Consider the following 69893-nt stretch of genomic DNA (forward strand, 5'->3'; position numbering starts at 1 on the left):
TCCTGGATTTTCTCGAGTTGCGGCAGGTGCTCTCGACTTATGACGGGGACCTCAGGGACCCGCTGTGGTGGCCTCAGGAAAGGCCAGTCCCCATGCGAGTTCCTCGGGGGCCTCTCAGGATTCCTCTCCCGTCGATGCCGGGGCCTAAGACCTTGTGTAGAATCGGGGCCGGAACCTGAGGATTCCTCTCCAGTGCTGACATGGATCTTGGGGTACTTCTGGAGTCTCCCCAGGGGAGTCAGTCCTCGTCTCGAATGCGGGCATGCACTTGCGCTTTTCTCCAGAGCGATAGCAGCAGTGTCACGCAGTCCGCCGCGTGAATCAAAGGATCTATGGTTTTCCCTCGAGTCTTTCCCACGAGTCTTTCCCACGAGGCTTCCCACAGGGCTGTCCCACGAGCACACGTGGTGGGAGTCGATCCGCGGCTTGAACGTCAAGGCAGTGCAGGGAAAACAGGTTCCTCTGGAATGGACTGACATATCTGGGGACTCTTGGAATGGTGGCACGACCCTGGAGTTCCTCTCGCCTTTCCTGTGGAGAGCGCCTCCTCTTGAGATGCGACGGGAACGCCGGGAATTCTTTCCCTACGAAACAGGGAAAGGATCCCTCATCTCGAGCTAGGAGGCGGAAACGGGGCTCCCCTGGATGTGTGCGGGACCCTCGTGCTTCCTCTCGAGTGGAGACGGGTAGGTCGGGGAACTTCTTGAGTTGCAGCAAGGGTGTGAAGGACCCTTTGGAAGTTCCAGTGTTTAGATGTGATTAGCCTCGAGAAGCCTCAGCGGAAATGGGCCTCATCTCAACTGGAGGGCAAAATCTCCTGGATTTTCTCGAGTTGCGGCAGGTGCTCTCGACGTACGACGGGGACCTCATTGACCCGCTCTGGTGGCCTCAGGAAAGGCCAGTCCCCATGCGAGTTACTCGGGGGCCTCTCAGGATTCCTCTCCCATCAATGCCGGGGCCTAAGACCTTGTGTGGAATCGGTGCCGGAACCTGAGGATTCCTCTCCAGTGCTGACACGGATCTTGGGGTACTTCTGGAGTCTCCCCAGGGGAGTCAGTCCTCGTCTCGAATGCGGGCATGCATTTGCGCTTTCCTCCAGAGTGGTCGCAGCAGTGTCACGCAGTCCACTTCGTGGATCTAAGGATCTATGGTTTTCCCTCGAGTCTTTCCCACGAGGCTTTCCCACGAGGCTTTCCCACGAGGCCTTCCCACAGGGCTGTCCCACGTGAACACGTGGTCGGAGTCGATTCTCGGCTTTAACGTCAAGGCAGTGCAGGGAAACAGGTTCCTCTGGAATGGACTGACAAATCCGGGGGACTCTTGGAATGGTGGCACGACCCTGGAGTTCCTCTCGCCTTTCCTGTGGAGAGCGCCTCCTCTTGAGATGCGACGGGAACGCCGGGAATTCTTTCCCTAAGAAACAGGGAAAGGATCCCTCATCTCGAGCTAGGTGGCGGAAACGGGGCTCCCCTGGATGTGTGCGGGACCCTCGTGCTTCCTCTCGAGTGGAGACGGGTATGTCGGGGAACTTCTTGAGTTGCAGCAAGGGTGTGAAGGACAATTTGGAAGTTCCAGTGGTTAGATGTGATTAGCCACGAGAAGCCTCAGCGGAAATGGGCCTCATCTCGCCTGGAGGGCAAAACCTCCTGGATTTTCTCGAGTTGCGGCAGGTGCTCTCGACTTACGACGGGGCCCACAGGGACCCGCTCTGGTGGCCTCAGGAAAGGCCAGTCCCCATGCGAGTTACTCGGGGGCCTCTCGGTCTTCCTCTGCCGTCGATGCCGGGGCCTAAGACCTTGTGTGGAGTCGGTGCCGGAACCTGAGGATTCCTCTCCAGTGCTGACATGGATCTTGGGGTACTTCTGGAGTCTCCCCAGGGGAGTCAGTCCTCGTCTCGAATGCGGGCATGCACTTGCGCTTTCCTCCAGAGCGGTAGCAGCAGTGTCACGCAGTCCGCCGCGTGGATCAAAGGATCTATGGTTTTCCCTCGAGTCTTTCCCACGAGGCTTTCCCACGAGGCTTTCCCACAGGGCTGTCCCACGTGCACACGTGGTGGGAGTCGATCCTCGGCTTGAACGTCAAGGCAGTGCAGGGAAAACAGGTTCCTCTGGAATGGACTGACACATCCGGGGGACTTTTGGAATGGTGGCACGACCCTGGAGTTCCTCTCGCCTTTCCTGTTGAGAGCGCCTCCTCTTGAGATGCGCCGATAACGACGGGAATTCTTTCCGTACGAAACAGGGAAAGGATCCCTCATCTCGAGCTAGGAGGCGGAAACGGAGCTCCCCTGGATGTGTGCGGGACCCTCGTGCTTCCTCTCGAGTGGAGACGCGTATGTCGGGGAACTTCTTGAGTTGCAGCAAGGGTGTGAAGGACCCTTTGGAAGTTCCAGTGTTTAGATGTGATTAGCCTCTAGAAGCCTCAGCGGAAATGGGCCTCATCTCGCCTGGAGGGCAAAACCTCCTGGATTTTCTCTAGTTGCGGCAGGTGCTCTCGACTTACGACGGGGACCACAGGGACCCGCTCTGGTGGCCTCAGGAAAGGCCAGTCCCCATGCGAGTTCCTCGGGGGCCTCTCGGGATTCCTCTCCCGTCGATGCCGGGGCCTAAGACCTTGTGTGGAGTCGGGGCCGGAACCTGAGGATTCCTCTCCAGTGCTGACATGGATCTTGGGGTACTTCTGGAGTCTCCCCAGGGGAGTCAGTCCTCGTCTCCAATGCGGGCATGCACTTGCGCTTTCCTCCAGAGCGGTAGCAGCAGTGTCACGCAGTCCGCCGCGTGGATCAAAGGATCTATGGTTTTCCCTCGAGTCTTTCCGACGAGGCTTTCCCACGAGGCTTTCCCACGAGGCTTTCCCACACGGCTGTCTCCCGTGCACACGTGGTGGGTGTCGATCCTCGGCTTGAACGTCAAGGCAGTGCAGGGAAAACAGGTTCCTCTGGAATGGACTGACACATCTTGGGGACTCTTGGAATGGTGACACGACCCTGGAGTTCCTCTCGACTTTCCTGTGGAGAGCGCCTCCTCTTGAGATGCGACGGGAACGCCGGGAATTCTTTCCGTACGAAACAGGGAAATGATCCCTCATCTTGAGCTAGGAGGCGGAAACGGGGCTCCCCTGGATGTGTGCGGGACCCTCGTGCTTCCTCTCGAGTGGAGACAGGTATGTCGGGGAACTTCTTGAGTTGCAGCAAGGGTGTGAAGGACCCTTTGGAAGTCCCAGTGGTTAGATGTGATTAGCCTCGAGAAGCCTCAGCGGAAATGGGCCTCATCTCGCCTGGAGGGCAAAACCTCCTGGATTTTCTCGAGTTGCGGCAGGTGCTCTCGACTTATGACGGGGACCTCAGGGACCCGCTGTGGTGGCCTCAGGAAAGGCCAGTCCCCATGCGAGTTCCTCGGGGGCCTCTCAGGATTCCTCTCCCGTCGATGCCGGGGCCTAAGACCTTGTGTAGAATCGGGGCCGGAACCTGAGGATTCCTCTCCAGTGCTGACATGGATCTTGGGGTACTTCTGGAGTCTCCCCAGGGGAGTCAGTCCTCGTCTCGAATGCGGGCATGCACTTGCGCTTTCCTCCAGAGCGATAGCAGCAGTGTCACGCAGTCCGCCGCGTGAATCAAAGGATCTATGGTTTTCCCTCGAGTCTTTCCCACGAGTCTTTCCCACGAGGCTTCCCACAGGGCTGTCCCACGTGCACACGTGGTGGGAGTCGATCCTCGGCTTGAACGTCAAGGCAGTGCAGGGAAAACAGGTTCCTCTGGAATGGACTGACATATCTGGGGGACTCTTGGAATGGTGGCACGACCCTGGAGTTCCTCTCGCCTTTCCTGTGGAGAGCGCCTCCTCTTGAGATGCGACGGGAACGCCGGGAATTCTTTCCCTACGAAACAGGGAAAGGATCCCTCATCTCGAGCTAGGAGGCGGAAACGGGGCTCCCCTGGATGTGTGCGGGACCCTCGTGCTTCCTCTCGAGTGGAGACGGGTAGGTCGGGGAACTTCTTGAGTTGCAGCAAGGGTGTGAAGGACCCTTTGGAAGTTCCAGTGTTTAGATGTGATTAGCCTCGAGAAGCCTCAGCGGAAATGGGCCTCATCTCAACTGGAGGGCAAAATCTCCTGGATTTTCTCGAGTTGCGGCAGGTGCTCTCGACGTACGACGGGGACCTCATTGACCCGCTCTGGTGGCCTCAGGAAAGGCCAGTCCCCATGCGAGTTAATCGGGGGCCTCTCAGGATTCCTCTCCCATCAATGCCGGGGCCTAAGACCTTGTGTGGAATCGGGGCCGGAACCTGAGGATTCCTCTCCAGTGCTGACATGGATCTTGGGGTACTTCTGGAGTCTCCCCAGGGGAGTCAGTCCTCGTCTCGAATGCGGGCATGCACTTGCGCTTTCCTCCAGAGCGGTAGCAGCAGTGTCACGCAGTCCGCCGCGTGGATCAAAGAATCTATGGTTTTCCCTCGAGTCTTTCCCACGAGGCTTTCCCACGAGGCTTTCCCACAGGGCTGTCCCACGTGCACACGTGGTGGGAGTCGATCCTCGGCTTGAACGTCAAGGCAGTGCAGCGAAAACAGGTTCCTCTGGAATGGACTGACACATCTGGGGGACTCTTGGAATGGTGGCACGACCCTGGAGTTCCTCTCGCCTTTCCTGTGGAGAGCGCCTCCTCTTGAGATGCGACGGGAACGCCGGGAATTCTTTCCCTACGAAACAGGGAAAGGATCCCTCATCTCGAGCTAGGAGGCCGAAACGGGGCTCCCCTGGATGTGTGCGGGACCCTCGTGCTTCCTCTCGAGTGGAGACGGGTATGTCGCGGAACTTCTTGAGTTGCAGCAAGGGTGTGAAGGACCCTTTGGAAGTTCCAGTGGTTAAATGTGATTAGCCTCGAGAAGCCTCATTGGAAATGGGCCTCATCTCGCCTGGAGGGCAAAACCTCCTGGATTTTCTCGGGTTGAGCAGGTGCTCTCGACTTACGACGGGGACCTCAGGGACCCGCTCTGGTGGCCTCAGGAAAGGCCAGTCCCCATGCGAGTTCCTCGGGGGCCTCTCAGGATTCCTCTCCCGTCTATTCCGGGGCCTAAGACCTTGTGTGGAATCGGGGCCGGAACCTGAGGATTCCTCTCCAGTGCTGACATGGATCTTGGGGTACTTCTCGAGTCGCCCCAGGGGAATCAGTCGTCGTCTCCAATGCGGGCATGCACTTGCGCTTTCCACCAGAGCGGTAGCAGCAGTGTCACGCAGTCCGCCGCGTGGATCAAAGAATCTATGTTTTTCCCTCGAGTCTTTCCCACAAGGCTTTCCCACGATGCTTTCCCACAGGGCTGTCCCACGTGCACACGTGGTTGGAGTCGATCCTCGGCTTGAACGTCAATGCAGTGCAGGGAAAACAGGTTCCTCTGGAATGGACTGACACATCTGGGGGACTCTTGGAATGGTGGCACGACCCTGGAGTTCCTCTCGCCTTTCCTGTGGAGAGCGCCTCCTCTTGAGATGCGACGGGAACGCCGGGAATTCTTTCCCTGCGAAACAGGGAAAGGATCCCTCATGTCGACCTAGGAGCCGGAAACGGGGCTCCCCTGGATGTGTGCGGGACCCTCGTGCTTCCTCTCGAGTGGAGACGGGTATGTCGGGGAACTTCTTGAGTTGCAGCAAGGGTGTGAAGGACCCTTGGGATGTTCCAGTGGTTAGATGTGATTAGCCTCGAGAAGCCTCATCGGAAATGGGCCTCATCTCGCCTGGAGGGCAAAACCTCCTGGATTTTCTCGAGTTGCAGCAGGTGCTCTCGACTTACGACGGGGACCTCAGGGACCCGCTCTGGTGGCCTCAGGAAAGGCCAGTCACCATGCGAGTTCCTCGGGGGCCTGTCGTGATTCCTCTCCCGTCGATGCCGGGGCCTAAGACCTTCTGTGAAATCGGGGCCGGAACCTGAGGATTCCTCTCCAGTGCTGACATGGATCTTGGGGTACTTCTGGAGTCTCCCCAGGGGAGTCAGTCCTCGTCTCGAATGCGGGCATGCACTTGCGCTTTCCTCCAGAGCGGTAGCAGCAGTGTCACGCAGTCCGCCGCGTTGATCAAAGGATCTATGGTTTTGCCTCGAGTCTTTCCCACGAGGCTTTCCCACGAGGCTTTCCCACAGGGCTGTCCCACGTGCACACGTGGTGGGAGTCGATCCTCGGCTTGAACGTCAAGGCAGTGCAGGGAAAACAGGTTCCTATGGAATGGACTGACACATCTGGGGGACTCTTGGAATGGTGGCACGACCCTGGAGTTCCTCTCGCCTTTCCTGTGGAGAGCGCCTCCTCTTGAGATGCGACGGGAACGCCGGGAATTCTTTCCATACGAAACAGGGAAAGGATCCCTCATCTCGAGATAGGAGGCAGAAACGGGGCTCCCCTGGATGTGTGTGGGACCCTCGTGCTTCCTCTCGAGTGGAGACGGGTATGTCGGGGAACTTCTTGAGTTGCAGCAAGGGTGTGAAGGACCCTTTGGAAGTTCCAGTGGTTAGATGTGATTAGCCTCGAGAAGCCTCAGCGGAAATTGGCCTCATCTCGCCTGGAGGGCAAAACCTCCTGGATTTTCTCGAGTGGCGGCAGGTGCTCTCGACGTACGACGGGGTCCTCAGGGACCCGCTCTGGTGGCCTCAGGAAAGGCCAGTTCCCATGCGAGTTACTCGGGGCCTGTCGGGATTTCTCTCCCGTCGATGCCAGGGCCTAAGACCTTGTGTGGAGTCGGGGCCGGAACCTTTGGATTCCTCTCCAGTGCTGACATGCATCTTGGGGTACTGCTGGAGTCTCCCCAGGGGAGTCAGTCCTCGTCTCGAATGCGGGCATGCACTTGCGCTTTCCTCCAGAGCGGTAGCAGCAGTGTCACGCATTCCGCCGCGTGGATCAAAGGATCTACGGTTTTCCCTCGAGTCTTTCCCACGAAGCTTTCCCACAGGGCTGTCCCACGTGCACACGTGGTTGGAGTCGATCCTCGGCTTGAACGTCAAGGCAGTGCAGGGAAAACAGGTTCCTCTGGAATGGACTGACACATCTGGGGGACTCTTGGAATGGTGGCACGACCCTGGACTTCCTCTCGCCTTTCCTGTGGAGAGCGCCTCCTCTTGAGATGCGACGGGAACGCCGGGAATTCTTTCCCTACGAAACAGGGAAAGGATCCCTCATCTCGAGCTAGGAGGCGGAAACGGGCCTCCCCTGGATGTGTGCGGGACCCTCGTGCTTCCTCTCGAGTGGAGACGGGTATGTCGGGGAACTTCTTGAGTTGCAGCAAGGGTGTGAAGGACCCTTTGGAAGTTCCAGTGGTTAGATGTGATTAGCCTCGAGAAGCCTCAGCGGAAATGGGCCTCATCTCGCCTGGAGGGCAAAACCGCCTGGGTTTTCTCGAGTGGCGGCAAGTGCTCTCGACGTACGACGGGGTCCTCAGGGACCCGCTCTGGTGGCCTCAGGAAAGGCCAGTCCCCATGCGAGTTACTCGGGGCCTGTCGGGATTCCTCTCCCGTCGATGCCAGGGCCTAAGACCTTGTGTGGAGTCGGGGCCGGAACCTGAGGATTCCTCTCCAGTGCTGACATGCATCTTGGGGTACTGCTGGAGTCTCCCCAGGGGAGTCAGTCCTCGTCTCGAATGCGGGCATGCACTTGCGCTTTCCTCCAGAGCGGTAGCAGCAGTGTCACGCAGTCCGCCGCGTGGATCAAAGGATCTATGGTTTTCCCTCGAGTCTTTCCCACGAGTCTTTCCCACGAGGCTTCCCACAGGGCTGTCCCACGTGCACACGTGGTGGGAGTCGATTCTCGGCTTGAACGTCAATGCAGTGCAGGGAAAACAGGTTCCTCTGGAATGGACTGACACATCTGGGGGACTCTTGGAATGGTGGCACGACCCTGGAGTTCCTCTCGCCTTTCCTGTGGAGAGCGCCTCTTCTTGAGATGCGACGGGAACGCCGGGAATTCTTTCCCTACGAAACAGGAAAAGTATCCCTCATCTCGAGCTAGGAGGCGGAAACGGGGCTCCCCTGGATGTGTGCGGGACCCTCGTGCTTCCTCTCGAGTGGAGACGGGTATGTTGGGGAACTTCTTGAGTTGCAGCAAGGGTGTGAAGGACCCTTTGGAAGTTCCAGTGGTTAGATGTGATTAGCCTCGAGAAGCCTCAACGGAAATGGGCCTCATCTCGCCTGGAGGGCAAAACCTCCTGGATTTTCTCGAGTTGAGCAGGTGCTCTCGACTTACGACGGGGACCTCAGGGACCCGCTCTGGTGGCCTCAGGAAAGGCCAGTCCCCATGCGAGTTCCTCGGGGGCCTCTCAGGATTCCTCTCCCGTCTATGCCGGGGCCTAAGACCTTGTGTGGAGTCGGGGCCGGAACCTGAGGATTCCTCTCCAGTGCTGACATGGAATTTGGGGTACTTCTGGAGTCTCCCCAGGGGAGTCAGTCCTCGTCTCGAATGCGGGCATGCACTTGCGCTTTCCTCCAGTGCCGTAGTAGCAGTGTCACGCATTCCGCCGCTTGGATCAAAGGATCTATGGTTTTCCCTCGAGTCTTTCCCACGAGGCTTTCCCACAGGGCTGTCCCACGTGCACACGTGGTGAGAGTCGATCCTCGGCTTGAACGTCAAGGCAGTGCAGGGAAATCAGGTTCCTCTGGAATGGACTGACACATCTGGGGGACTCTTGGAATGGTGGCACGACCCTGGAGTTCCTCTCGCCTTTCCTGTGGAGAGCGCCTCCTCTTGAGATGCGACGGGAACCCCGGGAATTCTTTCCCTACGAAACAGGGAAAGGATCCCTCATCTCGAGATAGGAGGCGGAAACGGGCCTCCCCTGGATGTGTGTAGGACCCTCGTGCTTCCCCTCGAGTGGATACGAGTATGTCGGGGAACTTCTTGAGTTGCAGCAAGGGTGTGAAGGACCCTTTGGAAGTTCCAGTGGTTAGATGTGTTTAGCCTCGAGAAGCCTCAGCGGAAATGGGCCTCATCTCGCCTGGAGGGCAAAACCTCCTGGATTTTCTCGAGTGGCGGCAGGTGCTCTCGACGAACGACGGGGACCTCAGGGACCCGCTCTGGTGGCCTCAGGAAAGGCCAGTCCCCATGCGAGTTACTCGGGGCCTGTCGGGATTCCTCTCCCGTCGATGCCGGGGCTAAGACCTTGTGTGGAGTCGGGGCCGGAACCTGAGGATTCCTCTCCAGTGCTGACATGCATCTTGGGGTACTGCTGGAGTCGCCCCAGGGGAGTCAGTCCTCGTCTCGAATGCGGACATGCACTTGCGCTTTCCTCCAGAGCGGTAGCAGCAGTGTTTCGCAGTCCGCCGCGTGGATCAAAGGATCTATGGTTTTCCTTCGAGACTTTCCCACGAGGCTTTCCCACGAGGCTTTCCCACAGGGCTGTCCCACGTGCACACGTGGTGGGAGTCGATCCTCGGCTTGAACGTCAAGGCAGTGCAGGGAAAACAGGTTCCTCTGGAGTGGACTGACACATTTGGGGGACTCTTGGAATGGTGGCACGACCCTGGAGTTCCTCTCGCCTTTACTGTGGAGAGCGACTCCTCTTGAGATGCGACGGAAACGCCGGGAATTCTTTCCCTACGAAACAGGGAAAGGATCCCTCATCTCGAGCTAGGAGGCGGAAACGGGGCTCCCCTGGATGTGTGTGGGACCCTCGTGCTTCCTCTCCAGTGGAGACGGGTATGTCGGGGAACTTCTTGAGTTGCAGCAAGGGTGTAAAGGACCCTTTGGAAGTTCCAGTGGTTAGATGTGATTAGCCTCGAGAAGCCTCAGGGGAAATGGGCCTCATCTCGCCTGGAGGGCAAAACCTCCTGGATTTTCTCGAGTTGCGGCAGGTGCTCTCGACTTACGACGGGTCCCTAGGGACCCGTTCTGGTGGCCTCAGGAAAGGCCAGTCCCCATGCGAGTTCCTCGGGGGCCTCTCGGGATTCCTCTCCCGTCGATGCCGGGGCCTAAGACCTTGTGTGGAGTCGGGGCCGGAACATGAGGATTCCTCTCCAGTGCTGACATGGATCTTGGGGTACTTCTGGAGTCTCACCAGGGGAGTCAGTCCTCGTCTCGAATGCGGGCATGCACTTGAGCTTTCCTCCAGAGCGGTAGCAGCAGTGTCACGCAGTCCACCGCGTGGATCAAAGAATCTATTGTTTTCCCTCGAGTCTTTCCCACGAGGCTTTCCCACGAGGCTTTCCCACAGGGCTGTCTCACTTGCACACGTGGCGGGAGTCGATCCTCGGCTTGAACGTCAAGGCAGTGCAGGGAAAACAGGTGCCTCTGGAAAGGAGTGACACATCTGGGGGCCTCTTGGAACGGTTGCACGACCCTGGAGTTCCTCTCGCCTTTCCTGTGGAGAGCGCCTCCTCTTGAGATGCGACGGGAACGCTGGGAATTCTTTCCCTACGAAACAGGGAAAGGATCCCTCATCTCGAGCTAGGAGGCGGAAACGGGGCTCCCCTGGATGTGTGCGAGACCCTCGTGCTTCCTCTCGAGTGGAGACGGGTATGTCGGGGAACTTCTTGAGTTGCAGCAAGGGTGTGAAGGACCCTTTGGAAGTTCCAGTGGTTAGATGTGATTAGCCTCGAGAATCCTCAGCGGAAATGGGCCTCATCTCGCCTGGAGGGCAAAACCTCCTGGATTTTCTCGAGTTGCGGCAGGTGCTCTCGACTTACGACGGGGCCCTCAGGGACCCGCTCTGGTGGCCTCAGGAAAGGCCAGTCCCAATGCGAGTTCCTCGGGGGCCTCTCGGGATTCCTCTGCCGTCGATGCTGGGGCCTAAGACCTTGTGTGGAGTCAGGGCCGGAACCTGAGGATTCCTCTCCAGTGCTGACATGGATCTTGGGGTACTTCTGGAGTCTCCCCAGGGGAGTCAGTCCTCGTCTCGAATGCGGGCATGCACTTGCGCTTTCCTCCAGAGCCGTAGCAGCAGTGTCACGCAGTCCGCCGCGTGGATCAAAGGATCTATGGTTTTCCCTCGAGTCTTTCCCACGAGACTTTCCCACGAGGCTTTCCCACGAGGCTTTCCCACAGGGCTCTACCACGTGAACACGTGGTCGGAGTCGATCCTCGGCTTGAACGTCAAGGCAGTGCAGGGAAAACAGGTTCCTCTGGAATGAACTGACACATCCGGGGGACTCTTGGAATGGTGGCATGACCCTGGAGTTCCTCTCGCCTTTCCTGTGGAGAGCGCCTCCTCTTGAGATGCGACGGGAACGCCGGGAATTCTTTCCCTACGAAACAGGGAAAGGATCCCTCATCTCGAGCTAGGAGGCGGAAACGGGGCTCCCCTGGATGTGTGCGGGACCCTCGTGCTTCCTCTCGAGTGGAGACGGGTAGGTCGGGGAACTTCTTGAGTTGCAGCAAGGGTGTGAAGGACCCTTTGGAAGTTCCAGTGTTTAGATGTGATTAGCCTCGAGAAGCCTCAGCGGAAATGGGCCTCATCTCAACTGGAGGGCAAAATCTCCTGGATTTTCTCGAGTTGCGGCAGGTGCTCTCGACGTACGACGGGGACCTCATTGACCCGCTCTGGTGGCCTCAGGAAAGGCCAGTCCCCATGCGAGTTGCTCGGGGCCTCTCCGGATTCCTCTCCCGTCGATGCCGGGGCCTAAGACCTTGTGTGGAGTCGGGGCCGGAACCTGAGGATTCCTCTCCAGTGCTGACATGGATCTTGGGGTACTTCTGGAGTCTCCCCAGGGGAGTCAGTCCTCGTCTCGAATGCGGGCATGCACTTGCCCTTTCCTCCAGAGCGGTAGCAGCAGTGTCACGCTGTCCGCGGCGTGGATCAAAGGATCTATGGTTTTCCCTCGAGTCTTTCCCAGGAGGCTTTCACACGAGGCTCCCCCACAGGGCTGTCCCAAGTGCACACGTGGTGGGAGTCGATCCTCGGCTTGAACGTCAAGGCAGTGCAGGGAAAACAGGTTCCTCTGGAATGGACTGACACATCTGGGGGACTCTTGGAATGGTGGCACGACCCTGGAGTTCCTCTCGCCTTTCCTGTGGAGAGCGCCTCCTCTTGAGATTCGACGGGAACGCCGGGAATTCTTTCCCTACGAAACAGGGAAAGGATCCCTCATCTCGAGCTAGGAGGCGGAAACGGGGCTCCCCTGGATGTGTGCGGGACCCTCGTGCTTCCTCTCGAGTGGAGACGGGTAGGTCGGGGAACTTCTTGAGTTGCAGCAAGGGTGTGAAGGACCCTTTGGAAGTTCCAGTGTTTAGATGTGATTAGCCTCGAGAAGCCTCAGCGGAAATGGGCCTCATCTCAACTGGAGGGCAAAATCTCCTGGATTTTCTCGAGTTGCGGCAGGTGCTCTCGACGTACGACGGGGACCTCATTGACCCGCTCTGGTGGCCTCAGGAAAGGCCAGTCCCCATGCGAGTTGCTCGGGGCCTCTCCGGATTCCTCTCCCGTCGATGCCGGGGCCTAAGACCTTGTGTGGAGTCGGGGCCGGAACCTGAGGATTCCTCTCCAGTGCTGACATGGATCTTGGGGTACTTCTGGAGTCTCCCCAGGGGAGTCAGTCCTCGTCTCGAATGCGGGCATGCACTTGCCCTTTCCTCCAGAGCGGTAGCAGCAGTGTCACGCAGTCCGCGGCGTGGATCAAAGGATCTATGGTTTTCCCTCGAGTCTTTCCCAGGAGGCTTTCACACGAGGCTCCCCCACAGGGCTGTCCCAAGTGCACACGTTGTGGGAGTCGATCCTCGGCTTGAACGTCAAGGCAGTGCAGGGAAAACAGGTTCCTCTGGAATGGACTGACACATCTGGGGGACTCTTGGAATGGTGGCACGACCCTGGAGTTCCTCTCGCCTTTCCTGTGGAGAGCGCCTCCTCTTGAGATTCGACGGGAACGCCGGGAATTCTTTCCCTACGAAACAGGGAAAGGATCCCTCATCTCGAGCTAGGAGGCGGAAACGGGGCTCCCCTGGATATGTGCGGGAACCTCGTGCTTCCTCTCGAGTGGAGACGGGTATGTCGCGGAACTTCTTGAGTTGCAGCAAGGGTGTGAAGGACCCTTTGGAAGTACCAGTGGTTAGATGTGATTAGCCTCGAGAAGCCTCAGCGGAAATGGGCCTCATCTCGCCTGGAGGGCAAAACCTCCTAGATATTCTCGAGTTGCGGCAGGTGCTCTCGACTTACGACGGGGACCTCAGGGACCCGCTCTGGTGGCCTCAGGGAAGGCCAGGCCCCATGCGAGTTCCTCGGGGGCCTCTCGGGATTCCTCTCCCGTCGATGCCGGGGCCTAAGACCTTGTGTGGAGTCGGTGCCGGAACCTGAGGATTCCTCTCCAGTGCTGACACGGATATTGGGGTACTTCTGGAGTCTCCCCAGGGGAGTCAGTCCTCGTCTCGAATGCGGGCATGCATTTGCGCTTTCCTCCAGAGTGGTCGCAGCAGTGTCACGCAGTCCACCTCGTGGATCTAAGGATCTATGGTTTTCCCTCGAGTCTTTCCCACGAGGCTTTCCCACGAGGCTTTCCCACGAGGCCTTCCCACAGGGCTGTCCCACGTGAACACGTGGTCGGAGTCGATTCTCGGCTTTAACGTCAAGGCAGTGCAGGGAAACAGGTTCCTCTGGAATGGACTGACAAATCCGGGGGACTCTTGGAATGGTGGCACGACCCTGGAGTTCCTCTCGCCTTTCCTGTGGAGAGCGCCTCCTCTTGAGATGCGACGGGAACGCCGGGAATTCTTTCCCTACGAAACAGGGAAAGGATCCCTCATCTCGAGCTAGGAGGCGGAAACGGGGCTCCCCTGGATGTGTGCGGGACCCTCGTGCTTCCTCTCGAGTGGAGACGGGTATGTCGGGGAACTTCTTGAGTTGCAGCAAGGGTGTGAAGGACCCTTTGGAAGTTCCAGTGGTTAAATGTGATTAGCCTCGAGAAGCCTCAGCGGAAATGGGCCTCATCTCGCCTGGAGGGCAAAACCTCCTGGATTTTCTCGAGTTGAGCAGGTGCTCTCGACTTACGACGGGGACCTCAGGGACCCGCTCTGGTGGCCTCAGGAAAGGCCAGTCCCCATGCGAGTTCCTCGGGGGCCTCTCAGGATTCCTCTCCCGTCTATTCCGGGGCCTAAGACCTTGTGTGGAATCGGGGCCGGAACCTGAGGATTCCTCTCCAGTGCTGACATGGATCTTGGGGTACTTCTCGAGTCGCCCCAGGGGAATCAGTCGTCGTCTCCAATGCGGGCATGCACTTGCGCTTTCCTCCAGAGCGGTAGCAGCAGTGTCACGCAGTCCGCCGCGTGGATCAAAGAATCTATGTTTTTCCCTCGAGTCTTTCCCACAAGGCTTTCCCACGATGCTTTCCCACAGGGCTGTCCCACGTGCACACGTGGTTGGAGTCGATCCTCGGCTTGAACGTCAATGCAGTGCAGGGAAAACAGGTTCCTCTGGAATGGACTGACACATCTGGGGGACTCTTGGAATGGTGGCACGACCCTGGACTTCCTCTCGCCTTTCCTGTGGAGAGCGCCTCCTCTTGAGATGCGACGGGAACGCCGGGAATTCTTTCCCTACGAAACAGGGAAAGGATCCCTCATCTCGAGCTAGGAGGCGGAAACGGGCCTCCCCTGGATGTGTGCGGGACCCTCGTGCTTCCTCTCGAGTGGAGACGGGTATGTCGGGGAACTTCTTGAGTTGCAGCAAGGGTGTGAAAAACCCTTTGGAAGTTCCAGTGGTTAGATGTGATTAGCCTCGAGAAGCCTCAGCGGAAATGGGCCTCATCTCGCCTGGAGGGCAAAACCGCCTGGATTTTCTCGAGTTGCGGCAGGTGCTCTCGACTTAAGACGGGGACCTCAGGGACCCGCTCTGGTGGCCTCAGGAAAGGCCAGTCCCCATGCGAGTTCCTCGGGGGCCTCTCGGGATTCCTCTCCCGTCGATGCCGGGGCCTAAGTCCTTGTGTGGAGTCGGGGCCGGAATCTGAGGATTCCTCTCCAGTGCTGACATGGATCTTGGGGTACTTCTGGAGTCTCCCCAGGGGAGTCAGTCCTCGTCTCGAATGCGGGCATGCACTTGCGCTTTCCTCCAGAGCGGTAGTAGCAGTATCACGCATTCCGCCGCTTGGATCAAAGGATCTATGGTTTTTCCTCGAGTCTTTCCCACGAGGCTTTCCCACAGGGCTGTCCCACGTGCACACGTGGTGGGAGTCGATCCTCGGCTTGAACGTCAAGGCAGTGCAGGGAAAACACGTTCCTCTGGAATGGACTGACACATCTGGGGGACTCTTGGAATGGTGGCACGACCCTGGAGTTCCTCTCGCCTTTCCTGGGGAGAGCACCTCCTCTTGAGATGCGACGGGAACGCCGGGAATTCTTTCCCTACGAAACAGGGAAAGGATCCCTCATCTCGAGATAGGAGGCAGAAACGGGGCTCCCCTGGATGTGTGTGGGACCCTCGTGCTTCCTCTCGAGTGGAGACGGGTATGTCGGGGAACTTCTTGAGTTGCAGCATGGGTGTGAAGGACCCTTTGGAAGTTCCAGTGGTTAGATGTGATTAGCTTCGAGAAGCCTCAGCGGAAATGGGCTTCATCTCTCCTGGAGAGCAAAACCTCCTGGATTTTCTCGAGTGGCGGCAGGTGCTCTCGACGTACGACGGGGACCTCAGGGACCCGCTCTGGTGGCCTCAGGAAAGGCCAGTCCCCATGCGAGTTACTCGGGGCCTGTCGGGATTCCTCTCCCGTCGATGCCAGGGCCTAAGATCTTGTGTGGAGTCGGGGCCGGAACCTGAGGATTCCTCTCCAGTGCTGACATGCATCTTGGGGTACTGCTGGAGTCTCCCCAGGGGAGTCAGTCCTCATCTCGAATGCGGGCATGCACTTGCGCTTTCCTCCAGAGCGGTAGCAGCAGTGTCACGCAGTCCGCCGCGTGGATCAAAGGATCTATGGTTTTCCCTCGAGTCTTTCCCACGAGGCTTTCCCACGAGGCTTTCCCACAGGGCTGTCCCACGTGCACACGTGGTGGGAGTCGATCCTCGGCTTGAACGTCAAGGCAGTGCAGGGAAAACAGGTTCCTCTGGAATGGACTGACACATCTGGGGGACTCTTTGAATGGTGGCACGACCCTGGAGTTCCTCTCGCCTTTCCTGTGGAGAGCGCCTCCTCTTGAGATGCGACGGGAACGCCGGGAATTCTTTCCCTACGAAACAGGGAAAGGATCCCTCATCTCGAGCTAGGAGGCGGAAACGGGGCTCCCCTGGATGTGTGCGGGACCCTCGTGCTTCCTCTCGAGTGGAGATGGGTATGTCGGGGAACTTCTTGAGTTGCAGCAAGGGTGTGAAGGACCCTTTGGAAGTTCCAGTGGTTAAATGTGATTAGCCTCGAGAAGCCTCAGCGGAAATGGGCCTCATCTCGCCTGGAGGGCAAAACCTCCTGGATTTTCTCGAGTTGAGCAGGTGCTCTCGACTTACGACGGGGACCTCAGGGACCCGCTCTGGTGGCCTCAGGAAAGGCCAGTCCCCATGCGAGTTCCTCGGGGGCCTCTCAGGATTCCTCTCCCGTCTATGCCGGGGCCTAAGACCTTGTGTGGAATCGGGGCCGGAACCTGAGGATTCCTCTCCAGTGCTGACATGGATCTTGGGGTACTTCTCGAGTCTCCCCCAGGGGAATCAGTCCTCGTCTCCAATGCGGGCATGCACTTGCGCTTTCCTCCAGAGCGGTAGCAGCAGTGTCACGCATTCCGCCGCGTGGATCAAAGAATCTATGTTTTTCCCTCGAGTCTTTCCCACAAGGCTTTCCCACGAGGCTTTCCCACAGGGCTGTCCCACGTGCACACGTGGTGGGAGTCGATCCTCGGCTTGAACGTCAAGGCAGTGCAGGGAAAACAGGTTCCTCTGGAGTGGACTGACACATTTGGGGGACTCTTGGAATGGTGGCACGACCCTGGAGTTCCTCTCGCCTTTACTGTGGAGAGCGACTCCTCTTGAGATGCGACGGAAACGCCGGGAATTCTTTCCCTACGAAACAGGGAAAGGATCCCTCATCTCGAGCTAGGAGGCGGAAACGGGGCTCCCCTGGATGTGTGTGGGACCCTTGTGCTTCCTCTCCAGTGGAGACGGGTATGTCGGGGAACTTCTTGAGTTGCAGCAAGGGTGTAAAGGACCCTTTGGAAGTTCCAGTGGTTAGATGTGATTAGCCTCGAGAAGCCTCAGGGGAAATGGGCCTCATCTCGCCTGGAGGGCAAAACCTCCTGGATTTTCTCGAGTTGCGGCAGGTGCTCTCGACTTACGACGGGTCCCTAGGGACCCGTTCTGGTGGCCTCAGGAAAGGCCAGTCCCCATGCGAGTTCCTCGGGGGCCTCTCGGGATTCCTCTCCCGTCGATGCCGGGGCCTAAGACCTTGTGTGGAGTCGGGGCCGGAACCTGAGGATTCCTCTCCAGTGCTGACATGGATCTTGGGGTACTTCTGGAGTCTCACCAGGGGAGTCAGTCCTCGTCTCGAATGCGGGCATGCACTTGAGCTTTCCTCCAGAGCGGTAGCAGCAGTGTCACGCAGTCCACCGCGTGGATCAAAGAATCTATTGTTTTCCCTCGAGTCTTTCCCACGAGGCTTTCCCACGAGGCTTTCCCACAGGGCTGTCTCACGTGCACACGTGGCGGGAGTCGATCCTCGGCTTGAACGTCAAGGCAGTGCAGGGAAAACAGGTGCCTCTGGAAAGGAGTGACACATCTGGGGGCCTCTTGGAACGGTTGCACGACCCTGGAGTTCCTCTCGCCTTTCCTGTGGAGAGCGCCTCCTCTTGAGATGCGACGGGAACGCTGGGAATTCTTTCCCTACGAAACAGGGAAAGGATCCCTCATCTCGAGCTAGGAGGCGGAAACGGGGCTCCCCTGGATGTGTGCGAGACCCTCGTGCTTCCTCTCGAGTGGAGACGGGTATGTCGGGGAACTTCTTGAGTTGCAGCAAGGGTGTGAAGGACCCTTTGGAAGTTCCAGTGGTTAGATGTGATTAGCCTCGAGAATCCTCAGCGGAAATGGGCCTCATCTCGCCTGGAGGGCAAAACCTCCTGGATTTTCTCGAGTTGCGGCAGGTGCTCTGGACTTACGACGGGGACCTCATTGACCCGCTCTGGTGGCCTCAGGAAAGGCCAGTCCCCATGCGAGTTACTCGGGGCCTGTCGGGATTCCTCTCCCGTCGATGCCGGGGCCTAAGACCTTGTGTGGAGTCGGGGCCGGAACCTGAGGATTCCTCTATAGTGCTGACATGGATCTTGGGGTACTTCTGGAGTCTCCCCAGGGGAGTCAGTCCTCGTCTCGAATGCGGGCATGCACTTGCTCTATCCTCCAGAGCGGTAGCAGCAGTGTCACGCAGTCCACCGCGTGGATCAAAGAATCTATGGTTTTCCCTCGAGTCTTTCCCACGAGGCTTTCCCACGAGGCTTTCCCACAGGGCTGTCCCACGTGCACACGTGGTGGGAGTCGATCCTCGGCTTGAACGTCAAGGCAGTGCAGGGAAAACAGGTTCCTCTGGAATGGACTGACACATCTGGTTGACTCTTGGAATGGTGGCACAACCCTGGAGTTCCTCTCGCCTTTCCTGTGGAGAGCGCCTCCTCTTGAGATGCGACGGGAACGCCGGGAATTCTTTCCTTACGAAACAGGGAAAGGATCCCTCTTCTCGAGCTAGGAGGCGGAAACGGGGCTGCCCTGGATGTGTGCGGGACCCTCGTGCTTCCTCTCGAGTGGAGACGGGTATGTCGGGGAACTTCTTGAGTTGCAGCAAGGGTGTGAAGGACCCGTTGGAAGTTCCAGTGGTTAGATGTGATTAGCCTCGAGAAGCCTCAGCGGAAATGGGCCTCATCTCGCTGGAGGGCAAAACCTCCTGGATTTTCTCGGGTTGCGGCAGGTGCTCTCGACTTACGACGGGGACCTCTGGGACCCGCTCTGGTGGCCTCAGGAAAGGCCAGTCCCAATGCGAGTTCCTCGGGGGCCTCTCGGGATTCCTCTGCCGTCGATGCTGGGGCCTAAGACCTTGTGTGGAGTCGGGGCCGGAACCTGAGGATTCCTCTCCAGTGCTGACATGGATCTTGGGGTACTTCTGGAGTCTCCCCAGGGGAGTCAGGCCTCGTCTCGAATGCGGGCATGCACTTGCGCTTTCCTCCAGAGCGGTAGCAGCAGTGTCACGCAGTCCGCCGCGTGGATCAAAGGATCTATGGTTTTCCCTCGAGTCTTTCCCACGAGGCTTTCCCACGAGGCTTTCCCACAGGGCTGTCCCACGTGCACACGTGGTGGGAGTCGATCCTCGGCTTGAACGTCAAGGCAGTGCAGGGAAAACAGGTTCCTCTGGAAAGGACTGACACATCTGGGGGACTCTTGGAATGGTGGCACGACCCTGGAGTTCTTCTCACCTTTTCTGTGGAGAGCGCCTCCTCTTGAGATGCGACGGGAACGCCGGGAATTCTTTCCCTACGAAACAGGGAAAGGATCCCTCATCTCGAGCTAGGAGGCGGAAACGTGGCTCCCCTGGATGTGTGCGGGAACCTCGTGCCTCCTCTCGAGTGGAGACGGGTATGTCGGGGAACTTCTTGAGTTGCAGCAAGGGTGTGAAGGACCCGTTGGAAGTTCCAGTGGTTAGATGTGATTAGCCTCGAGAAGCCTCAGCGGAAATGGGCCTCATCTCGCTGGAGGGCAAAACCTCCTGGATTTTCTCGAGTTGCGGCAGGTGCTCTCGACTTACGACGGGGCCCTCAGGGACCCGCTCTGGTGGCCTCAGGAAAGGCCAGTCCCAATGCGAGTTCCTCGGGGGCCTCTCGGGATTCCTCTGCCGTCGATGCTGGGGCCTAAGACCTTGTGTGGAGTCAGGGCCGGAACCTGAGGATTCCTCTCCAGTGCTGACATGGATCTTGGGGTACTTCTGGAGTCTCCCCAGGGGAGTCAGTCCTCGTCTCGAATGCGGGCATGCACTTGCGCTTTCCTCCAGAGCCGTAGCAGCAGTGTCACGCAGTCCGCCGCGTGGATCAAAGGATCTATGGTTTTCCCTCGAGTCTTTCCCACGAGACTTTCCCACGAGGCTTTCCCACGAGGCTTTCCCACAGGGCTCTACCACGTGAACACGTGGTCGGAGTCGATCCTCGGCTTGAACGTCAAGGCAGTGCAGGGAAAACAGGTTCCTCTGGAATGAACTGACACATCCGGGGGACTCTTAGAATGGTGGCATGACCCTGGAGTTCCTCTCGCCTTTCCTGTGGAGAGCGCCTCCTCTTGAGATGCGACGGGAACGCCGGGAATTCTTTCCCTACGAAACAGGGAAAGGATCCCTCATCTCGAGCTAGGAGGCGGAAACGGGGCTCCCCTGAATGTGTGCGGGACCCTCGTGCTTCCTCTCGAGTGGAGACGGGTATGTCGGGGAACTTCTTGAGTTGCAGCAAGGGTCTGAAGGACCCTTTGGAAGTTCCAGTGGTTAGATGTGATTAACCTCGAGAAGCCTCAGCGGAAATGGGCCTCATCTCGCCTGGAGGGCAAAACCTCCTGGATTTTCTCGAGTTGCGGCAGGTGCTCGAGACTTACGACGGGGACCTCAGGTACCCGCTCTGGTTGCCTCAGGAAAGGCCAGTCCCCATGCGAGTTACTCGGGGGCCTCTCGGGATTCCTCCCCATCGATACCGGGGCCTAAGACCTTGTGTGGAGTCGGGGCCGGAACCTGAGGATTCCTGTCCAGTGCTGACATGGATCTTGGGGTACTTCTGGAGTCTCCCCAGGGGAGTCAGTCCTCGTCTCGAATGCGGGCATGCACTTGCGTTTTCCTCCAGGGCGGTAGCAGCAGTGTCACGCAGTCCGCCGCGTGGATCAAAGGATCTATGGTTTTCCGTCGAGTCTTTCCCACGAGTCTTTCCCACGAGGCTTTCCCACAGGGCTGTCCCACGTGCACACGTGGTGGGAGTCGATCCTCGGCTTGAACGACAAGGCAGTGCAGGGAAAACAGGTTCCTCTGGAATGGACTGACACATCTGGGGGACTCCTGGAATGGTTTCACGACCCTGGAGATCTTCTCGCCTTTTCTGTGGAGAGCGCCTCCTCTTGAGATGCGACGGGAACGCCGGGAATTCTTTCCCTACGAAACAGGGAAAGGATCCCTCATCTCGAGCTTGGAGGCGGAAACGGGGCTCCCCTGGATGTGTGCGGGAACCTCGTGCCTCCTCTCGAGTGGAGACGGGTATGTCGGGGAACTTCTTGAGTTGTAGCAAGGGTGTGAAGGACCCTTTGGAAGTTCCAGTGGTTAGATGTGATTAGCCTCGAGAAGCCTCAGCGGAAATGGGCCTCATCTCGCTGGAGGGCAAAACCTCCTGGATTTTCTCGAGTTGCGGCAGGTGCTCTCGACTTACGACGGGGCCCTCAGGGACCCGCTCTGGTGGCCTCAGGAAAGGCCAGTCCCCATGCGAGTTACTCGGGGGCCTCTCGGGATTCCTCCCCATCGATGCCGGGGCCTAAGACCTTGTGTGGAGTCGGGGCCGGAACCTGAGGATTCCTGTCCAGTGCTGACATGGATCTTGGGGTACTTCTGGAGTCTCCCCAGGGGAGTCAGTCCTCGTCTCGAATGCGGGCATGCACTTGCGTTTTCCTCCAGAGCGGTAGCAGCAGTGTCACGCAGTCCGCCGCGTGGATCAAAGGATCTATGGTTTTCCGTCGAGTCTTTCCCACGAGTCTTTCCCACGAGGCTTTCCCACAGGGCTGTCCCACGTGCACACGTGGTGGGAGTCGATCCTCGGCTTGAACGTCAAGGCAGTGCAGGGAAAACAGGTTCCTCTGGAATGGACTGACACATCTGGGGGACTCCTGGAATGGTTTCGCGACCCTGGAGTTCTTCTCGCCTTTTCTGTGGAGAGCGCCTCCTCTTGAGATGCGACGGGAACGCCGGGAATTCTTTCCCTACGAAACAGGGAAAGGATCCCTCATCTCGAGCTAGGAGGCGGAAACGGGGCTCCCCTGGATGTGTGCGGGAACCTCGTGCCTCCTCTCGAGTGGAGACGGGTATGTCGGGGAACTTCTTGAGTTGTAGCAAGGGTGTGAAGGACCCTTTGGAAGTTCCAGTGGTTAGATGTGATTAGCCTCGAGAAGCCTCAGCGGAAATGGGCCTCATCTCGCTGGAGGTCAAAACCTCCTGGATTTCCTCGAGTTCCGGCAGGTGCTCTCGACTTACGACGGGGACCTCAGGGACCCGCTCTGGTGGCCTCAGGAAAGGCCAGTCCCTATGCGAGTTCCTCGGGGGCCTCTCGGGATTCCTCTCCAGTCGATGCCGGGGCCTAAGAGCTTGTGTGGAGTCGGGGCCGGAACCTGAGGATTCCTCTCCAGTGCTGACATGGATCTTGGGGTACTTCTGGAGTCTCCCCAGGGGAGTCAGTCCTCGTCTCCAATGCGGGCATGCACTTGCGCTTTCCTCCAGAGCGGTAGCAGCAGTGTCACGCAGTCCGCCGCGTGGATCAAAGGATCTATGGTTTTCCCTCGAGTCTTTCCGACGAGGCTTTCCCACGAGGCTTTCCCACGAGGCTTTCCCACACGGCTGTCTCCCGTGCACACGTGGTGGGTGTCGATCCTCGGCTTGAACGTCAAGGCAGTGCAGGGAAAACAGGTTCCTCTGGAATGGACTGACACATCTGGGGGACTCTTGGAATGGTGACACGACCCTGGAGTTCCTCTCGACTTTCCTGTGGAGAGCGCCTCCTCTTGAGATGCGACGGGAACGCCGGGAATTCTTTCCCTACGAAACAGGGAAAGGATCCCTCATCTCGAGCTAGGAGGCGGAAACGGGGCTCCCCTGGATGTGTGCGGGACCCTCGTGCTTCCTCTCGAGTGGAGACGGGTATGTCGGGGAACTTCTTGAGTTGCAGCAAGGGTGTGAAGGACCCTTTGGAAGTTCCAGTGGTTAAATGTGATTAGCCTCGAGAAGCCTCAGCGGAAATGGGCCTCATCTCGCCTGGAGGGCAAAACCTCCTGGATTTTCTCGAGTTGAGCAGGTGCTCTCGACTTACGACGGGGACCTCAGGGACCCGCTCTGGTGGCCTCAGGAAAGGCCAGTCCCCATGCGAGTTCCTCGGGGGCCTCTCAGGATTCCTCTCCCGTCTATTCCGGGGCCTAAGACCTTGTGTGGAATCGGGGCCGGAACCTGAGGATTCCTCTCCAGTGCTGACATGGATCTTGGGGTACTTCTCGAGTCGCCCCAGGGGAATCAGTCGTCGTCTCCAATGCGGGCATGCACTTGCGCTTTCCTCCAGAGCGGTAGCAGCAGTGTCACGCAGTCCGCCGCGTGGATCAAAGAATCTATGTTTTTCCCTCGAGTCTTTCCCACAAGGCTTTCCCACGATGCTTTCCCACAGGGCTGTCCCACGTGCACACGTGGTTGGAGTCGATCCTCGGCTTGAACGTCAATGCAGTGCAGGGAAAACAGGTTCCTCTGGAATGGACTGACACATCTGGGGGACTCTTGGAATGGTGGCACGACCCTGGACTTCCTCTCGCCTTTCCTGTGGAGAGCGCCTCCTCTTGAGATGCGACGGGAACGCCGGGAATTCTTTCCCTACGAAACAGGGAAAGGATCCCTCATCTCGAGCTAGGAGGCGGAAACGGGCCTCCCCTGGATGTGTGCGGGACCCTCGTGCTTCCTCTCGAGTGGAGACGGGTATGTCGGGGAACTTCTTGAGTTGCAGCAAGGGTGTGAAGGACCCTTTGGAAGTTCCAGTGGTTAGATGTGATTAGCCTCGAGAAGCCTCAGCGGAAATGGGCCTCATCTCGCCTGGAGGGCAAAACCGCCTGGATTGTCTCGAGTTGCGGCAGGTGCTCTCGACTTAAGACGGGGACCTCAGGGACCCGCTCTGGTGGCCTCAGGAAAGGCCAGTCCCCATGCGAGTTCCTCGGGGGCCTCTCGGGATTCCTCTCCCGTCGATGCCGGGGCCTAAGTCCTTGTGTGGAGTCGGGGCCGGAATCTGAGGATTCCTCTCCAGTGCTGACATGGATCTTGGGGTACTTCTGGAGTCTCCCCAGGGGAGTCAGTCCTCGTCTCGAATGCGGGCATGCACTTGCGCTTTCCTCCAGAGCGGTAGTAGCAGTATCACGCATTCCGCCGCTTGGATCAAAGGATCTATGGTTTTTCCTCGAGTCTTTCCCACGAGGCTTTCCCACAGGGCTGTCCCACGTGCACACGTGGTGGGAGTCGATCCTCGGCTTGAACGTCAAGGCAGTGCAGGGAAAACACGTTCCTCTGGAATGGACTGACACATCTGGGGGACTCTTGGAATGGTGGCACGACCCTGGAGTTCCTCTCGCCTTTCCTGGGGAGAGCACCTCCTCTTGAGATGCGACGGGAACGCCGGGAATTCTTTCCCTACGAAACAGGGAAAGGATCCCTCATCTCGAGATAGGAGGCAGAAACGGGGCTCCCCTGGATGTGTGTGGGACCCTCGTGCTTCCTCTCGAGTGGAGACGGGTATGTCGGGGAACTTCTTGAGTTGCAGCATGGGTGTGAAGGACCCTTTGGAAGTTCCAGTGGTTAGATGTGATTAGCTTCGAGAAGCCTCAGCGGAAATGGGCTTCATCTCTCCTGGAGAGCAAAACCTCCTGGATTTTCTCGAGTGGCGGCAGGTGCTCTCGACGTACGACGGGGACCTCAGGGACCCGCTCTGGTGGCCTCAGGAAAGGCCAGTCCCCATGCGAGTTACTCGGGGCCTGTCGGGATTCCTCTCCCGTCGATGCCAGGGCCTAAGATCTTGTGTGGAGTCGGGGCCGGAACCTGAGGATTCCTCTCCAGTGCTGACATGCATCTTGGGGTACTGCTGGAGTCTCCCCAGGGGAGTCAGTCCTCATCTCGAATGCGGGCATGCACTTGCGCTTTCCTCCAGAGCGGTAGCAGCAGTGTCACGCAGTCCGCCGCGTGGATCAAAGGATCTATGGTTTTCCCTCGAGTCTTTCCCACGAGGCTTTCCCACGAGGCTTTCCCACAGGGCTGTCCCACGTGCACACGTGGTGGGAGTCGATCCTCGGCTTGAACGTCAAGGCAGTGCAGGGAAAACAGGTTCCTCTGGAATGGACTGACACATCTGGGGGACTCTTTGAATGGTGGCACGACCCTGGAGTTCCTCTCGCCTTTCCTGTGGAGAGCGCCTCCTCTTGAGATGCGACGGGAACGCCGGGAATTCTTTCCCTACGAAACAGGGAAAGGATCCCTCATCTCGAGCTAGGAGGCGGAAACGGGGCTCCCCTGGATGTGTGCGGGACCCTCGTGCTTCCTCTCGAGTGGAGATGGGTATGTCGGGGAACTTCTTGAGTTGCAGCAAGGGTGTGAAGGACCCTTTGGAAGTTCCAGTGGTTAAATGTGATTAGCCTCGAGAAGCCTCAGCGGAAATGGGCCTCATCTCGCCTGGAGGGCAAAACCTCCTGGATTTTCTCGAGTTGAGCAGGTGCTCTCGACTTACGACGGGGACCTCAGGGACCCGCTCTGGTGGCCTCAGGAAAGGCCAGTCCCCATGCGAGTTCCTCGGGGGCCTCTCAGGATTCCTCTCCCGTCTATGCCGGGGCCTAAGACCTTGTGTGGAATCGGGGCCGGAACCTGAGGATTCCTCTCCAGTGCTGACATGGATCTTGGGGTACTTCTCGAGTCTCCCCCAGGGGAATCAGTCCTCGTCTCCAATGCGGGCATGCACTTGCGCTTTCCTCCAGAGCGGTAGCAGCAGTGTCACGCATTCCGCCGCGTGGATCAAAGAATCTATGTTTTTCCCTCGAGTCTTTCCCACAAGGCTTTCCCACGAGGCTTTCCCACAGGGCTGTCCCACGTGCACACGTGGTGGGAGTCGATCCTCGGCTTGAACGTCAAGGCAGTGCAGGGAAAACAGGTTCCTCTGGAATGGACTGACACATCTGGGGGACTCTTGGAATGGTGGCACGACCCTGGAGTTCCTCTCGCCTTTCCTGTGGAGAGCGCCTCCTCTTGAGATGCGACGGGAATGCCGGGAATTCTTTCCCTATGAAACAGGGAAAGGATCCCTCATGTCGACCTAGGAGGCGGAAACGGGGCTCCCCTGGATGTGTGCAGGACCCTCGTGCTTCCTCTCGAGTGGAGACGGGTATGTCGGGGAACTTCTTGAGTTGCAGCAAGGGTGTGAAGGACCCTTTGGAAGTTCCAGTGGTTAGATGTGATTAGACTCGAGAAGCCTCAGCGGAAATGTGCCTCATCTCGCCTGGAGGGCAAAACCTCCTGGATTTTCTCGAGTTGAGGCAGGTGCTCTCGACTTACGACGGGGACCTCAGGGACCCGCTCTGGTGGCATCAGGAAAGGCCAGTCCCCATGCGAGTTCCTCGGGGGCCTCTCGGGATTCCTCTCCCGTCGATGCCGGGGCCTAAGTCCTTGTGTGGAGTCGGGGCCGGAATCTGAGGATTCCTCTCCAGTGCTGACATGGATCTTGGGGTACTTCTGGAGTCTCCCCAGGGGAGTCAGTCCTCGTCTCGAATGCGGGCATGCACTTGCGCTTTCCTCCAGAGCGGTAGTAGCAGTGTCACGCATTCCGCCGCTTGGATCAAAGGATCTATGGTTTTCCCTCGAGTCTTTCCCACGAGGCTTTCCCACAGGGCTGTCCCACGTGCACACGTGGTGGGAGTCGATCCTCGGCTTGAACGTCAAGGCAGTGCAGGGAAAACAGGTTCCTCTGGAATGGACTGACACATTTGGGGGACTCTTGGAATGGTGGCACGACCCTGGAGTTCCTCTCGTCTTTCCTGTGGAGAGCGCCTCCTCTTGAGATGCAACGGGAACGCCGGGAATTCTTTCCCTACGAAACAGGGAAAGGATCCCTCATCTCGAGATAGGAGGCGGAAACGGGCCTCCCCTGGATGTGTGTGGGACCCTCGTGCTTCCTCTTGAGTGGAGACGGGTATGTCGGGGAACTTCTTGAGTTGCAGCAAGGGTGTGAAGGACCCTTTGGAAGTTCCAGTGGTTAGATGTGATTAGCCTCGAGAAGCCTCAGCGGAAATGGGCCTCATCTCGCCTGGAGGGCAAAACCTCCTGGATTTTCTCGAGTGGCGGCAAGTGCTCTCGACGTACGACGGGGTCCTCAGGGACCCGCTCTGGTGGCCTCAGGAAAGGCCAGTCCCCATGCGAGTTACTCGGGGCCTGTCGGGATTCCTCTCCCGTCGATGCCAGGGCCTAAGACCTTGTGTGGAGTCGGGGCCGGAACCTGAGGATTCCTCTCCAGTGCTGACATGCATCTTGGGGTACTGCTGGAGTCTCCCCAGGGGAGTCAGTCCTCGTCTCGAATGCGGGCATGCACTTGCACTTTCCTCCAGTGCGGTAGCAGCAGTGTCACGCAGTTCGCCGCGTGGATCAAAGGATCTATGGTTTTCCCTCGAGTCTTTCCCACGAGTCTTTCCCACGAGGCTTTCCCACAGGGCTGTCCCACGTGCACACGTGGTGGGAGTCGATCCTCGGCTTGAACGTCAAGGCAGTGCAGGGAAAACAGGTTCCTCTGGAATGGACTGACACATCTGGGGGACTCTTGGAATGGTGGCACGACCCTGGAGTTCCTCTCGCCTTTCCTGTGGAGAGCGCCTCCTCTTGAGATGCGACGGGAACGCCGGGAATTCTTTCCCTACGAAACAGGGAAAGGATCCCTCATCTCGAGCTAGGAGGCGGAAACGGGGCTCCCCTGGATGTGTGCGGGACCCTCGTGCTTCCTCTCGAGTGGAGACGGGTATGTCGGGGAACTTCTTGAGTTGCAGCAAGGGTGTGAAGGACCCTTTGGAAGTTCCAGTGGTTAAATGTGATTAGCCTCGAGAAGCCTCAGTGGAAATGGGCCTCATCTCGCCTGGAGGGCAAAACCTCCTGGATTTTCTCGAGTTGAGCAGGTGCTCTCGACTTACGACGGGGACCTCAGGGACCCGCTCTGGTGGCCTCAGGAAAGGCCAGTCCCCATGCGAGTTCCTCGGGGGCCTCTCAGGATTCCTCTCCCGTCTATTCCGGGGCCTAAGACCTTGTGTGGAATCGGGGCCGGAACCTGAGGATTCCTCTCCAGTGCTGACATGGATCTTGGGGTACTTCTCGAGTCGCCCCAGGGGAATCAGTCGTCGTCTCCAATGCGGGCATGCACTTGCACTATCCTCCAGAGCGGTAGCAGCAGTGTCACGCAGTCCGCCGCGTGGATCAAAGAATCTATGTTTTTCCCTCGAGTCTTTCCCACAAGGCTTTCCCACGATGCTTTCCCACAGGGCTGTCCCACGTGCACACGTGGTTGGAGTCGATCCTCGGCTTGAACGTCAATGCAGTGCAGGGAAAACAGGTTCCTCTGGAATGGACTGACACATCTGGGGGACTCTTGGAATGGTGGCACGACCCTGGAGTTCCTCTCGCCTTTCCTGTGGAGAGCGCCTCCTCTTGAGATGCGACGGGAACGCCGGGAATTCTTTCCCTGCGAAACAGGGAAAGGATCCCTCATGTCGACCTAGGAGCCGGAAACGGGGCTCCCCTGGATGTGTGCGGGACCCTCGTGCTTCCTCTCGAGTGGAGACGGGTATGTCGGGGAACTTCTTGAGTTGCAGCAAGGGTGTGAAGGACCCTTGGGAAGTTCCAGTGGTTAGATGTGATTAGCCTCGAGAAGCCTCATCGGAAATGGGCCTCATCTCGCCTGGAGGGCAAAACCTCCTGGATTTTCTCGAGTTGCAGCAGGTGCTCTCGACTTACGACGGGGACCTCAGGGACCCGCTCTGGTGGCATCAGGAAAGGCCAGTCACCATGCGAGTTCCTCGGGGGCCTGTCGTGATTCCTCTCCCGTCGATGCCGGGGCCTAAGACCTTCTGTGAAATCGGGGCCGGAACCTGAGGATTCCTCTCCAGTGCTGACATGGATCTTGGGGTACTTCTGGAGTCTCCCCAGGGGAGTCAGTCCTCGTCTCGAATGCGGGCATGCACTTGCGCTTTCCTCCAGAGCGGTAGCAGCAGTGTCACGCAGTCCGCCGCGTCGATCAAAGGATCTATGGTTTTGCCTCGAGTCTTTCCCACGAGGCTTTCCCACGAGGCTTTCCCACAGGGCTGTCCCACGTGCACACGTGCTGGGAGTCGATCCTCGGCTTGAACGTCAAGGCAGTGCAGGGAAAACAGGTTCCTATGGAATGGACTGACACATCTGGGGGACTCTTGGAATGGTGGCACGACCCTGGAGTTCCTCTCGCCTTTCCTGTGGAGAGCGCCTCCTCTTGAGATGCGACGGGAACGCCGGGAATTCTTTCCCTACGAAACAGGGAAAGGATCCCTCATCTCGAGATAGGAGGCAGAAACGGGGCTCCCCTGGATGTGTGTGGGACCCTCGTGCTTCCTCTCGAGTGGAGACGGGTATGTCGGGGAACTTCTTGAGTTGCAGAAAGGGTGTGAAGGACCCTTTGGAAGTTCCAGTGGTTAGATGTGATTAGCCTCGAGAAGCCTCAGCGGAAATTGGCCTCATCTCGCCTGGAGGGCAAAACCTCCTGGATTTTCTCGAGTGGCGGCAGGTGCTCTCGACGTACGACGGGGTCCTCAGGGACCCGCTCTGGTGGCCTCAGGAAAGGCCAGTTCCCATGCGAGTTACTCGGGGCCTGTCGGGATTTCTCTCCCGTCGATGCCAGGGCCTAAGACCTTGTGTGGAGTCGGGGCCGGAACCTGAGGATTCCTCTCCAGTGCTGACATGCATCTTGGGGTACTGCTGGAGTCTCCCCAGGGGAGTCAGTCCTCGTCTCGAATGCGGGCATGCACTTGCGCTTTCCTCCAGAGCGGTAGCAGCAGTGTCACGCATTCCGCCCCTTGGATCAAAGGATCTATGGTTTTCCCTCGAGTCTTTCCCACGAAGCTTTCCCACAGGGCTGTCCCACGTGCACACGTGGTTGGAGTCGATCCTCGGCTTGAACGTCAAGGCAGTGCAGGGAAAACAGGTTCCTCTGGAATGGACTGACACATCTGGGGGACTCTTGGAATGGTGGCACGACCCTGGACTTCCTCTCGCCTTTCCTGTGGAGAGCGCCTCCTCTTGAGATGCGACGGGAACGCCGGGAATTCTTTCCCTACGAAACAGGGAAAGGATCCCTCATCTCGAGCTAGGAGGCGGAAACGGGCCTCCCCTGGATGTGTGCGGGACCCTCGTGCTTCCTCTCGAGTGGAGACGTGTATGTCGGGGAACTTCTTGAGTTGCAGCAAGGGTGTGAAGGACCCTTTGGAAGTTCCAGTGGTTAGATGTGATTAGCCTCGAGAAGCCTCAGCGGAAATGGGCCTCATCTCGCCTGGAGGGCAAAACCTCCTGGATTTTCTCGAGTGGCGGCAAGTGCTCTCGACGTACGACGGGGTCCTCAGGGACCCGCTCTGGTGGCCTCAGGAAAGGCCAGTCCCCATGCGAGTTACTCGGGGCCTGTCGGGATTCCTCTCCCGTCGATGCCAGGGCCTAAGACCTTGTGTGGAGTCGGGGCCGGAACCTGAGGATTCCTCTCCAGTGCTGACATGCATCTTGGGGTACTGCTGGAGTCTCCCCAGGGGAGTCAGTCCTCGTCTCGAATGCGGGCATGCACTTGCGCTTTCCTCCAGAGCGGTAGCAGCAGTGTCACGCAGTCCGCCGCGTGGATCAAAGGATCTATGGTTTTCCCTCGAGTCTTTCCCACGAGTCTTTCCCACGAGGCTTCCCACAGGGCTGTCCCACGTGCACACGTGGTGGGAGTCGATTCTCGGCTTGAACGTCAATGCAGTGCAGGGAAAACAGGTTCCTCTGGCATGGACTGACACATCTGGGGGACTCTTGGAATGGTGGCACGACCCTGGAGTTCCTCTCGCCTTTCCTGTGGAGAGCGCCTCTTCTTGAGATGCGACGGGAACGCCGGCAATTCTTTCCCTACGAAACAGGGAAAGGATCCCTCATCTCGAGCCAGGAGGCGGAAACGGGGCTCCCCTGGATGTGTGCGGGACCCTCGTGCTTCCTCTCGAGTGGAGACGGGTATGTTGGGGAACTTCTTTAGTTGCAGCAAGGGTGTGAAGGACCCTTTGGAAGTTCCAGTGGTTAGATGTGATTAGCCTCGAGAAGCCTCAACGGAAATGGGCCTCATCTCGCCTGGAGGGCAAAACCTCCTGGATTTTCTCGAGTTGAGCAGGTGCTCTCGACTTACGACGGGGACCTCAGGGACCCGCTCTGGTGGCCTCAGGAAAGGCCAGTCCCCATGCGAGTTCCTCGGGGGCCTCTCAGGATTCCTCTCCCGTCTATGCCGGGGCCTAAGACCTTGTGTGGAGTCGGGGCCGGAACCTGAGGATTCCTCTCCAGTGCTGACATGGAATTTGGGGTACTTCTGGAGTCTCCCCAGGGGAGTCAGTCCTCGTCTCGAATGCGGGCATGCACTTGCGCTTTCCTCCAGTGCGGTAGTAGCAGTGTCACGCATTCCGCCGCTTGGATCAAAGGATCTATGGTTTTCCCTCGAGTCTTTCCCACGAGGCTTTCCCACAGGGCTGTCCCACGTGCACACGTGGTGAGAGTCGATCCTCGGCTTGAACGTCAAGGCAGTGCAGGGAAATCAGGTTCCTCTGGAATGGACTGACACATCTGGGGGACTCTTGGAATGGTGGCACGACCCTGGAGTTCCTCTCGCCTTTCCTGTGGAGAGCGCCTCCTCTTGAGATGCGACGGGAACCCCGGGAATTCTTTCCCTTCGAAACAGGGAAAGGATCCCTCATCTCGAGATTGGAGGCGGAAACGGGCCTCCCCTGGATGTGTGTGGGACCCTCGTGCTTCCTCTCGAGTGGAGACGAGTATGTCGGGGAACTTCTTGAGTTGCAGCAAGGGTGTGAAGGACCCTTTGGAAGTTCCAGTGGTTAGATGTGTTTAGCCTCGAGAAGCCTCAGCGGAAATGGGCCTCATCTCGCCTGGAGGGCAAAACCTCCTGGATTTTCTCGAGTGGCGGCAGGTGCTCTCGACGAACGACGGGGACCTCAGGGACCCGCTCTGGTGGCCTCAGGAAAGGCCAGTCCCCATGCGAGTTACTCGGGGCCTGTCGGGATTCCTCTCCCGTCGATGCCGGGGCTAAGACCTTGTGTGGAGTTGGGGCCGGAACCTGAGGATTCCTCTCCAGTGCTGACATGCATCTTGGGGTACTGCTGGAGTCTCCCCAGGGGAGTCAGTCCTCGTCTCGAATGCGGACATGCACTTGCGCTTTCCTCCAGAGCGGTAGCAGCAGTGTTACGCAGTCCGCCGCGTGGATCAAAGAATCTATTGTTTTCCCTCGAGTCTTTCCCACGAGGCTTTCCCACGAGGCTTTCCCACAGGGCTGTCTCACGTGCACACGTGGCGGGAGTCGATCCTCGGCTTGAACGTCAAGGCAGTGCAGGGAAAACAGGTGCCTCTGGAAAGGAGTGACACATCTGGGGGCCTCTTGGAACGGTTGCACGACCCTGGAGTTCCTCTCGCCTTTCCTGTGGAGAGCGCCTCCTCTTGAGATGCGACGGGAACGCTGGGAATTCTTTCCCTACGAAACAGGGAAAGGATCCCTCATCTCGAGCTAGGAGGCGGAAACGGGGCTCCCCTGGATGTGTGCGAGACCCTCGTGCTTCCTCTCGAGTGGAGACGGGTATGTCGGGGAACTTCTTGAGTTGCAGCAAGGGTGTGAAGGACCCTTTGGAAGTTCCAGTGGTTAGATGTGATTAGCCTCGAGAAGCCTCAGCGGAAACGGGCCTCATCTCACCTGGAGGGCAAAACCTCCTGGATTTTCTCGAGTTGCGGCAGGTGCTCTCGACTTAAGACAGGGCCCTCAGGGACCCGTTCTGTTGTCCTCAGGAAAGGCCAGCCCCCATGCGAGTTGCTCGGGGCCTCTCGGGATTCCTCTCCCGTCGATGCCGGGGCCTAAGACCTTGTGTGGAGTCGGGGCCGGAACCTGAGGATTCCTCTCCAGTGCTGACATGGATCTTGGGGTACTTCTGGAGTCTCCCCAGGGGAGTCAGTCCTCGTCTCGAATGCGGGCATGCACTTGCGCTTTCCTTCAGAGCGGTAGCAGCAGTGTCACGCAGTCCACCGCGTGGATCAAAGGATCTATGGTTTTCGCTCGAGTCTTTCCCACGAGGCTTTCCCACGAGGCTTTCCCACGAGGCTTTCCCACAGGGCTGTCCCACGTGAACACGTGGTCGGAGTCGATCCTCGGCTTGAACGTGAAGGCACTGCAGGGAAAACAGGTTCCTCTGGAGTGAACTGACACATCTGGGGGACTCTTGGAATGGTGGCACGACCCTGGAGTTCTTCTCGCCTTTTCTGTGGAGAGCGCCTCCTCTTGAGATGCGACGGGAACGCCGGGAATTCTTTCCCTGCGAAACAGGGAAAGGATCCCTCATCTCGAGCTAGGAGGCTGAAACGGGGCTCCCCTGGATGTCTGCGGGAACCTCGTGCATCCTCTCGAGTGGAGACGGGTAGGTCGGGGAACTTCTTGAGTTGCAGCAAGGGTGGGAAGGACCCGTTGGAAGTTCCAGTGGTTAGATGTGATTAGCCTCGAGAAGCCTCAGCGGAAATGGGCCTCATCTCGCCTGGAGGGCAAAACCTCCTGGATTTTCTCGAGTTGAGGCAGGTGCTCTCGACTTACGACGGGGACCTCAGGTACCCGCTCTGGTGGCCTCAGGAAAGGCCAGTCCCCATGCGAGTTCCTCGGGGGCCTCTCGGGATTCCTCCCCATCGATGCCAGGGCCTAAGACCTTGTGTGGAGTCGGGGCCGGACCTGAGGATTCCTCTCCAGTGCTGACACGGATATTGGGGTACTTCTGGAGTCTCCCCAGGGGAGTCAGTCCTCGTCTCGAATGCGGGCATGCACTTGCGCTTTCCTCCAGAGCGGTAGCAGCAGTGTCACGCAGTCCACCGCGTGGATCAAAGAATCTATGGTTTTCCCTCGAGTCTTTCCCACGAGGCTTTCACACGAGGCTTTCCCACAGGGCTGTCCCACGTGCACACGTGGTAGGAGTCGATCCTCTGCTTGAACGTCAAGGCAGTGCAGGGAAAACAGGTTCCTCTGGAATGGACTGACATATCTGGGGGACTCTTGGAATGGTGGCACGACCCTGGAGTTCTTCTCGCCTTTCCTGTGGAGAGCGCCTCCTCTTGAGATGCGACGGGAACGCCGGGAATTCTTTCCCTACGAAACAGGGAAAGGATCCCTCATCTCGAGCTAGGAGGCGGAAACGGGGCTCCCCTGGATGTGTGCGGGACCCTCGTGCTTCCTTTCGAGTGGAGACGGGTATGTCGGGGAACTTCTTGATTTGCCGCAAGGGAGTGAAGGACCCTTTGGAAGTTCCAGTAGTTAGATGTGATTAGCCTCGAGAAGCCTCAGCGGAAATGGGCCTCATCTCGCCTGGAGGGCAAAACCTCCTGGATTTTCTCGAGTTGCGGCAGGTGCTCTCGACTTACGAGGGGGCCCTCAGGGACCCGCTCTGGTGGCCTCAGGAAAGGCCAGTCCCCATGCGAGTTCCTCGGGGGCCTCTCGGGATTCCTCTCCCGTCGATGCCGGGGCCTAAGACCTTGTGTGGAGTCGGGGCCGGAACCTGAGGATTCCTCTCCAGTGCTGACATGGATCTTGGGGTACTTCTGGAGTCTCCCCAGGGGAGTCAGTCCTCGTCTCGAATGCGGGCATGCACTTGCGCTTTCCTCCAGGGCGGTAGCAGCAGTGTCACGCAGTCCACCGCGTGGATCAAAGAATCTATGGTTTTCGCTCGAGTCTTTCCCACGAGGCTTTCCCACGAGGCTTTCCCACAGGGCTGTCCCACGTGCACACGTGGTCGGAGTCGATCCTCGGCTTGAACGTGAAGGCACTGCAGGGAAAACAGGTTCCTCTGGAGTGAACTGACACATCTGGGGGACTCTTGGAATGGTGGCACGACCCTGGAGTTCTTCTCGCCTTTTCTGTGGAGAGCGCCTCCTCTTGAGATGCGACGGGAACGCCGGGAATTCTTTCCCTGCGAAACAGGGAAAGGATCACTCATCTCGAGCTAGGAGGCGGAAACGGGGCTCCCCTGGATGTGTGCAGGAACTTCGTGCCTCCTCTCGAGTGGATACTGTATGTCGGGGAACTTCTTGAGTTGCAGCAAGGGTGTGAAGGACCCGTTGGAAGTTCCAGTGGTTAGATGTGATTAGCCTCGAGAAGCCTCAGCGGAAATGGGCCTCATCTCGCTGGAGGGCAAAACCTCCTGGATTTTCTCGAGTTGCGGCAGGTGCTCTCGACTTACGATGGGGACCTCAGGGACCCGCTCTGGTGGCCTCAGGAAAGGCCAGTCCCCATGCGAGTTCCTCGGGGGCCTCTCGGGATTCCTCTGCCGTCGATGCTGGGGCCTAAGACCTGGTGTGGAGCCGGGCCGGAACCTGAGGATTCCTCTCCAGTGCTGACATGGATCTTGGGGTATTTCTGGAGTCCCCCCAGGGGAGTCAGTCCTCGTCTCGAATGCGGGCATGCACTTGCGCTTTCCTCCAGAGCGGTAGCAGCAGTGTAACGCAGTTCACCGCGTGGATGAAAGGATTTATAGTTTTCCCTCGAGTCTTTCCCACGAGGCTTTCCCACGAGGCTTTCCACGAGGCTTTCCCACAGGGCTGTCCCACGTGAACACGTGGTCGGAGTCGATCCTCGGCTTGAACGAGAAGGCACTGCAGGGAAAACAGGTTCCTCTGGAATGAACTGACACATCTGGGGGACTCTTGGAATGGTGGCACGACCCTGGAGTTCCTCTCACCTTTCCTGTGGAGAGCGCCTCCTCTTGAGATGCGACGGGAACGCCGGGAATTCTTTCCCTACGAAACAGGGAAAGGATCCCTCATCTCGAGCTAGGAGGCGGAAACGGGGCTCCCCTGGATGTGTGCGGGACCCTCGTGCTTCCTCTCGAGTGGAGACGGGTATGTCGGGAAACTTCTTGAGTTGCAGCAAGGGTCTGAAGGACCCTTTGGAAGTTCCAGTGGTTAGATATGATTAGCCTGGAGAAGCCTCAGCGGAAATGGGCCTCATCTCGCCTGGAGGGCAAAACCTCCTGGATTTTCTCGAGTTGCGGCAGGTTCTCTCTACGTACGACGGGGACCTCAGGGACCCGCTCTGGTGGCCTCAGGAAAGGCCGGTCCCCATGCGAGATACTCGGGGGCCTCTCGGGATTCCTCCCCATCGATGCCGGGGCCTAAGACCTTGTGTGGAGTCGGGGCCGGAACCTGAGGATTCCTCTCCAGTGCTGACATGGATCTTGGGGTACTTCTGGAGTCTCCCCAGGGGAGTCAGTCCTCGTCTCGAATGCGGGCATGCACTTGCGCTTTCCTTCAGAGCGGTAGCAGCAGTGTCACGCAGTCCACCGCGTGGATCAAAGGATCTATGGTTTTCGCTCGAGTCTTTCCCACGAGGCTTTCACACGAGGCTTTCCCACGAGGCTTTCCCACAGGGCTGTCCCACGTGAACACGTGGTCGGAGTCGATCCTCGGCTTGAACGTGAAGGCACTGCAGGGAAAACAGGTTCCTCTGGAGTGAACTGACACATCTGGGGGACTCTTGGAATGGTGGCACGACCCTGGAGTTCTTCTCGCCTTTTCTGTGGAGAGCGCCTCCTCTTGAGATGTGACGGGAACGCCGGGAATTCTTTCCCTGCGAAACAGGGAAAGGATCACTCATCTCGAGCTAGGAGGCGGAAACGGGGCTCCCCTGGATGTGTGCAGGAACTTCGTGCCTCCTCTCGAGTGGATACTGTATGTCGGGGAACTTCTTGAGTTGCAGCAAGGGTGTGAAGGACCCGTTGGAAGTTCCAGTGGTTAGATGTGATTAGCCTCGAGAAACCTCAGCGGAAATGGGCCTCATCTCGCTGGAGGGCAAAACCTCCGGGATTTTCTCGAGTTGCGGCAGGTGCTCTCGACTTACGATGGGGACCTCAGGGACCCGCTCTGGTGGCCTCAGGAAAGGCCAGTCCCCATGCGAGTTCCTCGGGGGCCTCTCGGGATTCCTCTGCCGTCGATGCTGGGGCCTAAGACCTGGTGTGGAGTCGGGGCCGGAACCTGAGGATTCCTCTCCAGTGCTGACATGGATCTTGGGGTATTTCTGGAGTCCCCCCAGGGGAGTCAGTCCTCGTCTCGAATGCGGGCATGCACTTGCGCTTTCCTCCAGAGCGGTAGCAGCAGTGTCACGCAGTCCGCCGCGTGGATCAAAGGATCTATGGTTTTCCCTCGAGTCTTTCCCACGAGGCTTTCCCACGAGGCTTTCCCACAGGGCTGTCCCACGTGCACACGTGGTGGGAGTCGATCCTCGGCTTGAACGTCAAGGCAGTGCAGGGAAAACAGGTTCCTCTGAAATGGACTGACACATCCGGGGGACTCTTGGAATGGTGGCACGACCCTGGAGTTCCTCTCGCCTTTCCTGTGGAGAGCGCCTCCTCTTGAGATGCGATGGGAACGCCGGGAATTCTTTCCCTACGAAACAGGGAAAGGATCCCTCATCTCGAGCTAGGAGGCGGAAACGGGGCTCCCCTGGATGTGTGCGGGACCCTCGTGCTTCCTCTCGAGTGGAGACGGGTATGTCGGGGAACTTCTTGAGTTGCAGCAAGGGTGTGAAGGACCCTTTGGAAGTTCCAGTGGTTAGATGTGATTAGCCTCGAGAAGCCTCAGCGGAAATGGGCCTCATCTCGCCTGGAGGGCAAAACCTCCTGGATTTTCTCGAGTTGTGGCAGGTGCTCTCGCCTTAAGACGGGGCCCTCAGGGACCCGCTCTGGTGGCCTCAGGAAAGGCCAGTCGCCATGCGAGTTCCTCGGGCGCCTCTCGGGATTCCTCTGCCGTCGATGCCGGGGCCTAAGACCTTGTCTGGAGTCGGGGTCGGAACCTGAGGATTCCTCTCCAGTGCTGACATGGATCTTGGGGTACTTCTGGAGTCTCCCCAGGGGAGTCAGTCCTCGTCTCGAATGCGGGCATGCACTTGCGCTTTCCTCCAGAGCGGTAGCAGCAGTGTCACGCAGTCCGCCGCGTGGATCAAAGGATCTATGTTTTTCCCTCGAGTCTTTCCCACGAGACTTTCCCACGAGGCTTTCCCACAGGGCTGTCCCACGTGCACACGTGGTGGGAGTCGATCCTCGGCTTGAACGTCAAGGCAGTGCAGGGAAAACAGGTTCCTCTGAAATGGACTGACACATCCTGGGGACTCTTGGAATGGTGGCACGACCCTGGAGTTCCTCTCGCCTTTCCTGTGGAGAGCGCCTCCTCTTGAGATGCGACGGGAGCGCCGGGAATTCTTTCCCTACGAAACAGGGAAAGGATCCCTCATCTCGAGCTAGGAGGCGGAAACGGGGCTCCCCTGGATGTGTGCGGGACCCTCGTGCTTCCTCTCGAGTGGAGACGGGTATGTCGGGGAACTTCTTGAGTTGCAGCAAGGGTGTGAAGGACCCTTTGGAAGTTCCAGTGGTTAGATGTGATTAGCCTCGAGAAGCCTCAGCGGAATGGGCCTCATCTCGCCTGGAGGGCAAAACCTCCTAGATATTCTCGAGTTGCGGCAGGTGCTCTCGACTTACGACGGGGACCTCAGGGACCCGCTCTGGTGGCCTCAGGAAAGGCCAGTCCCCATGCGAGTTCCTCGGGGGCCTCTCGGGATTCCTCCCCATCGATGCCGGGGCCTAAGACCTTGTGTGGAGTCGGTGCCGGAACCTGAGGATTCCTCTCCAGTGCTGACACGGATCTTGGGGTACTTCTGGAGTCTCCCCAGGGGAGTCAGTCCTCGTCTCGAATGCGGGCATGCATTTGCGCTTTCCTCCAGAGTGGTCGCAGCAGTGTCACGCAGTCCACCTCGTGGATCTAAGGATCTATGGTTTTCCCTCGAGTCTTTCCCACGAGGCTTTCCCACGAGGCTTTCCCACGAGGCCTTCCCACAGGGCTGTCCCACGTGAACACGTGGTCGGAGTCGATTCTCGGCTTTAACGTCAAGGCAGTGCAGGGAAACAGGTTCCTCTGGAATGGACTGACAAATCCGGGGGACTCTTGGAATGGTGGCACGACCCTGGAGTTACTCTCGCCATTCCTGTGGAGAGCGCCTCCTCTTGAGATGCGACGGGAACGCCGGGAATTCTTTCCCTACGAAACAGGGAAAGGATCCCTCATCTCGAGCTAGGAGGCGGAAACGGGGCTCCCCTGGATGTGTGCGGGACCCTCGTGCTTCCTCTCGAGTGGAGACGGGTATGTCGGGGAACTTCTTGAGTTGCAGCAAGGGTGTGAAGGACCCTTTGGAAGTTCCAGTGGTTAAATGTGATTAGCCTCGAGAAGCCTCAGCGGAAATGGGCCTCATCTCGCCTGGAGGGCAAAACCTCCTGGATTTTCTCGAGTTGCCGCAGGTGCTCTCGACTTACGACGGGGACCTCAGGGACCCGCTCTGGTGGCCTCAGGAAAGGCCAGTCCCCATGCGAGTTCCTCGGGGGCCTCTCAGGATTCCTCTCCCGTCTATTCCGGGGCCTAAGACCTTGTGTGGAATCGGGGCCGGAACCTGAGGATTCCTCTCCAGTGCTGACATGGATCTTGGGGTACTTCTCGAGTCGCCCCAGGGGAATCAGTCGTCGTCTCCAATGCGGGCATGCACTTGCGCTTTCCTCCAGAGCGGTAGCAGCAGTGTCACGCAGTCCGCCGCGTGGATCAAAGAATCTATGTTTTTCCCTCGAGTCTTTCCCACAAGGCTTTCCCACGATGCTTTCCCACAGGGCTGTCCCACGTGCACACGTGGTTGGAGTCGATCCTCGGCTTGAACGTCAATGCAGTGCAGGGAAAACAGGTTCCTCTGGAATGGACTGACACATCTGGGGGACTCTTGGAATGGTGGCACGACCCTGGACTTCCTCTCGCCTTTCCTGTGGAGAGCGCCTCCTCTTGAGATGCGACGGGAACGCCGGGAATTCTTTCCCTACGAAACAGGGAAAGGATCCCTCATCTCGAGCTAGGAGGCGGAAACCGGCCTCCCCTGGATGTGTGCGGGACCCTCGTGCTTCCTCTCGAGTGGAGACGGGTATGTCGGGGAACTTCTTGAGTTGCAGCAAGGGTGTGAAGGACCCTTTGGAAGTTCCAGTGGTTAGATGTGATTAGCCTCGAGAAGCCTCAGCGGAAATGGGCCTCATCTCGCCTGGAGGGCAAAACCGCCTGGATTTTCTCGAGTTGCGGCAGGTGCTCTCGACTTAAGACGGGGACCTCAGGGACCCGCTCTGGTGGCCTCAGGAAAGGCCAGTCCCCATGCGAGTTCCTCGGGGGCCTCTCGGGATTCCTCTCCCGTCGATGCCGGGGCCTAAGTCCTTGTGTGGAGTCGGGGCCGGAATCTGAGGATTCCTCTCCAGTGCTGACATGGATCTTGGGGTACTTCTGGAGTCTCCCCAGGGGAGTCAGTCCTCGTCTCGAATGCGGGCATGCACTTGCGCTTTCCTCCAGAGCGGTAGTAGCAGTATCACGCATTCCGCCGCTTGGATCAAAGGATCTATGGTTTTCGCTCGAGTCTTTCCCACGAGGCTTTCCCACGAGGCTTTCCCACGAGGCTTTCCCACAGGGCTGTCCCACGTGCACACGTGGTCGGAGTCGATCCTCGGCTTGAACGTGAAGGCACTGCAGGGAAAACAGGTTCCTCTGGAGTGAACTGACACATCTGGGGGACTCTTGGAATGGTGGCACGACCCTGGAGTTCTTCTCGCCTTTTCTGTGGAGAGCGCCTCCTCTTGAGATGCGACGGGAACGCCGGGAATTCTTTCCCTGCGAAACAGGGAAAGGATCACTCATCTCGAGCTAGGTGGCGGAAACGGGGCTCCCCTGGATGTGTGCAGGAACTTCGTGCCTCCTCTCGAGTGGATACTGTATGTCGGGGAACTTCTTGAGTTGCAGCAAGGGTGTGAAGGACCCGTTGGAAGTTCCAGTGGTTAGATGTGATTAGCCTCGAGAAGCCTCAGCGGAAATGGGCCTCATCTCGCTGGAGGGCAAAACCTCCTGGATTTTCTCGAGTTGCGGCAGGTGCTCTCGACTTACGATGGGGACCTCAGGGACCCGCTCTGGTGGCCTCAGGAAAGGCCAGTCCCCATGCGAGTTCCTCGGGGGCCTCTCGGGATTCCTCTGCCGTCGATGCTGGGGCCTAAGACCTGGTGTGGAGCCGGGCCGGAACCTGAGGATTCCTCTCCAGTGCTGACATGGATCTTGGGGTATTTCTGGAGTCCCCCCAGGGGAGTCAGTCCTCGTCTCGAATGCGGGCATGCACTTGCGCTTTCCTCCAGAGCGGTAGCAGCAGTGTAACGCAGTTCACCGCGTGGATGAAAGGATTTATAGTTTTCCCTCGAGTCTTTCCCACGAGGCTTTCCCACGAGGCTTTCCACGAGGCTTTCCCACAGGGCTGTCCCACGTGAACACGTGGTCGGAGTCGATCCTCGGCTTGAACGAGAAGGCACTGCAGGGAAAACAGGTTCCTCTGGAATGAACTGACACATCTGGGGGACTCTTGGAATGGTGGCACGACCCTGGAGTTCCTCTCACCTTTCCTGTGGAGAGCGCCTCCTCTTGAGATGCGACGGGAACGCCGGGAATTCTTTCCCTACGAAACAGGGAAAGGATCCCTCATCTCGAGCTAGGAGGCGGAAACGGGGCTCCCCTGGATGTGTGCGGGACCCTCGTGCTTCCTCTCGAGTGGAGACGGGTATGTCGGGAAACTTCTTGAGTTGCAGCAAGGGTCTGAAGGACCCTTTGGAAGTTCCAGTGGTTAGATATGATTAGCCTGGAGAAGCCTCAGCGGAAATGGGCCTCATCTCGCCTGGAGGGCAAAACCTCCTGGATTTTCTCGAGTTGCGGCAGGTTCTCTCTACGTACGACGGGGACCTCAGGGACCCGCTCTGGTGGCCTCAGGAAAGGCCGGTCCCCATGCGAGATACTCGGGGGCCTCTCGGGATTCCTCCCCATCGATGCCGGGGCCTAAGACCTTGTGTGGAGTCGGGGCCGGAACCTGAGGATTCCTCTCCAGTGCTGACATGGATCTTGGGGTACTTCTGGAGTCTCCCCAGGGGAGTCAGTCCTCGTCTCGAATGCGGGCATGCACTTGCGCTTTCCTTCAGAGCGGTAGCAGCAGTGTCACGCAGTCCACCGCGTGGATCAAAGGATCTATGGTTTTCGCTCGAGTCTTTCCCACGAGGCTTTCCCACGAGGCTTTCCCACGAGGCTTTCCCACAGGGCTGTCCCACGTGAACACGTGGTCGGAGTCGATCCTCGGCTTGAACGTGAAGGCACTGCAGGGAAAACAGGTTCCTCTGGAGTGAACTGACACATCTGGGGGACTCTTGGAATGGTGGCACGACCCTGGAGTTCTTCTCGCCTTTTCTGTGGAGAGCGCCTCCTCTTGAGATGCGACGGGAACGCCGGGAATTCTTTCCCTGCGAAACAGGGAAAGGATCACTCATCTCGAGCTAGGAGGCGGAAACGGGGCTCCCCTGGATGTGTGCAGGAACTTCGTGCCTCCTCTCGAGTGGATACTGTATGTCGGGGAACTTCTTGAGTTGCAGCAAGGGTGTGAAGGACCCGTTGGAAGTTCCAGTGGTTAGATGTGATTAGCCTCGAGAAACCTCAGCGGAAATGGGCCTCATCTCGCTGGAGGGCAAAACCTCCTGGATTTTCTCGAGTTGCGGCAGGTGCTCTCGACTTACGATGGGGACCTCAGGGACCCGCTCTGGTGGCCTCAGGAAAGGCCAGTCCCCATGCGAGTTCCTCGGGGGCCTCTCGGGATTCCTCTGCCGTCGATGCTGGGGCCTAAGACCTGGTGTGGAGTCGGGGCCGGAACCTGAGGATTCCTCTCCAGTGCTGACATGGATCTTGGGGTATTTCTGGAGTCCCCCCAGGGGAGTCAGTCCTCGTCTCGAATGCGGGCATGCACTTGCGCTTTCCTCCAGAGCGGTAGCAGCAGTGTCACGCAGTCCGCCGCGTGGATCAAAGGATCTATGGTTTTCCCTCGAGTCTTTCCCACGAGGCTTTCCCACGAGGCTTTCCCACAGGGCTGTCCCACGTGCACACGTGGTGGGAGTCGATCCTCGGCTTGCACGTCAAGGCAGTGCAGGGAAAACAGGTTCCTCTGAAATGGACTGACACATCCGGGGGACTCTTGGAATGGTGGCACGACCCTGGAGTTCCTCTCGCCTTTCCTGTGGAGAGCGCCTCCTCTTGAGATGCGATGGGAACGCCGGGAATTCTTTCCCTACGAAACAGGGAAAGGATCCCTCATCTCGAGCTAGGAGGCGGAAACGGGGCTCCCCTGGATGTGTGCGGGACCCTCGTGCTTCCTCTCGAGTGGAGACGGGTATGTCGGGGAACTTCTTGAGTTGCAGCAAGGGTGTGAAGGACCCTTTGGAAGTTCCAGTGGTTAGATGTGATTAGCCTCGAGAAGCCTCAGCGGAAATGGGCCTCATCTCGCCTGGAGGGCAAAACCTCCTGGATTTTCTCGAGTTGTGGCAGGTGCTCTCGCCTTAAGACGGGGCCCTCAGGGACCCGCTCTGGTGGCCTCAGGAAAGGCCAGTCGCCATGCGAGTTCCTCGGGCGCCTCTCGGGATTCCTCTGCCGTCGATGCCGGGGCCTAAGACCTTGTCTGGAGTCGGGGTCGGAACCTGAGGATTCCTCTCCAGTGCTGACATGGATCTTGGGGTACTTCTGGAGTCTCCCCAGGGGAGTCAGTCCTCGTCTCGAATGCGGGCATGCACTTGCGCTTTCCTCCAGAGCGGTAGCAGCAGTGTCACGCAGTCCGCCGCGTGGATCAAAGGATCTATGTTTTTCCCTCGAGTCTTTCCCACGAGACTTTCCCACGAGGCTTTCCCACAGGTCTGTCCCACGTGCACACGTGGTGGGAGTCGATCCTCGGCTTGAACGTCAAGGCAGTGCAGGGAAAACAGGTTCCTCTGAAATGGACTGACACATCCTGGGGACTCTTGGAATGGTGGCACGACCCTGGAGTTCCTCTCGCCTTTCCTGTGGAGAGCGCCTCCTCTTGAGATGCGACGGGAGCGCCGGGAATTCTTTCCCTACGAAACAGGGAAAGGATCCCTCATCTCGAGCTAGGAGGCGGAAACGGGGCTCCCCTGGATGTGTGCGGGACCCTCGTGCTTCCTCTCGAGTGGAGACGGGTATGTCGGGGAACTTCTTGAGTTGCAGCAAGGGTGTGAAGGACCCTTTGGAAGTTCCAGTGGTTAGATGTGATTAGCCTCGAGAAGCCTCAGCGGAATGGGCCTCATCTCGCCTGGAGGGCAAAACCTCCTAGATATTCTCGAGTTGCGGCAGGTGCTCTCGACTTACGACGGGGACCTCAGGGACCCGCTCTGGTGGCCTCAGGAAAGGCCAGTCCCCATGCGAGTTCCTCGGGGGCCTCTCGGGATTCCTCCCCATCGATGCCGGGGCCTAAGACCTTGTGTGGAGTCGGTGCCGGAACCTGAGGATTCCTCTCCAGTGCTGACACGGATCTTGGGGTACTTCTGGAGTCTCCCCAGGGGAGTCAGTCCTCGTCTCGAATGCGGGCATGCATTTGCGCTTTCCTCCAGAGTGGTCGCAGCAGTGTCACGCAGTCCACCTCGTGGATCTAAGGATCTATGGTTTTCCCTCGAGTCTTTCCCACGAGGCTTTCCCACGAGGCTTTCCCACGAGGCCTTCCCACAGGGCTGTCCCACGTGAACACGTGGTCGGAGTCGATTCTCGGCTTTAACGTCAAGGCAGTGCAGGGAAACAGGTTCCTCTGGAATGGACTGACAAATCCGGGGGACTCTTGGAATGGTGGCACGACCCTGGAGTTCCTCTCGCCTTTCCTGTGGAGAGCGCCTCCTCTTGAGATGCGACGGGAACGCCGGGAATTCTTTCCCTACGAAACAGGGAAAGGATCCCTCATCTCGAGCTAGGAGGCGGAAACGGGGCTCCCCTGGATGTGTGCGGGACCCTCGTGCTTCCTCTCGAGTGGAGACGGGTATGTCGGGGAACTTCTTGAGTTGCAGCAAGGGTGTGAAAGACCCTTTGGAAGTTCCAGTGGTTAAATGTGATTAGCCTCGAGAAGCCTCAGTGGAAATGGGCCTCATCTCGCCTGGAGGGCAAAACCTCCTGGATTTTCTCGAGTTGAGCAGGTGCTCTCGACTTACGACGGGGACCTCAGGGACCCGCTCTGGTGGCCTCAGGAAAGGCCAGTCCCCATGCGAGTTCCTCGGGGGCCTCTCAGGATTCCTCTCCCGTCTATTCCGGGGCCTAAGACCTTGTGTGGAATCGGGGCCGGAACCTGAGGATTCCTCTCCAGTGCTGACATGGATCTTGGGGTACTTCTCGAGTCGCCCCAGGGGAATCAGTCGTCGTCTCCAATGCGGGCATGCACTTGCGCTTTCCTCCAGAGCGGTAGCAGCAGTGTCACGCAGTCTGCCGCGTGGATCAAAGAATCTATGTTTTTCCCTCGAGTCTTTCCCACAAGGCTTTCCCACGATGCTTTCCCACAGGGCTGTCCCACGTGCACACGTGGTTGGAGTCGATCCTCGGCTTGAACGTCAATGCAGTGCAGGGAAAACAGGTTCCTCTGGAATGGACTGACACATCTGGGGGACTCTTGGAATGGTGGCACGACCCTGGACTTCCTCTCGCCTTTCCTGTGGAGAGCGCCTCCTCTTGAGATGCGACGGGAACGCCGGGAATTCTTTCCCTACGAAACAGGGAAAGGATCCCTCATCTCGAGCTAGGAGGCGGAAACGGGCCTCCCCTGGATGTGTGCGGGACCCTCGTGCTTCCTCTCGAGTGGAGACGGGTATGTCGGGGAACTTCTTGAGTTGCAGCAAGGGTGTGAAGGACCCTTTGGAAGTTCCAGTGGTTAGATGTGATTAGCCTCGAGAAGCCTCAGCGGAAATGGGCCTCATCTCGCCTGGAGGGCAAAACCGCCTGGATTTTCTCGAGTTGCGGCAGGTGCTCTCGACTTAAGACGGGGACCTCAGGGACCCGCTCTGGTGGCCTCAGGAAAGGCCAGTCCCCATGCGAGTTCCTCGGGGGCCTCTCGGGATTCCTCTCCCGTCGATGCCGGGGCCTAAGTCCTTGTGTGGAGTCGGGGCCGGAATCTGAGGATTCCTCTCCAGTGCTGACATGGATCTTGGGGTACTTCTGGAGTCTCCCCAGGGGAGTCAGTCCTCGTCTCGAATGCGGGCATGCACTTGCGCTTTCCTCCAGAGCGGTAGTAGCAGTATCACGCATTCCGCCGCTTGGATCAAAGGATCTATGGTTTTCGCTCGAGTCTTTCCCACGAGGCTTTCCCACGAGGCTTTCCCACGAGGCTTTCCCACAGGGCTGTCCCACGTGCACACGTGGTCGGAGTCGATCCTCGGCTTGAACGTGAAGGCACTGCAGGGAAAACAGGTTCCTCTGGAGTGAACTGACACATCTGGGGGACTCTTGGAATGGTGGCACGACCCTGGAGTTCTTCTCGCCTTTTCTGTGGAGAGCGCCTCCTCTTGAGATGCGACGGGAACGCCGGGAATTCTTTCCCTGCGAAACAGGGAAAGGATCACTCATCTCGAGCTAGGAGGCGGAAACGGGGCTCCCCTGGATGTGTGCAGGAACTTCGTGCCTCCTCTCGAGTGGATACTGTATGTCGGGGAACTTCTTGAGTTGCAGCAAGGGTGTGAAGGACCCGTTGGAAGTTCCAGTGGTTAGATGTGATTAGCCTCGAGAAGCCTCAGCGGAAATGGGCCTCATCTCGCTGGAGGGCAAAACCTCCTGGATTTTCTCGAGTTGCGGCAGGTGCTCTCGACTTACGATGGGGACCTCAGGGACCCGCTCTGGTGGCCTCAGGAAAGGCCAGTCCCCATGCGAGTTCCTCGGGGGCCTCTCGGGATTCCTCTGCCGTCGATGCTGGGGCCTAAGACCTGGTGTGGAGTCGGGGCCGGAACCTGAGGATTCCTCTCCAGTGCTGACATGGATCTTGGGGTATTTCTGGAGTCCCCCCAGGGGAGTCAGTCCTCGTCTCGAATGCGGGCATGCACTTGCGCTTTCCTCCAGAGCGGTAGCAGCAGTGTAACGCAGTTCACCGCGTGGATGAAAGGATTTATAGTTTTCCCTCGAGTCTTTCCCACGAGGCTTTCCCACGAGGCTTTCCACGAGGCTTTCCCACAGGGCTGTCCCACGTGAACACGTGGTCGGAGTCGATCCTCGGCTTGAACGAGAAGGCACTGCAGGGAAAACAGGTTCCTCTGGAATGAACTGACACATCTGGGGGACTCTTGGAATGGTGGCACGACCCTGGAGTTCCTCTCACCTTTCCTGTGGAGAGCGCCTCCTCTTGAGATGCGACGGGAACGCCGGGAATTCTTTCCCTACGAAACAGGGAAAGGATCCCTCATCTCGAGCTAGGAGGCGGAAACGGGGCTCCCCAGGATGTGTGCGGGACCCTCGTGCTTCCTCTCGAGTGGAGACGGGTATGTCGGGAAACTTCTTGAGTTGCAGCAAGGGTCTGAAGGACCCTTTGGAAGTTCCAGTGGTTAGATATGATTAGCCTGGAGAAGCCTCAGCGGAAATGGGCCTCATCTCGCCTGGAGGGCAAAACCTCCTGGATTTTCTCGAGTTGCGGCAGGTTCTCTCTACGTACGACGGGGACCTCAGGGACCCGCTCTGGTGGCCTCAGGAAAGGCCGGTCCCCATGCGAGATACTCGGGGGCCTCTCGGGATTCCTCCCCATCGATGCCGGGGCCTAAGACCTTGTGTGGAGTCGGGGCCGGAACCTGAGGATTCCTCTCCAGTGCTGACATGGATCTTGGGGTACTTCTGGAGTCTCCCCAGGGGAGTCAGTCCTCGTCTCGAATGCGGGCATGCACTTGCGCTTTCCTTCAGAGCGGTAGCAGCAGTGTCACGCAGTCCACCGCGTGGATCAAAGGATCTATGGTTTTCGCTCGAGTCTTTCCCACGAGGCTTTCCCACGAGGCTTTCCCACGAGGCTTTCCCACAGGGCTGTCCCACGTGAACACGTGGTCGGAGTCGATCCTCGGCTTGAACGTGAAGGCACTGCAGGGAAAACAGGTTCCTCTGGAGTGAACTGACACATCTGGGGGACTCTTGGAATGGTGGCACGACCCTGGAGTTCTTCTCGCCTTTTCTGTGGAGAGCGCCTCCTCTTGAGATGCAACGGGAACGCCGGGAATTCTTTCCCTGCGAAACAGGGAAAGGATCACTCATCTCGAGCTAGGAGGCGGAAACGGGGCTCCCCTGGATGTGTGCAGGAACTTCGTGCCTCCTCTCGAGTGGATACTGTATGTCGGGGAACTTCTTGAGTTGCAGCAAGGGTGTGAAGGACCCGTTGGAAGTTCCAGTGGTTATATGTGATTAGCCTCGAGAAGCCTCAGCGGAAATGGGCCTCATCTCGCTGGAGGGCAAAACCTCCTGGATTTTCTCGAGTTGCGGCAGGTGCTCTCGACTTACGATGGGGACCTCAGGGACCCGCTCTGGTGGCCTCAGGAAAGGCCAGTCCCCATGCGAGTTCCTCGGGGGCCTCTCGGGATTCCTCTGCCGTCGATGCTGGGGCCTAAGACCTGGTGTGGAGTCGGGGCCGGAACCTGAGGATTCCTCTCCAGTGCTGACATGGATCTTGGGGTATTTCTGGAGTCCCCCCAGGGGAGTCAGTCCTCGTCTCGAATGCGGGCATGCACTTGCGCTTTCCTCCAGAGCGGTAGCAGCAGTGTCACGCAGTCCGCCGCGTGGATCAAAGGATCTATGGTTTTCCCTCGAGTCTTTCCCACGAGGCTTTCCCACGAGGCTTTCCCACAGGGCTGTCCCACGTGCACACGTGGTGGGAGTCGATCCTCGGCTTGCACGTCAAGGCAGTGCAGGGAAAACAGGTTCCTCTGAAATGGACTGACACATCCGGGGGACTCTTGGAATGGTGGCACGACCCTGGAGTTCCTCTCGCCTTTCCTGTGGAGAGCGCCTCCTCTTGAGATGCGATGGGAACGCCGGGAATTCTTTCCCTACGAAACAGGGAAAGGATCCCTCATCTCGAGCTAGGAGGCGGAAACGGGGCTCCCCTGGATGTGTGCGGGACCCTCGTGCTTCCTCTCGAGTGGAGACGGGTATGTCGGGGAACTTCTTGAGTTGCAGCAAGGGTGTGAAGGACCCTTTGGAAGTTCCAGTGGTTAGATGTGATTAGCCTCGAGAAGCCTCAGCGGAAATGGGCCTCATCTCGCCTGGAGGGCAAAACCTCCTGGATTTTCTCGAGTTGTGGCAGGTGCTCTCGCCTTAAGACGGGGCCCTCAGGGACCCGCTCTGGTGGCCTCAGGAAAGGCCAGTCGCCATGCGAGTTCCTCGGGCGCCTCTCGGGATTCCTCTGCCGTCGATGCCGGGGCCTAAGACCTTGTCTGGAGTCGGGGTCGGAACCTGAGGATTCCTCTCCAGTGCTGACATGGATCTTGGGGTACTTCTGGAGTCTCCCCAGGGGAGTCAGTCCTCGTCTCGAATGCGGGCATGCACTTGCGCTTTCCTCCAGAGCGGTAGCAGCAGTGTCACGCAGTCCGCCGCGTGGATCAAAGGATCTATGTTTTTCCCTCGAGTCTTTCCCACGAGACTTTCCCACGAGGCTTTCCCACAGGGCTGTCCCACGTGCACACGTGGTGGGAGTCGATCCTCGGCTTGAACGTCAAGGCAGTGCAGGGAAAACAGGTTCCTCTGAAATGGACTGACACATCCTGGGGACTCTTGGAATGGTGGCACGACCCTGGAGTTCCTCTCGCCTTTCCTGTGGAGAGCGCCTCCTCTTGAGATGCGACGGGAGCGCCGGGAATTCTTTCCCTACGAAACAGGGAAAGGATCCCTCATCTCGAGCTAGGAGGCGGAAACGGGGCTCCCCTGGATGTGTGCGGGACCCTCGTGCTTCCTCTCGAGTGGAGACGGGTATGTCGGGGAACTTCTTGAGTTGCAGCAAGGGTGTGAAGGACCCTTTGGAAGTTCCAGTGGTTAGATGTGATTAGCCTCGAGAAGCCTCAGCGGAATGGGCCTCATCTCGCCTGGAGGGCAAAACCTCCTAGATATTCTCGAGTTGCGGCAGGTGCTCTCGACTTACGACGGGGACCTCAGGGACCCGCTCTGGTGGCCTCAGGAAAGGCCAGTCCCCATGCGAGTTCCTCGGGGGCCTCTCGGGATTCCTCCCCATCGATGCCGGGGCCTAAGACCTTGTGTGGAGTCGGGGCCGGAACCTGAGGATTCCTCTCCAGTGCTGACATGGATCTTGGGGTACTTCTGGAGTCTCCCCAGGGGAGTCAGTCCTCGTCTCGAATGCGGGCATGCACTTGCGCTTTCCTCCAGAGCGGTAGAAGCAGTGTCACGCAGTCCACCGCGTGGATCAAAGGATCTATGGTTTTCCCTCGAGTCTTGCCCACGAGGCTTTCCCACGAGGCTTTCCCACGAGGCCTTCCCACAGGGCTGTCCCACGTGAACACGTGGTGGGAGTCGATCCTCGGCTTTAACGTCAAGGCAGTGCAAGGAAACAGGTTCCTCTGGAATGGACTGACACATCTGGGGGACTCTTGGAATGGTGGCAAGTCCCTGGAGTTCCTCTCGCCTTTCCTTTGGAGAGCGCCTCCTCTTGAGATGCGACGGGAACGCCGGGAATTCTTTCCCTACGAAACAGGGAAAGGATCCCTCATCTCGAGGTAGGAGGCGGAAACGGGGCTCCCCTGGATGTGTGCAGGACCCTCGTGCTTCCTCTCGAGTGGAAACGGGTATGTCGGGGAACTTCTTGAGTTGCAGCAAGGGTGTGAAGGACCCTTTGGAAGTTCCAGTGGTTAGATGTGATTAGCCTGGAGAAGCCTCAGCGGAAATGGGCCTCATCTCGCCTGGAGGGCAAAACCTCCTGGATTTTCTCGAGTTGTGGCAGGTGCTCGAGACTTACGACGGGGACCTCAGGGACCCGCTCTGGTGGCCTCAGGAAAGGCCTGTCCCCATGCGAGATACTCAGGGGCCTCTCGAGATTCCTCCCATCGATGCCGGGGCCTAAGACCTTGTTTGGCGTCGGGGCCGGAACCTTAGGATTCCTCTCCAGTGCTGACATGGATCTTGGGGTACTTCTGGAGTCTCCCCAGGGGAGTCAGTCCTCGTCTCGAATGCGGGCATGCACTTGCGCTTTCCTCCAGAGCGGTAGCAGCAGTGTCACGCAGTCCACCGCGTGGATCAAAGGATCTATGGTTTTCCCTCGAGTCTTTCCCACGAGGCTTTCCCAAGAGGCTTTCCCACGAGGCTTTCCCACAGGGCTGTCCCACGTGAACACGTGGTCGGAGTCGATCCTCGGCTTGAACGTGAAGACACTGCAGGGAAAACAGGTTCCTCTGGAGTGAACTGACACATCTGGGGGACTCTTGGAATGGTGGCACGACCCTGGAGTTCTTCTCGCCTTTTCTGTGGAGAGCGCCTCCTCTTGAGATGCGACGGGAACGCCGGGAATTCTTTCCCTGCGAAACAGGGAAAGGATCCCTCATCTCGAGCTAGGAGGCGGAAACGGGGCTCCCCTGGATGTGTGCGGGAACCTCGTGCCTCCTCTCGAGTGGAGACGGTATGTCGGGGAACTTCTTGAGTTGCATCAAGGGTGTGAAGGACCCGTTGGAAGTTCCAGTGGTTAGATGTGATTAGCCTCGAGAAGCATCAGCGGAAATGGGCCTCATCTCGCCTGGAGGGCAAAACCTGCTGGATTTTCTCGAGTTGCGGCAGGTGCTCTCGACGTACGACGGGGCCCTCAGGGACCCGCTCTGGTGGCCTCAGGAAAGGCCAGTCCCCATGCGAGTTCCTCGCAGGCCTCTCGGGATTCCTCTGCTGTCGATGCTGGGGCCTGAGACCTTGTGTGGAGTCGGGGCCGGAACCTGAGGATTCCTCTCCAGTGCTGACTTGGATCTTGGGGTAATTCTGGAGTCTCCTCAGGGGAGTCAGTCCTCGTCTCGAATGCGGGCATGCACTTGCGCTTTCCTCCAGAGCGGTAGCAGCAATGTCACGCAGTCCAATGCGTGGATCAAAGGATCTATGGTTTTCCCTCGAGTCTTTCCCACGAGGCTTTCCCACGAGGCTTTCCCACAGGGCTGTCCCACGTGCACACGTGGTGGGAGTCGATCCTCGGCTTGAACGTCAAGGCAGTGCAGGGAAAACAGGTTCCTCTGGAATGGACTGCCACATCTGGGGGACTCTTGGAATGGTGGCACGGCCCTGGAGTTCCTCTCGCCTTTCCTGTGGAGAGCGCCTCCTCTTGAGATGCGACGGGAACGCCGGGAATTCTTTCCCTACGAAACAGGGAAAGGATCCCTCATCTCGAGCTAGGAGGCGGAAACGGGGTCCCCTGGATGTGTGCGGGACCCTCGTGCTTCCTCTCGCGTGGAGACGGGTATGTCGGGGATCTTCTTGATTTGCAGCAAGGGTGTGATGGACCCTTTGGAAGTTCCAGTGGTTAGATGTGATTAGCCTCGAGAAGCCTCAGCGGAAATGGGCCTCATCTCGCCTGGAGGGCAAAACCTCCTTGATTTTCTCGAGTTGCAGCAGGTGCTCTCGACTTACGGCGGGGTCCTCAGGGACCCGCTCTGGTGGCCTCAGGAAAGGCCAGTCCCCATGCGAGTTCCTCGGGGGCCTCTCGGGATTCCTCTGCCGTCGATGCCGGGGCCTAAGACCTTGTGTGGAGTCGGGGCCGGAACCTGAGGATTCCTCTCCAGTGCTGACATGCATCTTGGGGTACTTCTGGAGTCTCCCCCGGGGAGTCAGTCCTCGTGTCGAATGCGGACATGCACTTGCGCTTTCCTCCAGAGCGGTAGCAGCTGTGTCACGCTTGGCGCCGCGTGGATCAAAGGATCTATGGTTTTCCCTCGAGTCCTTCCCACTAGGCTTTCCCACGAGGCTTTCACACAGGGCTGTCCCCCGTGCACACGTGGTGGGAGTCGATCCTCGGCTTGAACGTCAAGGCAGTGCAGGGAAAACAGGTTCCTCTGGAATGGACTGACACATCTGGGGGACTCTTGGAATGGTGGCACTACCCTGGAGTTCCTCTCCTTTCCTGTGGAGAGCGCCTCCCCTGAGATGCGACGGGAACGCCGGGAATTCTTTCCCTACGAAACAGGGAAAGGATCCCTCATCTCGAGCTAGGAGGCGGAAACGGGGCTCCCCTGGATGTCTGCGGGATCATCGTGCTTCCTCTCGAGTGGAGACGGGTATGTCGGGGAACTTCTTGAGTTGCAGCAAGGGTGTGAAGGACCCTTTGGAAGTTCCAGTGGTTAGATGTGATTAGCCTGGAGAACCCTCAGCGGAAATGTGCCTCATCTCGCCTGGAGGGCAAAACCTCCTGGATTTTCTCGAGTTGCGGCAGGTGCTCTCGACTTACGACGGGGACCTCAGGGACCCACTCTGGTGGCCTCAGGAAAGGCCAGTCCCCATGCGAGTTCCTCGGGGGCCTCTGGGGATTCCTCTCCCGTCGATGCCGGGGCCTAAGTCCTTGTGTGGAATCGGGGCCGGAACCTGAGGATTCCTCTCCAGTGCTGACATGGATCTTGGGGTACTTCTGGAGTCTCCCCAGGGGAGTCAGTCCTCGTCTCGAATGGGGGCATGCACTTGCGCTTTCCTCCAGAGCGGTGCAGCAGTGTCACCCATTGCGCCGCGTGGATCAAAGGATCTATGGTTTTCCCTCGAGTCTTTCCCACGAGGCTTTCCCACGAGGCTTTCCCACAGGGCTGTCCCACGTGAACACGTGGTCCGAGTCGATCCTCGGCTTTAACGTCAAGGCAGTGCAGGGAAAACAGGTTCCTCTGGAATGGATTGACACATCTGGGGGACTCTTGGAATGGTGGCACGACCCTGGAGTTCTTCTCACCTTTTCTGTGGAGAGCGCCTCCTCTTGAGATGCGACGGGAACGCCGGGAATTCTTTCCCTACGAAACAGGGAAAGGATCCCTCATCTCGAGCTAGGAGGCGGAAACGGGGCTCCCCTGGATGTGTGCGGGAACCTCGTGCCTCCTCTCGAGTGGAGACGGGTATGTCGGGGAACTTCTTGAGTTGCAGCAAGGGTGTGAAGGACCCGTTGGAAGTTCCAGTGGTTAGATGTGATTAGCCTCGAGAAGCCTCAGCGGAAATGGGCCTCATCTCGCTGGAGGGCAAAACCTCCTGGATTTTCTCGAGTTGCGGCAGGTGCTCTCGACTTACGACGGGGACCTCAGGGACCCGCTCTGTTGGCCTCTGGAAAGGCCAGTCCACATGCGAGTTGCTCGGGGCCTCTCGGGATTCCTCTGTCGTCGATGCCGGGGCCTAAGACCTTGTGTGGAGTCGGGTCGGAACCTGAGGATTCCTCTCCAGTGCTGACATGGATCTTGGGGTACTTCTGGGGACTCCCCAGGGGAGTCAGTCCTCGTCTCGATTGCGGGCATGCACTTGCGCTTTCCTCCAGAGCGGTAGCAGCAGTGTCACGCTTGGCTCCGCGTGGATCAAAGGATCTATGGTTTTCCCTCGAGGCTTTCCGACGAGGCTTTCCCACGAGGCTTTCCCACAGGGCTGTCCCACGTGCACACGTGGTGGGAGTCAATCCTCGGCTTGAACGTCAAGGCAGTGCAGGGAAAACAGGTTCCTCTGGAATGGACTGACACATCTGGGGGACTCTTGGAATGGTGGCACGACCCTGGAGTTACTCTCGCCTTTCCTGTTGAGAGCGCCTCCCCTGAGATGCGACGGGAACGTCGGGAATATTTTCCGAACGAAACTGGGAAGGGATCCCTCATCTCGAGCTAGGAGGCGGAAATGGGGCTCCCCTGGATATGTGCGGGACCCTCTTGCTTCCTCTCGAGTGGAGACGGGTATGTCGGGGAACTTCTTGAGTTGCAGCAAGGTTGTGAAGGACCCTTTGGAAGTTCCAGTGGTTAGATGTGATTAGCCTCGAGAAGCATCAGCGGAAATGGGCCTCATCTCGCCTGGAGGGCAAAACCTCCTGGATTTTCTCGAGTTACGGCAGGTGCTCTCGACTTACGACGGGGCTCTCAGGGACCCGCTCTGGTGGCCTCAGGAAAGGCCAGTCCCCATGCGAGTTCCTCGGGGGCCTCTCGGGATTCCTCCCCATAGATGCCGGGGCCTAAGACCTTGTGTGGAGTCGGGGCCGGAACCTGAGGATTCCTCTCCAGTGCTGACATGGATCTTGGGGTACTTCTGGAGTCTCCCCAGGGGAGTCAGTCCTCGTCTCGAATGCGGGTATGCACTTGCGCTTTCCTCCAGAGCGGTAGCAGCAGTGTCACGCAGTCCACCGCGAGGATCAAAGGATCTATGGTTTTCCCTCGAGTCTTTCCCACGAGGCTTTCCCACCAGGCTTTCCCACGAGGCTTTCCCAAAGGGCTGTCCCACGTGAACACGTGGTCGGAGTCGATCCTCGGCTTGAACGTGAAGGCACTGCAGGGAAAACAGTTTCCTCTGGAGTGAACTGACACATCTGGGGGACTCTTGGAATGGTGGCACGACCCTGGAGTTCTTCTCGCCTTTTCTATGGAGAGCGCCTCCTCTTGAGATGCGACGGGAACGCCGGGAATTCTTTCCCTGCGAAACAGGGAAAGGATCCCTCATCTCGAGCTAGGAGGCGGAAACGGGGCTCCCCTGGATGTGTGCGGGAACCTCGTGCATCCTCTCGAGTGGAGACGGTATGTCGGGGAACTTCTTGAGTTGCAGCAAGGGTGTGAAGGACCCGTTGGAAGCTCCAGTGGTTAGATGTGATTAGCCTCGAGAAGCCTCAGCGGAAATGGGCCTCATCTCGCTGGAGGGCAAAACCTCCTGGATTTTCTCGAGTTGCGGCAGGTGCTCTCGACTTAAGACGGGGCCCTCAGGGACCCGCTCTGGTGGCCTCAGGAAAGGCCAGTCCCCATGCGAGTTCCTCGGGGGCCTCTCGGGATTCCTCCCCATCGATGCCGGGGCCTAAGACGTTGTGTGGAGTCGGGGCCGGAACCTGAGGATTTCTCTCCAGTGGTGACACGGATATTGGGGTACTTCTGGAGTCTCCCCAGGGGAGTCAGTCCTCGTCTCGAATGCGGGCATGCACTTGCGCTTTCCTCCAGAGCGGTAGCAGCAGTGTCACGCAGTCCACCGCGTGGATCAAAGAATCTATGGTTTTCCCTCGAGTCTTTCCCACGAGGCTTTCCCACGAGGCTTTCCCACAGGGCTGTCCCACGTGCACACGTGGTGGGAGTCGATCCTCGGCTTGAACGTCAAGGCAGTGCAGGGAAAACAGGTTCCTCTGGAATGGACTGACACATCCGGGGGACTCTTGGAATGGTGGCACGACCCTGGAGTTCCTCTCGCCTTTCCTGTGGAGAGCGCCTCCTCTTGAGATGCGACGGGAACGCCGGGAATTCTTTCCCTACGAAACAGGGAAAGGATCCGTCATCTCGAGCTAGGAGGCAGAAACGGGGCTCCCCTGGATGTGTGCGGGACCCTCGTGCTTCCTTTCTAGTGGAGACGGGTATGTCGGGGAACTTCTTGAGTTGCAGCAAGGGTGTGAAGGACCCTTTGGAAGTTCCAGTGGTTAGATGTGATTAGCCTCGAGAAGCCTCAGCGGAAATGGGCCTTATCTCGCCTGGAGGGCAAAACCTCCTAGATATTCTCGAGTTGCGGCAGGTGCTCGAGACTTAGGACGGGGACCTCAGGGACCCGCTCTGGTGGCCTCAGGAAAGGCCAGTCCCCATGCGAGTTCCTCGGGGGCCTCTCGGGATTCCTCTGCCGTCGATGCCGGGGCCTAAGACCTTGTGTGGAGTCGGGTCGGAACCTGAGGATTCCTCTCCAGTGCTGACATGGATCTTGGGGTACTTCTGGAGTCTCCCCAGGGGAGTCAGTCCTCGTCTCGAATGCGGGCATGCACTTGTGCTTTTCTCCAGAGCGGTAGCAGCATTGTCACCCAGTCCGCCGTGTAGATCAAAGGATCTATGGTTTTCCCTCGAGTCTTTCCCACGAGGCTTTCCCACGAGGCTTTCCCACAGGGCTGTCCCACGTGCACACGTGGTGGGAGTCGATCCTCGGCTTGAACGTCAAGGCAGTGCAGGAAAAACAGGTTCCTCTGAAATGGACTGAGACATCCTGGGGACTCTTGGAATGGTGGCACGACCCTGGAGTTCCTCTCGCCTTTCCTGTGGAGAGCGCCTCCTCTTGAGATGCGACGGGAACGCCGTGAATTCTTTCCCTACCAAACAGGGAAAGGATCCCTCATCTCCAGCTAGGAGGCGGAAACGGGGCTCCCCTGGATGTGTGCGGGACCCTCGTGCTTCCTCTCGAGTGGAGACGTGTATGTCGGGGAACTTCTTGAGTTGCAGCAAGGGTGTGAAGGACCCTTTGGAAGTTCCAGTGGTTAGATGTGATTAGCCTCGAGAAGCCTCAGCGGAAATGGGCCTCATCTCGCCTGGAGGGCAAAACCTCCTAGATATTCTCGAGTTGCGGCAGGTGCTCTCGACTTACGACGGGGACCTCAGGGACCCGCTCTGGTGGCATCAGGAAAGGCCAGTCCCCATGCGAGTTCCTCGGGGGCCTCTCAGGATTCCTCCCCATCGATGCCGGGGCCTAAGACCTTGTGTGGAGTCGGGGCCGGAACCTGAGGATAACTCTTCAGTGCTGACATGGATCTTGGGGTACTTCTGGAGTCTCCCCAGGAGAGTCAGTCCTCGTCTCGAATGCGGGCATGCACTTGCGCTTTCCTCCAGAGCGGTAGCAGCAGTGTCACCCAGTCCGCCTTGTGGATAAAGGATCTATGGTTTTCCCTCGAGTTTTTCCCACGAGGCTTTCCCACGAGGCTTTCCCACAGGGCTGTCCCACGTGCACACGTGGTGGGAGTCGATCCTCGGCTTGAACGTCAAGGCAGTGCAGGGAAAACAGGTTCCTCTGGAAAGGACTGACACATCCGGGGGACTCTTGGAATGGTGGCACGACCCTGGAGTTCCTCTCGCCTTTCCTGTGGAGAGCGCCTCCTCTTGAGATGCGACGGGAACGCCGGGAATTCTTTCCCTACGAAACAGGGAAAGGATCCCTCATCTCGAGCTAGGAGGCGGAAACGGGGCTCCCCTGGATGTGTGCGGGACCCTCGTGCTTCCTATCGAGTGGAGACAGGTATGTCGGGGAACTTCTTGAGTTGCAGCAAGGGTGTGAAGGACCCTTTGGAAGTTCCAGTGGTTAGATGTGATTAGCCTCGAGAAGCCTCAGCGGAAATGGGCCTCATCTCGCCTGGAGGGCAAAACCTCCTGGATTTTCTCGAGTTGCGGCAGGTGCTCTCGACTTACGACGGGGCCCTCAGGGACCCGCTCTGGTGGCCTCAGGAAAGGCCAGTCCCCATGCGAGTTCCTCGGGGGCCTCTCGGGATTCCTCTGCCGTCGATGCCGGGGCCAAAGACCTTGTGTGGAATCGGGGCCGGAACCTGAGGATTCCTCTCCAGTGCTGACATGGATTTTGGGGTACTTCTCGAGTCTCCCCAGGGGAGGCAGTCCTCGTCTCGAATGCGGGCATGCACTTGCGCTTTCCTCCAGAGCGGTAGCAGCAGTGTCACGCAGTCCGCCGCGTGGATCAAAGGATCTATGGTTTTCCCTCGAGTCTTTCCCACGAGGCTTTCCCACGAGGCTTTCCCACAGGGCTGTCCCACGTGCACACGTGGTGGGAGTCCATCCTCAGCTTGAACGTCAAGGCAGTGCAGGGAAAACAGGTTCCTGTGAAATGGACTGACACATCCGGGGGACTCTTGGAATGGTGGCACGACCCTGGAGTTCCTCTCGCCTTTCCTGTGGAGAGCGCCTCCTCTTGAGATGCGACGGGAACGCCGGGAATTCTTTCCCTATGAAACAGGGAAAGGATCCCTCATCTCGAGCTAGGAGGCGGAAACGGGGCTCCCCTGGATGTGTGCGGGACCCTCGTGCTTCCTCTCGAGTGGAGACGGGTATGTCGGGGAACTTCTTGAGTTGCAGCAAGGGTGTGAAGGACCCTTTGGAAGTTCCAGTGGTTAGATGTGATTAGCCTCGAGAAGCCTCAGCGGAAATGGGCCTCATCTCGCCTGGAGGGCAAAACCTCCTGGATTTTCTCGAGTTGTGGCAGGTGCTCTCGAACTAAGACAGGGCCCTCAGGGACCCGCTCTGGTGGCCTCAGGAAAGGCCAGTCGCCATGCGAGTTCCTCGGGCGCCTCTCGGTATTCCTCTGCCGTCGATGCCGGGGCCTAAGACCTTGTCTGGAGTCGGGGTCGGAACCTGAGGATTCCTCTCCAGTGCTGACATGGATCTTGGGGTACTTCTGGGGACTCCCCAGGGGAGTCAGTCCTCGTCTCGATTGCGGGCATGCACTTGCGCTTTCCTCCAGAGCGGTAGCAGCAGTGTCACGCTTGGCTCCGCGTGGATCAAAGGATCTATGGTTTTCCCTCGAGGCTTTCCGACGAGGCTTTCCCACGAGGCTTTCCCACAGGGCTGTCCCACGTGCACACGTGGTGGGAGTCAATCCTCGGCTTGAACGTCAAGGCAGTGCAGGGAAAACAGGTTCCTCTGGAATGGACTGACACATCTGGGGGACTCTTGGAATGGTGGCACGACCCTGGAGTTACTCTCGCCTTTCCTGTTGAGAGCGCCTCCCCTGAGATGCGACGGGAACGTCGGGAATATTTTCCGAACGAAACTGGGAAGGGATCCCTCATCTCGAGCTAGGAGGCGGAAATGGGGCTCCCCTGGATGTGTGCGGGACCCTCTTGCTTCCTCTCGAGTGGAGACGGGTATGTCGGGGAACTTCTTGAGTTGCAGCAAGGTTGTGAAGGACCCTTTGGAAGTTCCAGTGGTTAGATGTGATTAGCCTCGAGAAGCATCAGCGGAAATGGGCCTCATCTCGCCTGGAGGGCAAAACCTCCTGGATTTTCTCGAGTTACGGCAGGTGCTCTCGACTTACGACGGGGCTCTCAGGGACCCGCTCTGGTGGCCTCAGGAAAGGCCAGTCCCCATGCGAGTTCCTCGGGGGCCTCTCGGGATTCCTCCCCATAGATGCCGGGGCCTAAGACCTTGTGTGGAGTCGGGGCCGGAACCTGAGGATTCCTCTCCAGTGCTGACATGGATCTTGGGGTACTTCTGGAGTCTCCCCAGGGGAGTCAGTCCTCGTCTCGAATGCGGGTATGCACTTGCGCTTTCCTCCAGAGCGGTAGCAGCAGTGTCACGCAGTCCACCGCGAGGATCAAAGGATCTATGGTTTTCCCTCGAGTCTTTCCCACGAGGCTTTCCCACCAGGCTTTCCCACGAGGCTTTCCCAAAGGGCTGTCCCACGTGAACACGTGGTCGGAGTCGATCCTCGGCTTGAACGTGAAGGCACTGCAGGGAAAACAGTTTCCTCTGGAGTGAACTGACACATCTGGGGGACTCTTGGAATGGTGGCACGACCCTGGAGTTCTTCTCGCCTTTTCTATGGAGAGCGCCTCCTCTTGAGATGCGACGGGAACGCCGGGAATTCTTTCCCTGCGAAACAGGGAAAGGATCCCTCATCTCGAGCTAGGAGGCGGAAACGGGGCTCCCCTGGATGTGTGCGGGAACCTCGTGCATCCTCTCGAGTGGAGACGGTATGTCGGGGAACTTCTTGAGTTGCAGCAAGGGTGTGAAGGACCCGTTGGAAGCTCCAGTGGTTAGATGTGATTAGCCTCGAGAAGCCTCAGCGGAAATGGGCCTCATCTCGCTGGAGGGCAAAACCTCCTGGATTTTCTCGAGTTGCGGCAGGTGCTCTCGACTTAAGACGGGGCCCTCAGGGACCCGCTCTGGTGGCCTCAGGAAAGGCCAGTCCCCATGCGAGTTCCTCGGGGGCCTCTCGGGATTCCTCCCCATCGATGCCGGGGCCTAAGACGTTGTGTGGAGTCGGGGCCGGAACCTGAGGATTTCTCTCCAGTGGTGACACGGATATTGGGGTACTTCTGGAGTCTCCCCAGGGGAGTCAGTCCTCGTCTCGAATGCGGGCATGCACTTGCGCTTTCCTCCAGAGCGGTAGCAGCAGTGTCACGCAGTCCACCGCGTGGATCAAAGAATCTATGGTTTTCCCTCGAGTCTTTCCCACGAGGCTTTCCCACGAGGCTTTCCCACAGGGCTGTCCCACGTGCACACGTGGTGGGAGTCGATCCTCGGCTTGAACGTCAAGGCAGTGCAGGGAAAACAGGTTCCTCTGGAATGGACTGACACATCCGGGGGACTCTTGGAATGGTGGCACGACCCTGGAGTTCCTCTCGCCTTTCCTGTGGAGAGCGCCTCCTCTTGAGATGCGACGGGAACGCCGGGAATTCTTTCCCTACGAAACAGGGAAAGGATCCGTCATCTCGAGCTAGGAGGCAGAAACGGGGCTCCCCTGGATGTGTGCGGGACCCTCGTGCTTCCTTTCTAGTGGAGACGGGTATGTCGGGGAACTTCTTGAGTTGCAGCAAGGGTGTGAAGGACCCTTTGGAAGTTCCAGTGGTTAGATGTGATTAGCCTCGAGAAGCCTCAGCGGAAATGGGCCTTATCTCGCCTGGAGGGCAAAACCGCCTAGATATTCTCGAGTTGCGGCAGGTGCTCGAGACTTAGGACGGGGACCTCAGGGACCCGCTCTGGTGGCCTCAGGAAAGGCCAGTCCCCATGCGAGTTCCTCGGGGGCCTCTCGGGATTCCTCTGCCGTCGATGCCGGGGCCTAAGACCTTGTGTGGAGTCGGGTCGGAACCTGAGGATTCCTCTCCAGTGCTGACATGGATCTTGGGGTACTTCTGGAGTCTCCCCAGGGGAGTCAGTCCTCGTCTCGAATGCGGGCATGCACTTGTGCTTTTCTCCAGAGCGGTAGCAGCATTGTCACGCAGTCCGCCGTGTAGATCAAAGGATCTATGGTTTTCCCTCGAGTCTTTCCCACGAGGCTTTCCCACGAGGCTTTCCCACAGGGCTGTCCCACGTGCACACGTGGTGGGAGTCGATCCTCGGCTTGAACGTCAAGGCAGTGCAGGAAAAACAGGTTCCTCTGAAATGGACTGAGACATCCTGGGGACTCTTGGAATGGTGGCACGACCCTGGAATTCCTCTCGCCTTTCCTGTGGAGAGCGCCTCCTCTTGAGATGCGACGGGAACGCCGTGAATTCTTTCCCTACCAAACAGGGAAAGGATCCCTCATCTCCAGCTAGGAGGCGGAAACGGGGCTCCCCTGGATGTGTGCGGGACCCTCGTGCTTCCTCTCGAGTGGAGACGTGTATGTCGGGGAACTTCTTGAGTTGCAGCAAGGGTGTGAAGGACCCTTTGGAAGTTCCAGTGGTTAGATGTGATTAGCCTCGAGAAGCCTCAGCGGAAATGGGCCTCATCTCGCCTGGAGGGCAAAACCTCCTAGATATTCTCGAGTTGCGGCAGGTGCTCTCGACTTACGACGGGGACCTCAGGGACCCGCTCTGGTGGCATCAGGAAAGGCCAGTCCCCATGCGAGTTCCTCGGGGGCCTCTCAGGATTCCTCCCCATCGATGCCGGGGCCTAAGACCTTGTGTGGAGTCGGGGCCGGAACCTGAGGATAACTCTTCAGTGCTGACATGGATCTTGGGGTACTTCTGGAGTCTCCCCAGGAGAGTCAGTCCTCGTCTCGAATGCGGGCATGCACTTGCGCTTTCCTCCAGAGCGGTAGCAGCAGTGTCACCCAGTCCGCCTTGTGGATAAAGGATCTATGGTTTTCCCTCGAGTTTTTCCCACGAGGCTTTCCCACGAGGCTTTCCCACAGGGCTGTCCCACGTGCACACGTGGTGGGAGTCGATCCTCGGCTTGAACGTCAAGGCAGTGCAGGGAAAACAGGTTCCTCTGGAAAGGACTGACACATCCGGGGGACTCTTGGAATGGTGGCACGACCCTGGAGTTCCTCTCGCCTTTCCTGTGGAGAGCGCCTCCTCTTGAGATGCGACGGGAACGCCGGGAATTCTTTCCCTACGAAACAGGGAAAGGATCCCTCATCTCGAGCTAGGAGGCGGAAACGGGGCTCCCCTGGATGTGTGCGGGACCCTCGTGCTTCCTATCGAGTGGAGACAGGTATGTCGGGGAACTTCTTGAGTTGCAGCAAGGGTGTGAAGGACCCTTTGGAAGTTCCAGTGGTTAGATGTGATTAGCCTCGAGAAGCCTCAGCGGAAATGGGCCTCATCTCGCCTGGAGGGCAAAACCTCCTGGATTTTCTCGAGTTGCGGCAGGTGCTCTCGACTTACGACGGGGCCCTCAGGGACCCGCTCTGGTGGCCTCAGGAAAGGCCAGTCCCCATGCGAGTTCCTCGGGGGCCTCTCGGGATTCCTCTGCCGTCGATGCCGGGGCCAAAGACCTTGTGTGGAATCGGGGCCGGAACCTGAGGATTCCTCTCCAGTGCTGACATGGATCTTGGGGTACTTCTCGAGTCTCCCCAGGGGAGGCAGTCCTCGTCTCGAATGCGGGCATGCACTTGCGCTTTCCTCCAGAGCGGTAGCAGCAGTGTCACGCAGTCCGCCGCGTGGATCAAAGGATCTATGGTTTTCCCTCGAGTCTTTCCCACGAGGCTTTCCCACGAGGCTTTCCCACAGGGCTGTCCCACGTGCACACGTGGTGGGAGTCCATCCTCAGCTTGAACGTCAAGGCAGTGCAGGGAAAACAGGTTCCTGTGAAATGGACTGACACATCCGGGGGACTCTTGGAATGGTGGCACGACCCTGGAGTTCCTCTCGCCTTTCCTGTGGAGAGCGCCTCCTCTTGAGATGCGACGGGAACGCCGGGAATTCTTTCCCTATGAAACAGGGAAAGGATCCCTCATCTCGAGCTAGGAGGCGGAAACGGGGCTCCCCTGGATGTGTGCGGGACCCTCGTGCTTCCTCTCGAGTGGAGACGGGTATGTCGGGGAACTTCTTGAGTTGCAGCAAGGGTGTGAAGGACCCTTTGGAAGTTCCAGTGGTTAGATGTGATTAGCCTCGAGAAGCCTCAGCGGAAATGGGCCTCATCTCGCCTGGAGGGCAAAACCTCCTGGATTTTCTCGAGTTGTGGCAGGTGCTCTCGAACTAAGACAGGGCCCTCAGGGACCCGCTCTGGTGGCCTCAGGAAAGGCCAGTCGCCATGCGAGTTCCTCGGGGGCCTCTCGGTATTCCTCTGCCGTCGATGCCGGGGCCTAAGACCTTGTCTGGAGTCGGGGTCGGAACCTGAGGATTCCTCTCCAGTGCTGACATGGATCTTGGGGTACTTCTGGAGTCTCCCCAGGGGAGTCAGTCCTCGTCTCGAATGCGGGCATGCACTTGCGCTTTCCTCCAGAGCGGTAGCAGCAGTGTCACGCAGTCCGCCGCGTGGATCAAAGGATCTATGGTTTTCCCTCGAGTCTTTCCCACGAGACTTTCCCACGAGGCTTTCCCACAGGGCTGTCCCACGTGCACACGTGGTGGGAGTCCATCCTCAGCTTGAACGTCAAGGCAGTGCAGGGAAAACAGGTTCCTCTGAAATGGACTGACACATCCGGGGGACTCTTGGAATGGTGGCACGACCCTGGAGTTCCTCTCGCCTTTCCTGTGGAGAGCGCCTCCTCTTGAGATGCGACGGCAACGCCGGGAATTCTTTCCCTACGAAACAGGGAAAGGATCCCTCATCTCGAGCTAGGAGGCGGAAACAGGGCTCCCCTGGATGTGTGCGGGACCCTCGTGCTTCCTCTCGAGTGGAGACGGGTATGTCGGGGAACTTCTTGAGTTGCAGCAAGGGTGTGAAGGACCCTTTGGAAGTTCCAGTGGTTAGATGTGATTAGCCTCGAGAAGCCTCAGCGGAAATGGGCCTCATCTCGCCTGGAGGGCAAAACCTCCTGGATTTTCTCGAGTTGTGGCAGGTGCTCTCGACTTAAGACGGGGCCCTCAGGGACCCGCTCTGGTGGCCTCAGGAAAGGCCAGTCGCCATGCGAGTTCCTCGGGGGCCTCTCGGGATTCCTCTGCCGTCGATGCCGGGGCCTAAGACCTTGTCTGGAGTCGGGGTCGGAACCTGAGGATTCCTCTCCAGTGCTGACATGGATCTTGGGGTACTTCTGTAGTCTCCCCAGGGGAGTCAGTCCTCGTCTCGAATGCGGGCATGCACTTGCGCTTTCCTCCAGAGCGGTAGCAGCAGTGTCACGCAGTCCGCCGCGTGGATCAAAGGATCTATGGTTTTCCCTCGAGTCTTTCCCACGAGGCTTTCCCACGAGGCTTTCCCACAGGGCTGTCCCACGTGCACACGTGGTGGGAGTCGATCCTCGGCTTGAACGTCAAGGCAGTGCAGGGAAAACAGGTTCCTGTGAAATGGACTGACACATCCGGGGGACTCTTGGAATGGTGGCACGACCCTGGAGTTCCTCTCGCCTTTCCTGTGGAGAGCGCCTCCTCTTGAGATGCGACGGGAACGCCGGGAATTCTTTCCCTATGAAACAGGGAAAGGATCCCTCATCTCGAGCTAGGAGGCGGAAACGGGGCTCCCCTGGATGTGTGCGGGACCCTCGTGCTTCCTCTCGAGTGGAGACGGGTATGTCGGGGAACTTCTTGAGTTGCAGCAAGGGTGTGAAGGACCCTTTGGAAGTTCCAGTGGTTAGATGTGATTAGCCTCGAGAAGCCTCAGCGGAAATGGGCCTCATCTCGCCTGGAGGGCAAAACCTCCTGGATTTTCTCGAGTTGTGGCATGTGCTCTCGAACTAAGACGGGGCCCTCAGGGACCCGCTCTGGTGGCCTCAGGAAAGGCCAGTCGCCATGCGAGTTCCTCGGGCGCCTCTCGGTATTCCTCTGCCGTCGATGCCGGGGCCTAAGACCTTGTCTGGAGTCGGGGTCGGAACCTGAGGATTCCTCTCCAGTGCTGACATGGATCTTGGGGTACTTCTGGAGTCTCCCCAGGGGAGTCAGTCCTCGTCTCGAATGCGGGCATGCACTTGCACTTTCCTCCAGAGCGGTAGCAGCAGTGTCACGCAGTCCGCCGCGTGGATCAAAGGATCTATGGTTTTCCCTCGAGTCTTTCCCACGAGACTTTCCCACGAGGCTTTCCCACAGGGCTGTCCCACGTGCACACGTGGTGGGAGTCGATCCTCGGCTTGAACGTCAAGGCAGTGCAGGGAAAACAGGTTCCTCTGAAATGGACTGACACATCCTGGGGACTCTTGGAATGGTGGCACGACCCTGGAGTTCCTCTCGCCTTTCCTGTGGAGAGCGCCTCCTCTTGAGATGCGACGGGAGCGCCGGGAATTCTTTCCCTACGAAACAGGGAAAGGATCCCTCATCTCGAGCTAGGAGGCGGAAACGGGGCTCCCCTGGATGTGTGCGGGACCCTCGTGCTTCCTCTCGAGTGGAGACGGGTATGTCGGGGAACTTCTTGAGTTGCAGCAAGGGTGTGAAGGACCCTTTGGAAGTTCCAGTGGTTAGATGTGATTAGCCTCGAGAAGCCTCAGCGGAATGGGCCTCATCTCGCCTGGAGGGCAAAACCTCCTAGATATTCTCGAGTTGCGGCAGGTGCTCTCGACTTACGACGGGGACCTCAGGGACCCGCTCTGGTGGCCTCAGGAAAGGCCAGTCCCCATGCGAGTTCCTCGGGGGCCTCTCGGGATTCCTCCCCATCGATGCCGGGGCCTAAGACCTTGTGTGGAGTCGGGGCCGGAACCTGAGGATTCCTCTCCAGTGCTGACATGGATCTTGGGGTACTTCTGGAGTCTCCCCAGGGGAGTCAGTCCTCGTCTCGAATGCGGGCATGCACTTGCGCTTTCCTCCAGAGCGGTAGAAGCAGTGTCACGCAGTACACCGCGTGGATCAAAGGATCTATGGTTTTCCCTCGAGTCTTGCCCACGAGGCTTTCCCACGAGGCTTTCCCACGAGGCCTTCCCACAGGGCTGTCCCACGTGAACACGTGGTCGGAGTCGATCCTCGGCTTGAACGTCAAGGCAGTGCAGGGAAACAGGTTCCTCTGGAATGGACTGACACATCTGGGGGACTCTTGGAATGGTGGCAAGTCCCTGGAGTTCCTCTCGCCTTTCCTTTGGAGAGCGCCTCCTCTTGAGATGCGACGGGAACGCCGGGAATTCTTTCCCTACGAAACAGGGAAAGGATCCCTCATCTCGAGGTAGGAGGCGGAAACGGGGCTCCCCTGGATGTGTGCGGGACCCTCGTGCTTCCTCTCGAGTGGAAACGGGTATGTCGGGGAACTTCTTGAGTTGAGCAAGGGTGTGAAGGACCCTTTGGAAGTTCCAGTGGTTAGATATGATTAGCCTGGAGAAGCCTCAGCGGAAATGGGCCTCATCTCGCCTGGAGGGCAAAACCTCCTGGATTTTCTCGAGTTGTGGCAGGTGCTCGAGACTTACGACGGGGACCTCAGGGACCCGCTCTGGTGGCCTCAGGAAAGGCCTGTCCCCATGCGAGATACTCAGGGGCCTCTCGGGATTCCTCCCATCGATGCCGGGGCCTAAGACCTTGTTTGGCGTCGGGGCCGGAACCTTAGGATTCCTCTCCAGTGCTGACATGGATCTTGGGGTACTTCTGGAGTCTCCCCAGGGGAGTCAGTCCTCGTCTCGAATGCGGGCATGCACTTGCGCTTTCCTCCAGAGCGGTAGCAGCAGTGTCACGCAGTCCACCGCGTGGATCAAAGGATCTATGGTTTTCCCTCGAGTCTTTCCCACGAGGCTTTCCCAAGAGGCTTTCCCACGAGGCTTTCCCACAGGGCTGTCCCACGTGAACACGTGGTCGGAGTCGATCCTCGGCTTGAACGTGAAGACACTGCAGGGAAAACAGGTTCCTCTGGAGTGAACTGACACATCTGGGGGACTCTTGGAATGGTGGCACGACCCTGGAGTTCTTCTCGCCTTTTCTGTGGAGAGCGCATCCTCTTGAGATGCGACGGGAACGCCGGGAATTCTTTCCCTGCGAAACAGGGAAAGGATCCCTCATCTCGAGCTAGGAGGCGGAAACGGGGCTCCCCTGGATGTGTGCGGGAACCTCGTGCCTCCTCTCGAGTGGAGACGGTATGTCGGGGAACTTCTTGAGTTGCATCAAGGGTGTGAAGGACCCGTTGGAAGTTCCAGTGGTTAGATGTGATTAGCCTCGAGAAGCATCAGCGGAAATGGGCCTCATCTCGCCTGGAGGGCAAAACCTGCTGGATTTTCTCGAGTTGCGGCAGGTGCTCTCGACGTACGACGGGGCCCTCAGGGACCCGCTCTGGTGGCCTCAGGAAAGGCCAGTCCCCATGCGAGTTCCTCGCAGGCCTCTCGGGATTCCTCTGCTGTCGATGCTGGGGCCTGAGACCTTGTGTGGAGTCGGGGCCGGAACCTGAGGATTCCTCTCGAGTGCTGACATGGATCTTGGGGTACTTCTGGAGTCTCCCCAGGGGAGTCAGTCCTCGTCTCGAATGCGGGCATGCACTTGCGCTTTCCTCCAGAGCGGTAACAGCAGTGTCACGCAGTCCACCGCATGGATCAAAGAATCTATGGTTTTCCCTAGAGTCTTTCCCACGAGGCTTTCCCACGAGGCTTTCCAACAGGGCTGTCACACGGGCACACGTGTTGGGAGTCGAAACTCGGCTTGAACGTCAAGGAAGTGCAGGGAAAACAGGTTCCTCTAGAATGGACTGACACATCTGGGGGACTCTTGGAATGGTGACACGACCCTGGAGTTCCTCTCGACTTTCCTGTGGAGAGCGCCTCCTCTTGAGATGCGACGGGAACGCCGGGAATTCTTTCCCTACGAAACAGGGAAAGGATCCCTCATCTCGAGCTAGGAGGCGGAAACGGGGCTCCCCTGGATGTGTGCGGGACCCTCGTGCTTCCTCTCGAGTGGAGACGGGTATGTCGGGGAACTTCTTGAGTTGCAGCAAGGGTGTGAAGGACCCTTTGGAAGTTCCAGTGGTTAGATATGATTAGCCTCGAGAAGCCTCAGCGGAAATGGGCCTCATCTCGCCTGGAGGGCAAAACCTCCTGGATTTTCTCGAGTTACGGCAGGTGCTCTCGACTTACGACGGGGCTCTCAGGGACCCGCTCTGGTGGCCTCAGGAAAGGCCAGTCCCCATGCGAGTTCCTCGGGGGCCTCTCGGGATTCCTCTGCCGTCGATGCCGGGGCCTAAGTCCTTGTGTGGAGTCGGGGTCGGAACCTGAGGATTCCTCTCCAGTGCTGACTTGGATCTTGGGGTACTTCTGGAGTCTCCTCAGGGGAGTCAGTCCTCGTCTCGAATGCGGGCATGCACTTGCGCTTTCCTCCAGAGCGGTAGCAGCAATGTCACGCAGTCCAATGCGTGGATCAAAGGATCTATGGTTTTCCCTCGAGTCTTTCCCACGAGGCTTTCCCACGAGGCTTTCCCACAGGGCTGTCCCACGTGCACACGTGGTGGAAGTCGATCCTCGGCTTGAACGTCAAGGCAGTGCAGGGAAAACAGGTTCCTCTGGAATGGACTGCCACATCTGGGGGACTCTTGGAATGGTGGCACGACCCTGGAGTTCCTCTCGCCTTTCCTGTGGAGAGCGCCTCCTCTTGAGATGCGACGGGAACGCCGGGAATTCTTTCCCTACGAAACAGGGAAAGGATCCCTCATCTCGAGCTAGGAGGCGGAAACGGGGTCCCCTGGATGTGTGCGGGACCCTCGTGCTTCCTCTCGAGTGGAGACGGGTATGTCGGGGAACTTCTTGAGTTGCAGCAAGGGTGTGATGGACCCTTTGGAAGTTCCAGTGGTTAGATGTGATTAGCCTCGAGAAGCCTCAGCGGAAATGGGCCTCATCTCGCCTGGAGGGCAAAACCTCCTGGATTTTCTCGAGTTGCGGCAGGTGCTCTCGACTTACGGCGGGGTCCTCAGGGACCCGCTCTGGTGGCCTCAGGAAAGGCCAGTCCCCATGCGAGTTCCTCGGGGGCCTCTCGGGATTCCTCTGCCGTCGATGCCGGGGCCTAAGACCTTGTGTGGAGTCGGGGCCGGAACCTGAGGATTCCTCTCCAGTGCTGACATGGATCTTGGGGTACTTCTGGAGTCTCCCCAGGGGAGTCAGTCCTCGTGTCGAATGCGGACATGCACTTGCGCTTTCCTCCAGAGCGGTAGCAGCTGTGTCACGCTTGGCGCCGCGTGGATCAAAGGATCTATGGTTTTCCC

This window comes from Ovis canadensis, chromosome 3, assembly GCF_042477335.2.
Source record: "Ovis canadensis isolate MfBH-ARS-UI-01 breed Bighorn chromosome 3, ARS-UI_OviCan_v2, whole genome shotgun sequence".
Taxonomy (NCBI): Eukaryota; Metazoa; Chordata; class Mammalia; order Artiodactyla; family Bovidae; genus Ovis; species Ovis canadensis.